The sequence below is a fragment of the Aedes albopictus genome, chromosome 3 (assembly GCF_035046485.1).
Source record: "Aedes albopictus strain Foshan chromosome 3, AalbF5, whole genome shotgun sequence".
In the NCBI taxonomy this organism is placed as follows: Eukaryota; Metazoa; Arthropoda; class Insecta; order Diptera; family Culicidae; genus Aedes; species Aedes albopictus.
The window spans coordinates 203,258,409-203,314,791 of record NC_085138.1 but is presented as its reverse complement, the minus strand read 5'-3'; the positions used below and the strand labels follow the sequence as shown (position 1 = coordinate 203,314,791).

General features: G+C 38.7%; 1 protein-coding gene across 4 annotated transcripts; it reads left to right on the top strand.

Moving 5' to 3' along the window:
• The first annotated feature begins 992 nt into the window (after window positions 1-992).
• On the top strand, window positions 993-54,921 carry LOC109404970 (protein sex-lethal). 4 transcript variants are annotated; one of them, XM_062858626.1, is made up of 6 exons: window positions 993-1,495; window positions 9,959-10,004; window positions 20,995-21,273; window positions 30,798-31,087; window positions 31,158-31,321; window positions 51,970-54,921. In XM_062858626.1, the coding sequence occupies exons 1-6, from the start codon at window positions 1,449-1,451 to the stop codon at window positions 52,053-52,055; spliced, it is 912 nt and encodes a 303-aa protein (XP_062714610.1). In that variant the 5' UTR covers window positions 993-1,448; the 3' UTR covers window positions 52,056-54,921. The 4 variants fall into 4 exon arrangements, with proteins under 4 accessions (XP_062714610.1, XP_062714611.1, XP_062714612.1 ...); XM_062858627.1 differs by having other exon boundaries at window positions 995-1,495; window positions 21,016-21,273; XM_062858628.1 differs by lacking the exon at window positions 51,970-54,921 and adding an exon at window positions 45,453-46,244 and having other exon boundaries at window positions 995-1,495.
• The last annotated feature ends 1,462 nt before the right edge of the window (window positions 54,922-56,383 follow it).

The window sequence follows — 56,383 nt, the reverse complement described above, 5'->3', positions numbered from 1 at the left end:
CCACTTGAGTTACTGGTTGAAAATAGTAAACAAAGATCAGCTGTTCCCAGCAAAATCAAATGGGCATGTTTTCAACCATTCATTCAACCAACCGATTAAAAGTAGAGGTTATGTCGTAAAAATTTGGAAGTTTGGAAAGAAAATACCAGTTCCCCATCAGTTTAATCATTAATTTTTTGGTAAATTTATCGATAAAATGAATTTTCTACCCCGATCCCACATTAAATTTTATCTGAAACGACTCAATCACTAAAATACGAAATGGGATTTCACAAAACTTAACCTCACTTTAAGAGGCCATTAGTGTTCGTGACACCGCGCTGCGAAATCATTATGTAGCATCCAAACACAAAAAATAGTGAACATTTTCCAATGGTAAATGCCATAAATTAAAAAAAAAAGTAATACCTACTTTTTCATATTTCATTATTTATTAGTTATTGTTCATTTAGAAAATTGCCAACATTTCTCGAGAGAAATTTGTAGATTATTTGTTATAAGTAATTTTTCAGCGTGCCCTGAATTTTGAGCAACACAGGGAGCGACACCTATTGAGTGAATCGTTTGAGTGCGTTTCATCTCGTTTCAGAAGTTTTTGGTACCTACAGAATAAGTACCTTGGCATTTAATTTGACAGCAACTGTTTTTGTTTTGTTCGAGATTCCGCGTGTGCCAGAAAGAAACAAAAGATGTATCAGCACTTGCAATTAGAGTCCCTATAATTAGAGTCTGGCGGACTGTCACTTTCTATCGGAGCCAATCGAGCATGACGTCATGGTGTCCTCACCGATAAATGCTACACCGTGACGTCATGCTCGATTGGCTCCGATAGAAAGTGACAGTCCGCCAGACTCTAACTAGACTGACTCTACTTGCAATGCGCTTTGGAGTGAAGAGTACAAGTCGACTGTCAGAGTTGTCAAATTGTGAACGGCGACGTAGTTGCGAAACCGTACAACAGTTCCGTGCGTGCGTTTGTGTTGGTGATTTTGGATGTACGAACAACCAAAAAAGAAGCTCACCACTCAGTGCGAGAACAAACTTTTACGCGAGCTCATCATCGTCTCGGTCGTATTCTTCACATTCGTCGTGTCGTTGTCCGTCAGAGGATCGTGAAGTGCATTTTCCCGAAAAAATTTACTACTCCAAATTTCGGTCGGTTTTTTCGCTTTGGCTTTTCGAATTCCGCGATGCGAGGAAAGAAATGACACAGGATTAGTTGGATTCGGCATTAGTTTTTGTGTTTCTCTTGATTCGGGGGAGTTTTCGCGTTTTTTCCGTCAGCACCAGTGACAGCAAGCAAGAAGAATCGAGTGAGGAAAAAAAAGTGTGGAAGAGGCGTAGCGCAAGTAGAAGCAGAACGACGGACGGAAGGAACAGCAAGCGAGTGTGTGGAAGGAACGCCTCGGAAAATCGGGAAACAAGCAGAAAAATAGAAGATTGTGAAGATGTACAGTAAAATGAATGGATATCCATCATCTACATTCAGGTCGAGGTATATATATGTTTCGCATACAAAGAAAAAAGTGCTTTGCCAATAGGCTAAATACACAGCAGCTGAAAAAAGGACGCCGTGGGGATGTTAACATTGACCACCATTCTAGCGTAACATGTGAAAGCGGATAAAGTTCGAAATAAGAAAAAAAAAACAGTATATTTGAAGATTTACGTATGAATGTATCCAGTTTCTACTAACATGTTAAAATTGTCCGATCATATAAACTGTGACCAACGGGAGAATCTTTTGATTATATACAATGTTTTCTCAAATGGTAAATGCAAGCATCGTTCATTTGTTTAGCGGCAGTTATCCTTACTATTTAAATCGTCTACTACTACTAGAGCCGTATTCTATTTTAAACTCTATGGAATTCAGAAGTACGGTAAACACCGCCAAAGATATTAGTCCTGTTCAACGACGCAGGTTGAACTTGCTCGAAGCAGCTGCATCTTACTCTTACCCATCAAACGGGTAAGAGCGGTATGCAGCAACTTAGAGCAAGTTCCACCTACGTCGTTGAACAGGACTATTGATCATCAATATTAACTTCTTCTCTCGACCAGCGATTGTGTAGTATCGGTAGCGATTGTCTCAACTCAATTGGCTAAGAATAACACTACGGACCGCTTGTTCCGGTGGTAAAAGTCCACTAACAGGTGACCCCTGATTCATGGTGTGATACAGCTATATACTTACCGTGCCTAGGAAGGAATGGCTAGGGGGTCTAATAATAGCTTCCTTCCTTGATACAAAGTGTAAACTAACAGGATATCGTTCTCAATAAGAACTACAATTATAAAAAAAAACTGACCGCTAACGGAACCTGTGGAGTACCAGGGCCAGGGCGCCCTCCACAGTATTTTGCCCTTACTGCGCTAACCGAAGCAATGGTGTAGTGGACCTTGTGCTTCTCCGAGACAATCAACTGCCCTTCTTTAGTCTCAAAGTTGAGGCTGAATAAGAGCGGGATTACGAAGATGCTGTTAATTGGTTTAAATTTTCAACTATATGGTTTCGCATTATACGATTTACTCAGTGTATTTTGTGTATTCTTGCATTTGGCGTTTTCCAAACGATATCGATATGGTTTTATTGCTGCTGTGATTGCGAAGAGTTTAATCTTGCCTAGTTTGGGTAGTGGCTACGGTTAGGATAGCTCAGATCTATCTTCTGGCCAAAGTCTACGTTCCGTACAAATTTTAAAATTTTTGTATGGACAGAAGTCTACGAGGGGGAGGGAGGAGTCTGAGATGATCAAATAATAGGAAGGACTGAGGCGGATGGACTGAACAAATAATACCGACTTGAACAGTAACAAGTAACTCTTTATTAGTGTTAGGACGTGAACAGTATGAGAGCTTGATGTAGAATGAAGTGAAAACTTTTCTCCACGGGCGCCTGTCAGCTTTCCAAGGCCTACTTCTTCACCCCCTCTCGATCGTGGAGTCCAATGTTCCGACGTAGATGTTCGAATCTTCCGGTGTCCAACGCTTTCATGTCTGCCAACTGATCATCAGTTCGAATGGGTTCCACCAATATGTGTCCAGATGCGATGTGGTCACGGATAAAGTGGTGCTTGATATCGATGTGTTTGGCCCGTTTGCACTCCAGATTTTGGGCCATCCCGATGCAGCCACGGTTGTCCTCATAGATCGTCACAGGTTTCGAAATCTTCACGCCAAGGTCAGCCAAGAGTCCGGATAGCCAAATCGCTTCTGCTACGCCTGCACTCAAGGCTATGTATTCAGCTTCGCTGGATGAGCTAGTCACTGACGTCTGCTTCTTGCTTGACCTCGGCACCGTGTTCCCGTAGACCTGAAACAAGAATCCACTCACCAACTTTCGATCCGAGGTATCAGTAGCCCGGTCCACATCGGCAAATCCAACCAATGGCTCGGTATCCTTGTTTCGCTGGTACTACAAAAAACGTTCTCCTGGTGCCTTTCATGTACCGCACCACTCGCTTCAACGCCGTCCAGTGGGATTGCTCAGGATGCTGCTGGTATCGTCCCAAATATCCAAGAGGGAAACAAATGTCCGGCTGAGTTGACACCATAATGTACATTAAACTGCCTAAAACTTCACGGTACCGCTCTTCTATGGTTTCTCCTTCACTGCGGACGAGTTGAAGCCCTTTCTACTACTGCTTGACCAAACACATTACCATTTTTTCGGAGTGACGGAAACTAAAATGAGACAAACATCACCAGTTGGACCAATCAGGATACCTGCCTACAATTTCATTAAGCACTCAATATCAACGTGACGCGGTAACAGGAAAAACGCCTTTGGAGGAGTAGGTATGTACGTCAGAAAAGGAATCAATGCTAAACCAATCATGAGATCATCATTTGATCCAACTACTCCCACCAATCAGCGACTTGAATTCCTAACAGTTCAAGCAAGAATTAACGACTCAAACATCTGTGTAGTCGTTCTGTACAACCCTTCCGGAAGCAACCCCTTATTTGCACGACAATACGAACAGCTTTTGTTAAGCTTACTCGACTACCATTTCGATCGGGTCTTTCTGGTCGGAGATTTCAATATCAACGTAGCTGCATACCAAGCATCAGCGAATCTTTCTGCTTTGCAGAGGATACATTCCGCGTTCCATCTGACAGTTCTGCCAACATCCGCCACCAGAATAACAGAACAGAGTTCCACCACGATAGATCTCCTTGTCACAGACTCTCCGGAATGTGTTCTGACGTCGAAGGCAGTGACCGCAAATTCTGGTGCAGACCATGAAGCAATCTATCTGATAGCAGACACACGAGTTCCTGAAGCTCCACCTAAACGGATTAAAGTTCGGAATCTTCGCGGAATCGACCCTCTTCGGTTACAGGCGGATTACCAGACTAAGGACTGGCAGTACGTCAACGAAGAAGCGGATGTCAATATCAAGTCGCAATACATTACGCGAGAACTACTATCTCTGTTGAATCAGCACGCCCCGGAGCGAGTGATAACCGTTCGTAATAAACACACTCCATGGATAACAAACGAAATCCGTAATGCTATCGCCGTCAAAGACCTCACGTACTCTCTGTATGTGCGAAATCCAAACCGGACCAGAGACAGCATTCAGTGGCAGGACTATATCTCCAAGAAGAATAGAGCGAATAACTTGATTTCCGCTGCTAAAAAACGTTACGCAGCCTCCCAGTTTTCCCATTAACTACCCGCCAAGCAATTCGGCACCAACATTTCAAAAGGGCGTAACTGCATTTTGAAACAAACCACTTTTTCATATCTGTGGGTCATATTTTAAGTTTCCCACGAAATTCACAAACATTACTAGACAGAGAAATTGCTCTTCTTTCCTGTACTGGCGGTGATTTGCATGGCGGCATTGAAATACGATCCACAGATGTGAAAGAGAGATTTGTTTCAAAATGCAGTTACGCCCTTTTGAAATGTTGGTGCCGAATTGTGGTGTAACCAGAGGCGCGATGAAGTGCATAACAATCCCAGGAAAGACAACTCTGAATGCGACTTCGATGCTGATCAGTTGAACAAGTTTTTCTCCGAAGGACACGTGAAAATGAGTGTCGTCATAAGCATGAGCTTTTGAAAGCAGAATTAATATTTTTTTATCTTTTTACTAAACATACATATGCCACCAATATCTCGATATTAAAAATAAATAATTTTAATTTATTTAGTTCCGATTGCAATACCGTTCGAACGACGCCTTCACGAATGATAAGCATGTTCATTTGGCTTACACTTTGACAGTTCTCTCTGCACGATTGGCTCACAATGGCCGCCTCCGCAGATCTCTATAATGTAGGATTTCTACTAGAAACATGTTTGCAATTCAGACAAATGCCAAGGGGATAGATGGGATTCCAATCTCCTTCATAAAAATGTTGAGCCCATTCGTTCTCCCGCTTCTAACCCACTTATTCAACGCCATAATCGACGCTCGTGTTTTCCCGTCCAATTGGAAACAAGCAATTGTTACACCTATCCCGAAAACATCGTTCCCTAATCAGCCCAAGGACTTCCGCCCAATAAGCGTTCTACCTGCTCTGTCCAAGATCCTGGAAAAGATACTACTGAATCAAATTACAGCATACCTCGAAACCGCGAACCCTCCGTTATTGGCCGAACATCAATCGTGCCTGAGTGCATTATTGTTCACCAGTTACATAAACAGCCTCCCGAGTGTACTACGATGCCAGTATCACCTGTATGCCGATGATCTACAGGTCTATGTTTCTGGACCAAAAAACGACCTCGATAGACTCATCACAACATTGAACGATGATCTTCATGCGATAGAGTGCTGGGCCATAACCAACAAACTTTTTCCAAATCCTGCCAAAACAAAGGCCATTATTTTTTGCAAAGACGGCGTTGTGAACCCTCAGATTGATGTTCGTTTCTGCGGTGAAACTATTGATCTATCGGACGAAGTAACAAACCTTGGACTCATCATGGACTCTCGCTTGAAATGGTCCGGCCAAGTCAACAGTGTCACCATGAAAGTATACAACACGCTTCGCACGTTCCGCCGGTTCCAGAAGGTGCTATCTATGCAGACCAGACATAAATTGGCTCAAGCTGTGCTGATTCCGTTTCTCCTGTATTGCGACGCTGTGTATTACCCGGGATTGTCTGCTGCTCAAAAGGAACAGCTTCATCGCTGCTTCAAGTCGGTGATAAGATTCGTTTATGGTCTCCGACGGTTTGATTCTACCAGAGCGGTCCGACACTCCTTAATGGGATGTGACCTGACCGAGAACTATCTACGACGAGTTTGCTGCTTCATGCACACTGTGTATAACGGAAAGGCTCCTGAGCACATAGCACAACATGTACGGAGGGGAAACAATCAGCGTGCGAGGTCGTTCATCATACCACGCCACACAACGAGTACTCGCAGAAGTCTCCTAATCTACGGGGCATCTACCTGGAACTCACAACCACTGACCATAAGGAACCAAACAACGATGTCAACCTTCAAAGCTGCGCTTAATCGAGCATGAAGATGTATAATTAACACCTGAGACACTAACACCTATCCAAACCCCTAACACTAAAATATGTCATTTTGTAAATTTCAAATATTTGTAAGTGTCCTTGACCTGATGTATGGCTTAAGCTGGCAGGTTGCCGTATTATTTGAACAATAAATGTAAATGTAAATGTAAATTCTCCATTGGCGTTCTTGTTGGGTTGCAATCTTGCATTCGAAACTTCTTCAGAACCTTGTCTATACTTGCTTCTTGTGAAAAGTTCATCTTACCCAATTCCTGGTCATAGACGATTTTCATTCCAAGAAAGTGTTGGATCATGCCGCAATCCATCATCTTGAAAAACTGGGACAACTTCTTCTTCACATCTTCAATCGTCATGACTCGTACATCCATGATTAGTAAATCGTCGACGTATATGACTATGTAGACATCATCATTCCCCCTCTGGTCGACGCGGGTATACAAACAATAGTCATGCTGTGATCTCTTGAATCCAAGCTTCAATAGTATTTGGTTCAGCTTCTCGTTCCAGCACTTGGGAGCCTGCTTCAACCCGTATAGCGACTTCTGTAGCTTGCACACTGTTCCAGGATTCGCTTTTAATCCTTCAGGTAAATGTCCTCTTGAACATCGCCGTGCAGAAAAGCCGTCTTCACATTCACCTGGTGTACGATCAGTCCTCTCTGCAACGCAACAGCTAAAGCCACTCGAATCGTCGTCAGGTTGGCTACCGGGGCATAGTTTTCATGATAATCGAGCCCGGGCTTCTGGAGGAATCCTTTTACGACTAGTCTAGCTTTGTGCCTCACATGGTTTCCGTCAGCATCTTTTTTACGGCAGAATACCCACTTTGGTTGTAACGGTTTCACTCCAGCAGGACCTCTCACTAGTCGCCATACCTGGTTGCGGTGCATTGATTGCAGCTCATCACGCACCGCCGCCAGCCAGTGGTCCTGGTCGACACGGTTCTCAATCTCATTGTAGCATTGAGGTGGATCTGAAGTATCGTAAAGTCCTACAGCAAAGGTTGCTCTGAATCCCGTTAGAAAATCTAATAACTTACCTGGGAGCCTGCGCTCCCGTTCGCTGCGCCGAGTGGTTGACTCTGGACAGTCGTTACTTCTCTGTTGCGAAGGGAGCGCCCCAGGGTTTTCTTCCTCTAGCAACTCTTCAAAAATAGCTTTGTCATCGGATTCGTTACCAGGGTCGTCACCAGCTACTTCACGAGGAACTTCTTCAATTGGATCGCACGCTTCCCCCTCTGGCTCATACAGGGCAGGGATCATCAAAGGGACTTGGCTAGCTTCATCAGGTTGCTCATCATACGGAAAACATTCTTAATTGAATTTGACGTCTCTTGCAATCACGAGTTTTCTTGCAGCTCTGTTCCAAAGCCTGTATCCATTCGGGGCATAACCAATCGGGCCCAACTTCTTCCTCTGCTGAGCCGGGATCCACGCCAATGCTTTACACCCAAAAATCTTTACCTTACTGAGTAACCGGTCCGGTTTCACACTCGTCCATCTTTCGGCTGGAGTTACGTTTCCGGCCAATCCCATCGTAGGACATCGATTGAGCAGGTACGTCGCAGTCAGGGCCGCTTCTGATCACATATTCTTCGGAACCTTCGAATCTACGCCACCGTAGGTTGAACTTGAATGCCTCACTTCTTGTAGTAGTCCCGTTGCTCAGTCGAAACATATTCACGGCCTTGATCCACGGTGAGCTTGCTGATTCGTGTCTGTCACTGGGTGGTGGCCATAGCTTCATACTCCTTGAAACAACAAAATACTTCTGACTTGCGCTTGATCATGTAGATTACGGCAAAGTGTGTCCAGTCATCTATAAACGATACGAAATATCACGATCCGTCCCAGGCTGGCGGATCTATGGGGCCACACACATCGGAATGAATTCTCTCCAGGGGACGAGTGCCACGTTCCCTTACGCCGTCGAACGGTTCCCGACATTGCTTCGCCATCCCGCACGTATCGCAGAATCCGATCCCTTCAAGCTTCTCAACAAATCCGGTAGTCATTCCGTGCTTCATGAGAATGTTTATGGCTTGTTGGCTTGCATGTTCCAAGCGGCGATGCCACAACTTACTTTCGGCCACGCTGATATTGGCTTGACCCTTCGATCCAACGTCCAATTCTATCGGGTACAGATTGCCACGAAGATACGGCACTCCAATATCTGATTGGAGTGAACATTGTGCTCCATGCATTCCATGCTTTTCATCTTCCATCGTTTCTGAATGGTGCACTGCCGTTGTACCATGTTATATGGGATTCCCATATAGCGTGGGACAATTGGGTGTAGAACGGCAGTGCAGGGCCAATAACCTAATGAAACGCAGTGGTTCTCAACTATATGTTCATCTCGGCAAGAACTCCTACTTTGGGTACTTTTCTGCAATAACCAATTTTGAATCAATTGACACAATTTGTGGATCGCGATGAGATACGTATAGTACCTAGCCGTGTACAAAATTTCAAGTCAATTGATTTGGAGTTGACTGAGTTATAGCGAAGAGTGCCAAAAATACCAACCACTGCCCAAGTGGCTCGCCATACCCTATCAGTTACGTATGAAAGACAAAAAATCAACATAAGATAAAAATAAAACTTTACTCTAAATTTAGAAATCTGCGGCAAATACATACAACCGATTCTTTTTACACGGGTCGGGATTTGCTACAACCCAGTTAATGTTGAACTGATTCTCATGAAATCTTGGGCACATGTGGGTACGTTTAGTACTATCCGTGTACGAAAAATCAGTTAATTGGTTGAAAGTTGACTGAATTATAACAAAAAAGGTCCCATGTTAAAAAAAGAAGCGACTGACAGCTTGAAAAAACCTCACAAATTACATGAACTTTAATCAATTCTACATTTTCTATCGTAACCATTCGGGTCAACTTGCAACAGTGTCTACTTGGATGCCACATTATCCTTGGTATACTACTTAAGATGAACTATGTTCTAACCAAGGCCTAGTTTAGAGGTTTCGACGTTCTTCAGTGTTCCGCTAGTAACCATTAAAAAAATAGACGGAATGCATGTAAGGGGCTATCCATAAATTACGTAAGGGTTTATGGGGGGAGGGGGGGGTTGCGAAAAATCTTACACGCCATACAAAACTATTTGGGTTCCCATACAAAAAATCTTACAAGGGGGGGAGGGGGTGTCGAAAAATCGCAAAAATCCCCTTATGTAATTAATGGACAGCCCCTAAGCATACATTTTTACATATACGAACCAGATTCCTATCACATGTTACGCTAGACTCGTGGGAATTTATGAGATCGATACAGATCAATCTCGTGCAGTGGAAGAAGATTCGAAGGATAGGTTTTCCGAAAGTTGATATCAACTAGGCCGTCGTTCCTTTTTTGTTGTGCGCGTGAATATACTAAAAGCTCATTTTATTTGTTTTACTATTATTTCATGAACTCGAATCCCAGTGGCGGCCGACTGTGGGGAATGTCGCACTCGCTTCCATCAGGAATGGTATGAATTTTTAAGTGGATCCTTTCCGCAGAGTGGAGTTGAGGCTGATACTGGCTAAAATTTGTATATAAATCATTAAAAAGACACCTAATAACCCTCGAACAAGTAAATTGGTCTTCGAACGTTATCGGCAGGGCGTCAAACAGTGACACTAATTGTGAAGAAGGATTGTGTGTTCCAATGAGGCTAGACATCCAGCCCAGACAGATACCTGTCGGTCGATGTTGTTTCGGGTGGAGTGGGTAGTGGGAGTGCGCTATGGTGAATAAGATAATGCTACGTGCTGCTTTGCTTTCATAAGAATCATATGGAAGGAGAAAAATAACACAGCTTTCACCCTTAGGCTGCTTCTGCTCTCTGCTGGTGTACTAATACGGGCGACAATCTGTCGAATGTGAGCATAATTATACATTTTTGGCATGTGTTCCTAAGCAATAATACGAAGCAGAAAAACGTGGCTGCGAGATATAGCTCCAACGATGTCATGGTTTATATGCATACTCGGTTCAAAGCACTTGGAACAATTGGAACAGCTGAAGCTAGTGCTGAACGCAATGTTTGATGTACTATTCTGAGCCGTGATAAATGTGACCAAATCGATCTTGTGACAACTCCTACTACTATCGAATGGTGCGTTCTTAAAAAAGATGCCAACCTAAATAGAGATTTATAAAGTTCTGCACAATTGGACAAGCTCGCTGTTTTAAAATAACGTGTACAGAAAAAAAAAACTCAATAAGATACATATGTACTGCGTAAATGAAAATTACGATAATTCTAAAATCCGCGTAACCAGAAATAGTAATTTGTTTTTTTTTTAGTTTTGTTGTAAAACAAATAAATGCATTGTACGGTTTTCTCATTACATTATGCTTTTTGAAAGCTTTTACTGTATTTTTACTACGTATTTAAAAATACCCGTATAAACGGCGAACACATTTGTAGTCTGTGTTCATTCATTGATATTGCAACTATCGAATTGTAATGCATATGTTTTTCCTTTGCTAATTACACTAGTCGACAAAATTGAAACTTTTTTCACGCACTTTGACCATTTGTTCCATTTCTAATGGAATTTGGCCCGCTGAATCCGAATCTGACTTCAGAATTCTTGTAACACGTACAGTTTTTGAGAAAATAGGGTTTTATTCACAAAGTTTCATATTTTCAAAGAAAATTTAATATTGTCTTTAACATTTAGAATTTTTCATCTGCTCATTATAACCAATATTCATATTCAATAGATTTTGATGCACTGAAGCAGAGTCTGACCTAATAATTTTAGTAATACGTAAATTTTTTGAGAAAAATGGGTTTTATTCACAAATTCCATATTTTCATAGAAAATAGACTATTGTATTTATAATTTTATTTTGCCCGTCTTTACCAATATTTATATTCAATAGATTTTTATATTCTGATTTGCAATCTGACCTAAAAATTTCTGCAACTCGTAAAATTTTTGAGAAAATAGGGTTTTAAACACAAAATTTCATATTTTCATAGAAAATAAACTACTGTCTTTATAATTTTATTTTTTTTTTATCTGCTCATCTCGACCAATATTTGTATTTAATAGATTTTCATGTACTGATTCGGAATCTGACCTAAGAATTTCTGTAACACGTAAAATTTTTGAGACTAATAGGGTTGTATTCACAAATTTCATGTTTTCATATAAAATAAAATATTGTTTTTATAATTTTCAATTTTTCACCTGCTCATCATAACCAATTTTTTTTATACAATAGATTTTGATCTACTGATTCAGAATCTGGCCTAAGAATTTCTGTAACAGGTAAAATTTTTGAGAAAATAGGGTATTATTCACAAAATTTCATATTTTCAGAGAAAATTTAATATTGTCTTTATAATTTTAAATTTTTCATCTACTCATTATAACCAATATTCATATTCAATAGATTTTGATCCACTAAGTCTGAATCTGACCTAATAATTTTAGAAACACGTATTTTTTTAAGAAAAATTGGGTTTTATTCACAAATTCCATATTTCATGGAAAATAGACTATTGTATATATAATTTTATTATTTTATCTGCCCATGTTTACCAATATTTATATTAAATAAATTTTCATATTCTGATTTGCAATCTGACCTAAAAATTTCTGTAACACGTAAATTTTTTGGGAAAAATAGAATTTTGAATACAAAATTTCATATTTTCATAGAAAATAAACTACTGTCACAGACAAACAGACGTCTTACTCTACTCACTTCTCATCGTTACTTTTTTTAACGGTTAGTTCAAATATATTGTAGTTTGCAAAACGCTCGGTCACGGTGCTCGCATTGTTTTTGTTCCTGTTTGACGTTTGCTCACTACTGCCACCTACTGAGTGGTTTGCATAGCACAGCCTGGTTAGCATTGTGCGATTATGTTTTCGTGACGATGATTTTTATCGCAAATTGTTCCAAGTAATACGTCTGTTTGTCTGTGCTACTATCTTTATAATTTTATTTTTTTTTCATAGAAAATAAACTACTGTGTTTATATTTTTTTTCTATCTGCTCATCTCAACCAACATTTGTATTTAATAGATTTTCATATACTGATTCGGAATCTGACCTAAGAATTTCTGTAACACGTAAAATTTTTGAGAATAATAGGGTTTTATTCACAATTTTCATATTTTCATATAAAATAAAATATTGTTTTTATAATTTTCAATTTTCCACCTGCTCATCATAACCAATTTTTTTTATACAATAGATTTTGATCTACTGATTCAGAATCTGGCCTAAGAATTTCTGTAACAGGTAAAATTTTAGTAGGGTTTATTAAAAAAATCGTATTTTCATATGTCTTTATAATTTTAATATTTTTAACTGCTCATCTTAACCAATATTTGTATTTAATAGCTTTTCATATTCTGATTCAGAATCTGACCTAAGGATTTCTGTAACACGTAAAATTTTAGAGAGAAATAGGGTTATACAAAAAAAATCATATTCTCATAGAAAATAAACTATAGTCTTCATAATTTTCATATTTTTATCTGCGCATCTTAACCAATATTTGTATTTAAAAGATTTTCATACACTGATTCGAAATCTGACCTAAGAATTTCTCAAAAATTTTACGTGTTAAAGAAATTCTTAGGTCAGATTACGAATAAGGGAAATAGAATCTTTCAATAATAAAATATGAATTAAGATGACTAGATAAAAACTTTAAAAATATAAAGACAATATTTTATTTTCTTTGAAAACATGAAATTTTGTGAATAAAACCCCATTTTTCCCAAAAACTGCACGTGTTACAGAGATTTTTAGGTTAGTTACCAAATCGGTGGATGAAAATCTAATAAATATAAATATTGGCTAAAATGAGGAGATAAAAAAAATAAAATTATAAAGGCAATAGTTTATATTCTTTGAAAATATGAAATTTTGTAAGTAAAGCCCCATTTTTCTCAAAAAAATTACGTTTTACAGAAAATCTTAGGTCAGATTCTGAATCGGTGGATCGAAATCTATTGAATTTAAATATTGGTTATGATGAGCAGATAAAAAAATTATAAATATTAAGACAATATTTTGTTTTCTATGAAAATACGAAATTTTGTGAATAAAACCCTATTTTTCTCAAAAACTGTACGTGTTACAGCAATTCCGGAGTCAGATTCGGAATCAGCGGGCCAAAATCCTTCGGAAATGGATCAAGTGGTCAAAGTGCGTGATCCACTGTCGACCAGTGTTATCGGTGTTTTGTACATTTTAACTCACATTTTTACGATCGCTATGAGTTATAAAGACAGTATCTTCGGCAAAGCTGTTTGGTCAGGCTAGAACTTATGGCAATAATGCAAGCTTCTGATTTGTACAAAATTCTATAGTGTGTAGATGCTTGTAGACGAATCAGCATTTGAATCAGAATACCGACATAAATGAAAGATAGAAATAGGCTCGGCCCAGAAAAAAATCTATATAGGCACTTTTCATTTCAAACAGCGTAAAGCTGCTTATTGAAATGTTCAATTCAGACAATTTCAGACGTTCTCCCTCCTCCTTGTAACGCTTTTTGTATGGAATTACTTAATTTGTGTACGATGCAAGTACCGTAATCCTGGGTCAAATTGATCACTTTTAAAACAATTTTGCGCATAACATCATTGGCAATTCAAATATTGTCAAAAGAAATTCTGTAAAACCAGTATCCAGTAGATCTCCATGGAACCATGTGTTAAAATTTCGTTCAACAAATTTAAACTTTAAGTTAAATAACTCCGAAAAAAAAAAAAAAATTGGAAATGCCACTTTGGGGCGAAATTGATCAGTATAAAATTAAGCATCGGTTGGAAAGGAAATTTTTTTCTCCGCCCAATTTTGCTCATCTTAAACCAAATAAAGCGTTTAAAATCGTATAACTAGTAAATCTAATACATAAAATGCAAAATTAAATTTTGAAATTTCTCTTAAACGCTTAAAGGTAGGCAATTTCATTTGAAATAAGTGATTTCTATCACAATAAATGACTATTTCATCATAAAATGAACTTTTTTGAGCTGTTTCATGTTAGGGATAGCAACATAATTCCCGAACCAAGGCTCCACAAAAATGTTAAAACAGAGAATTTACGCGAAGTCTTATTAGCAACCGATTTTTTAGTAGCAATGATTTCAGCTAAATGAGAAATACATTGCAAATTCCTGAAAAAATAAAGCAAAACTATCTTTTTCCCAAAAAAAAAATAAAGTCTACACTCATCTCTAGACATCTACGAACCAGATGACGTAAAAAGTTTAAGATCATTACGACGCTTAAGAGTTCCTAGTATGGAATTACAATGCAGTACTCGAATGATCAATTTCACCTCGCTGATCAATTCGACCCCGGTTTACGGTACGATGCCTTAGTGTTGGCCCACCCAACCCCCTCCCCTCCAGTTGCTTACATTTTGTGAAGTGTACTCATACAAACTTATCTCGATTCGAGACTCATGCGTTCAGGGTGCTTGAAAAAGATAAACCTACTTTAGATTTTGGCAACATCCCACGTAATGTTATCAGAGGAGAATGTGCTGAAGGTTCAGCACAGTCGGCCATTTTGAAAATTGTTTGCGACACACACTGGGAAAACGGTAGTGCTCTGTATAGATAGTAGTGAACATAAATCCGTGATGATGAATCCGTTGTATCCAAACGAACTGTCAAAATCTGTATATAAACTAGCATGACGTCACGATTTAGACAACATCAATGGAGTGCATGACGTCATATTCAATCGTCGCACTTTTGAAAATTACTACTTACACGCTTGAAACATTTCAGTCAGTGATGCCCGTGGATCTATGTTTACTAGACTGGGTCAACAAAGTCGATTTTTCGGAACAAAGCTTTTTCCACAGAGAAACAGACGTCACACTCTCATTGCTTCCCATCGATCACCTTTTCAACGGCTGATTCAAATATTCAGTAGTAGGTCGATCTACCAATCGCGGCGCTGGTATCGTTTTTGCTCCTGTTTGACGTTTGCTCACTACCGCCATCTAGTGGCGGCCCGGCCAAATACAGTACGTTTAGCATTGGGCGAATGCGTTTTTGTGACCAAGGATGGGAAAAAATCATTCATTTATTGCGTATCCCTCACTCACATCCACGCGCAATCTGATGCGAGTGTGCTTCTCCCCTAGCCAAACAAGATCTTTTCACTTTCATTGCCCATTCTTTCTAATCGCCGAGCATCGGGCGACGCAAGCAACGACGGCCGTATTAATCGCTACCGAATCTGAGTGCCGAAGGCGAACGAACCAAGATCGAACGAATGTTTGCGTTCTGAGTCGGGTGCGAGAGCATTCATGTTGGAACGTTCATTTAGCGTTCAGCGGAAGCATTCAGTACTGGGAATTGAATCAGTGAGTGCGTTTTGATTCAATCAGCTGAATGCCACTCGGTAGTTGAGAGAGCGAAAGTTCTTTCCGTTGTACACCGATGCAAGCTGATTCGTTTCGCACTCTATTTGTTTCTCTCCTGATTCGCTTCGGTGGCGTCGGTTGCGAGCCGTTCGTGTTGCGTTCGTTCTTAGTGCGCCGTGCTCTCACTCAGTATTGGATTGTTGGCGTTCTTTTTGCTATTTTGCATCGCCGGCATTCGGGTGAGCGAATGAGTTTTCCCATGCTTGTTTGTGACGATGTTTTTTAATGAAATTTGTTCTAAGTGTTACGTCTGTTTCTCTGTGCTTTTTCGATTCATTTTTGCGTCCAAAGCAACTGTGCATAATTTGGGAGCGATTGGTTGCTTCCCCGTATTCCGCATTACGATTTAAATTTGTATGAAATTTAGTATGAGAAAACGTGCTTTTTGCATTTTTCTCATAAATTGAAATTTGTCGTCTAAAACGATCTAACTAATGACGTTAAAGTATAGCACTTTAACGTCATTAGTTACATCGTTTTAGACAAAAGAATAAAATGCAAAAAAGTACGTTTTCCCATACAAACTTCCATACAAATTTCAATTGCAATAGATTGAAAAAGCTTTGTTCCGGGTTGATACGGTCAAATTTAAAGTTTCTACATACAACGTTGACCCACTCTAATGTTTACTCTACTATCTATAGTGCTCTGGATATCCATCCTAGAGGTAATATAAATGTATTGTAACAGTTTTTACTAAAATTTGGTAAAAAACACAAAATGTATGCTTTCACCCAAAGAAGACTTATAAGACAAAAACATGCGGAGAATCAGAATTTTTGGAAATCGATTTTCCATATATTTTGAAAGAAGACTTCAACTTGAAATGTGTAAATGGATGGATGGATTTTTATGAAACGAATACTTTGATCAGAACCCCTCTCCATCTCCTTCTCCAAGTCGTGATTTTGAACGGTTGTATCACCTGTTAACTGTTTTTCAAACGCAATTTGAATAAGCTGAAGTTTGATTTCTATAAAGGCAGAGTAAGCCGGTTATTATTGTGCCACTTTCAAGCTTTTCTGCTTTGCCGAAATGAACTAAATTTTGCACAGTTTCTCCTAAGAGTATGTTGTCAACATCTGCTCAATTGTGATGCTTTCAGTGAAACTTTGGTCGAAACAAATAAACTAGGGGTACTCACTAAACAGATTAAGTTGCTGCGTAAACCATGATTTTCTGCTTATTTGAAATGTAAAGGAATAACATCAATAATAAAATCTCAACTAATTTTTGACCTGAGCTACCAAGCAAATAACTTTTTTCACAAGCGTCGGATCTGTTTGCAATCTTCGGCAAAATGTTTCGGCCTATCCTAGGCTATAATTTAAAGTCATTAGTTATGTGGTATTAGTTAAAAGAAATTATCTTATGAGTAAAATGCAAAAAAAGTACATTTTCCCATACTAACTTCCATACGAATTTCATTCGCAATGCGGAATACGGAGAAGCAACCAATTGCTAAACTTCAACGAAAAATTCGTTCCCTTTATATAAATGTGATGGTTTGTACATGTTAGGGTAGGGCGGGGCAAGAAGAGCACCCTAAGGATCGCGTTGAGTTTATTGAAAGTGAACACAATTTTTCAAGGTATCTCTCAGTAGTTCTTTTCTATATCATGTTTTCTACTACCCATAAACATGGCAGGGTTCAAAATTCACAATAAGGATGATTTATTTGACTAAACAAAAAAAGTTTTATGGCAAGACGAGCACTTCATTAAAAACCCAATATTTTAACTATAAATTGGCCATACAGTGATTTATATAGCAAATCTTGTTTATTACTATGGTATCACGTTCCAAAATTATCAGTTTCTTTTTCGATTATTCAAAAAATGCGGTTTTATAATACTTTGAAATGACCCGAAAAACAATGAACGATTATTAAGTGGCTTATTTTTAAAAATTTACGCAACCAAATAGTCACAGAGGATACGGAAACCTATGTTTGGCACTATTGAGTGGATTACAATAATTTCAAAATATTTTCTATACTCCCATCAGGGGTGCTTATCTTGCCTCAATATAGAGAAATATCTAAAATTGAATAAATTTTAATGTTTGTTGTTAGAAAATATTTTCTAATATAACTTAAAATGCTTTGCAGTTTGCTAGTAATGATGGCTGATAACCAGAATTATGGTAAAAAATTGATTTCGACGTAAAAACCTTATTTTATTTTGATGATTTCTTATAAGAAAATGCTAAAAATCCATGCTATTGACTAATTTGACGATATTTTTCAATTCGTTCATTATGAAGTACCTTTTATCAGGTTTACAAACAGGATGAACTTTATTCTAACGGATTATGATGTTGTTTGGACAAAATTCATCATAAAAGTAGTAATACGGAGGGGTGCACATCTTGCCCCGGGTGGCCATCTTGCCCCGTCCTACCCTACAACATACATTTTTGAGATAGGTATTACGCGATAAATTAGGAACAATTCGATGAAAAACCGTCATTCTTGTCACCTTGTCAGTCCCTTGCAAAGCGAGGAGTCCGTCAATTTAACACAACCAAAGTGTGTTTTTTTCACCTTTTTATCGTTTATTAGCGTATAACCTAGAAAAAATTGAAATCCCAGACTTAATACAAGGGATTTTACGTATTTTCGGCAATTTTGTTCTCTACGTCATGTTTTTTTTTTCGAAACCTGTTAAACTTAAATCTATCCCAACTCAGGCCAAACATGTCTAAAGGTCCTATCTGCAGAAGAGAGGCTATCTTTGGTTTACCTATCTTTCGTTAATATCTCAGCTGTTTATTTGAATTATAATTGTCTCCTGGCTTAGAAAGATGGTGAAAACAATCGTCTTTTGATTTGTACTGCAAAAGTAATTGAAAAGTGTACCATTACATTGCAATAATTGAAAGAGAAAGTGAACAAAGAGAGCCTCTCAAATGCAGATAAGACAGTTTGGCCTGAACTAAGCTCAGTTATATGACCAAGTTCAAGGTAATCTGGCCTACAAAAACCTCCTATGACGAAGAGAACGAACCTGCCGATAATCCCCAAAGTCACCCAAATGGCGGCCTGGTTTCAGTATGAATTAGGCACGAAGATATTGTATGTTAAAAGAAAAATCAAAGTCGAAGAAATTAAAATTACGAAATAGGCCTGGACCGATCGAGAATCAAACCCATCAGCATGGTCTTGCAGAATACCAGCGCCTACCCTGCTTCAGCTGTATGATACAGCTTTATTTTTGGATTGTCATTCATCTCTGTCCGGATAACTATAGCTGAATCAGCCTACCTTTCCTAGCAACTCAATCTCCCCTATCCAGTTGGTTAATGGCAAAGGGATACGATTTGTAACATCTCACGCTAGACACCAAGACGCTAAGCACAAAAGCGTCCCGCTGGAATTGTATCTAAATGCAGATCAAGCACACAAGACCATGATTATGTGGTGCGTCATCATCTGGCAGGAGACAGGAGCAAACTTATGTTTGGCGCTGGCTCCATAGTACATAATTCAACCATTCCTCCTCTGGTGGCGTGTCTGATGATGTGTCCTGACTTTTGGCAATGCGTGAAAGTAGAGTGCGAATGTTGCATATACATTGATTTTGTCCAGAAAAGTGTCCTTCGTTTCAGTAGCGATGGCTTTGTGGTGTATGCTTTCAAGCATGAGGCTACTCAATTATTCAAAACATGTTAGTAACACGTGTCCTTACAGTTCATAAAAAGATACTGCAAATGGGAAAATTTATTGATTGCTGTTTCCGGCATCTTAGCTAGTTTCATTATGATAAGCAGACATGTAAGCGCACTAAACTAATCTTATAACAATCGTTAACGTATGGAGCCACCCATAAAGTATTCATACTCCTTGGGCGTAGGGAGAAAAGGAGAAGAATTTCAAAAATTGTGAGCTGCATGAATTAGTTATACCTAAGGATACAAAAAAATGTGTAGAGTAGAAGCATCACCATTGGCCAGTTGCTTGTTCTGGCCTTTTTCCTTAGTGTGACTATTGCAATCTTAATCACCATTAATTAATTTTCACTTGCACATTTTATTGTTAGTTGTATATTAAAAAAAGTACTTCATCTCTTATTTGAAATGCTGAAGTTTGATTCCAAGTCACCTTAATTTCGTTAGTTTTAGAACACTAAAGATCTGACACTGCTGCTTTTAGTGTCGCTATGTATTGTTATACATATTATAACAAGCCAATCATATCCAGTCGGTTTTATTCCGCTATGATGCCTCGTAAAGATAGAGTGTAACTCTCCGTTTCATATTCTTGCCTACTCGTAACGTAGGCATTGGAATCATGCGTCCGTTGCTTTAAAAACCAAACTCAAATCCAAGCGTATTTTCGTTCATTGCTAAGGATTAAAGATTTCTCAAACCCCAAAGTGTGTAAATGCCAGCAACACAGACTAGGTATACCAATTGCTCCATATTATGCTTATTTGCGTCCTGGTCGTTGTCCCTGCTCTAAGTTTGATGTTTATTCTCGGTGATGCTGTACGGCTGCCGTCTTTGACGGTGAATCTGTGTACAAAAGAGGAAAATATAAATTGATGCGAACGGCATGGAAAAAATGCTTTGGCAATAATCGATACAAAATCGCTTAAAGACGTCATTGTTTTGCGCTATCGTAACGTTCGAACCAATTTCAATAATGAAAAGCCAAGAAAGATAATACCCACCGCATGAAATAAAAGGAATGTTAGCATAAATGAGATTTTTCCCAAGTTGTTCTTCTATCTTCCTTTTATTTACTATACAAACAAATTATATACACAAGTTCTGCTACACATTTTCACACTTTCTCTCTGTATCATTCCAACTGAATTCATTGGTCTTTATTTCTTTCATATTCTGTCGGAATCACTCTTACAAGACTTCAAAGATGCATACAAAACACAGCATGACAATAATAGCCATAAATGTAATAAACTCAAAACCCCCTTCTTGCTATAAACCAGATAAAAAAAAAATGTGTACTGAAGTTGCTTTAGCCAGTATCCGTCTTTGCTCTAGTCGCTGATGTTAAATTGCCAAGTTCAAATTGCTTGAAATTTTCTAGTCGAATTATGCATATGGGCAGGATTCAGATTTCTCCTATTCGTCGCGACCCCGAATGTTTGACATGCCTTCGAGTAGCACGTTCGGTGGCAACGCGCCGCAAACATCGTCGTCGAGCACAAGTTCACTGTCCGGAATGAACTTCGGCACCGGCAGCAACAATGCGGGAACCAATCTGATCGTCAACTATCTGCCCCAGGACTTGACCGAGCGCGACCTATACTCGATGTTTTCCACCATGGGCCAAATCGAGACCTGTCGGATCATGAGGGACGTTAAGGTAAGTAGCTTAAAAAAATGTATTTAAATTTCGATTATTATTAAGGTTAATGGTTTTACCTTCTTGAAAAGTATGTTGCCCTTCTTAAAAGACATTTTACAGATACTTTTCGATATAACTTACAACATAATATTCCTTTTTATCGAAGCAGAAAAAATAAAATTGTGTATGCTACTATTGACGAATGCGACGTATATGAAATTAACCACAAATAATGATTTCGGTAAAATTCACGATACCAATAATGGAAAACATGAGTTTTCACAAAAAAAGTCATTTCGTTTTTTGTGCTTCGATATTCATTCATTTATTTAGTTAACATCAAATTCATGATAATACTGAATCAAACAATTTGCCACCATAATACTCGATTTGCAGCTGCAGCTCTCCAACGTCGGTCACGCCCAACACTCGCCAGATCATGCTCCACCTGGTCTGCCCATCGAGCTCTCTGCGCTCCACGCCTTCTTGTACCAACCGGATGGTTAGCAAACACCAACTTTGCAGGGTTGTTGTCCGGCATTCTTGAAACATGCCCTGCCCATCGTATCCGTCCAACTTTAGCCACTTTCAGGATGTTGGGTTCACCGTAGAGTGCAGCGAGCTTGTGGTTCATCCTTCTCCTCCACACACCGTTCTCCTGCACGCCGCCAAAATCGTCCATAGCACGCGTCGCTCGAAAACTCCGAGTGCTTAAAAGTCCTCCTCGTCTCATGTCCGTTGAGAACCACCGGTCTTATTAGCGTCTTGTGCATGGTACATTTGGTGCGGGGGTGAATCTTTTTTGACCGCAGTTTCTTCTGTGCCCATAGTAGGCACGACTTCCATTGATGATGCGCCTTCATATTTCACGGCTCACGTTATTGTCAGCCGTTAGCAAGGAACCGAGGTAGACGAATTCTTCTACCACATCGAAAGTATCCCCGTCTATCGTAAAATTGCTGCCAAGGTTTGTCCTGTTTCGCTCAGTCCCACCTTCCAGCATGTACTTTGTCTTAGCCGCATTCACCACCAGTCCGACCTTTGCTGCTTCACGTTTCAGGCGGGTGTACTGTTCTGCCACCGTTCCAAATGTTCTAGCAATAATATCCATGTCATCCGCAAAACAGACAAATTGGCTGGATTTCGTGAAGATCGTACCCCGGCTGTTGAGCCCGGCTCGTCGCATAACACCTTCCAGGGCGATGTTGAATAGGAGGCAGGAAAGTCCATCACCTTGTCGTAGTCCCCGTCGAGATTCGAATGAACTGGATAGTTCACCAGAAATCCTTACGCTGTTTTGCACACCGTCCATCGTTACTCTTATCAGTCTGGTAAGCTTCCCGGGAAAGCTGTTCTCGTCCATGATTCTCCATAGCTCTGTGCGGTCGATACTGTCGTATGCCGCTTTGAAGTCGATGAACAGGTGGTGCGTTGGGACCTGGTATTCACGGCATTTCTGGAGGATTTGCCGTACGGTGAAGATCTGGTCCGTTGTCGATCGGCCGTCGATGAAACCGGCTTGGTAACTTCCCACAAACTCATTTACTTTAGGTGAAAGACGACGGAAGATGATCTGGGATAGCACTTTGTAGGCGGCATTCAAAATGGTGATCGCTCGAAAGTTCTCACACATTAACTTGTCGCCTTTCTTGTGGATGGGACAGATTATCCCTTCCTTCCACTCCTACGGTAGCTGTTCGGTTTCCCAGATCTTGACTACTAACTGGTGCAGACAGATGGCCAACTTTTCCGGCCCCATCTTGATGAGTTCTGCTGCGATACCGGCCTTAAGGACTGTATCGGTAATTATGAGTACACCAGAAAATTGCTGTATTTGAAAATGTTTTATTTATTTTGTAAATTAAATTCAATTACATTGTTTATTGAGCATCAGAAAAGCCCATGACATTTTTATATATTTAATTTTTCATGGATCTTGCCACCTCTCGCACTTTCTTCTTGGCGTTCTTCAGGTTTTGGACAACTGTTCCGACGATGGTTTTGCTTACGTTGACCCAGTTTTTCTTCAATTTTGTGACGTCCTCTGCTCCTCTATCCTTTTTCCGTAGTTTCCCTTTCATCAAAGTTAACTATTTCTCAACGGGCCTTATTTGCGTGCAATTTAGAGGATTCATTGCTTTTCCACAAATTGAACATTGTTTTCTTCATACCAGTCAAAGGTGTCACGCGCATAGTGGCAGGATGCCAAATCCGGCCAAAGTAATGTACGACCTTTGTGCTTTCAGATGAGTGACAGAATAAGTTTCTGGAGACATTCCTTCCTGTATATTTCGACGTTCATACTTGGGACGGTAAAGAGACGTGACGATTTCATACCACATTGACAAATTGCTTGCCAAACCAACACATTTCCCCATTTTTTTCGCAAAAAATCGATTTCTCCAAATTCGGAACATCCGTGCCATGCTTCACAGTGAAAAACTGTGACCCTGAAAGTGCCTTGTAGTTCAATTTGACATACGTTTCATCGTCCATGATTATGCACATGCAATTTTTGCTCAAAACATCGTCGTACAGTTTCCAAGCCCGAGTTTTCACATAATCCGCCAGAATTTGACTACGTTTTGGACATTTCTGTTTTGGGTAGGTCTTCAGGGAATTACGCTCCTTGGCACGCTGAACCATACCAACAGTCGTTCCACACTTTTTTGCGTAATCTTTGATGGATACCTCCTATTTTCCTTTAACGATTTTGCAAATTTTGCTGTTCCAAATTTGACTTGGACGCATCTGTTTTTTTGCCGCGTCCGGGTAAGTTTTTCAGTTTGTTATGCATACTGAATCGTTTGATAGCATTTTAGACAACAAAAACCCTAACACATTCAACTTTTGCTAATTTTCTTAGCGATAATCATTTTTCATTGTAGTGCCTTGGACACGAATGCCAACTTTTTTGGTAAAGTGTCTTTAATAAAATATAATAATAATAATTGTAGTGCCTGGTCACAATCGATTTTCGCTTCTCTTCCGTAAACCCTCGTATTGTTCCGCTTGAGGAAAAACTTTAACTTTGTGGTGTATTGGCACCACTGCCTGCAGCATGGCACATACCGCGATTTGACCTGACGACGGTTGCCATGTAATAAAACTTCAATCGCAGCAATCGCTGGTCAGAAACTGAAAATGTAAAAGTTAGCTTATAAGTGACATTAGAATAAAACAGAAGTAAAATTGAAAATCTCTTTGATTATTCAAGACGTCACAGTTTGGCAAACTTTTAATGAAGGTTATCGTTTGTTTACAACGTTAGCAACACATAGACACATAGCAGTTGTCAAAATAAGGCATAGTCTTTTTAATACAGAGCCTCAAAGGTGTACTCATAATTAACGATACAGTCCTTACCAGTCGCTTTGTTGTTTTTGAGCTGGTAGATAGCATCCTTAACTTCCCTCAGCGTGGGAGTTGGTTCGTTCCCGTCCTCTGATGCACCAACATAGTCATTTCCTTCGCTGCCTTGGTTCTCCGTGCCTACATTCTCTTCGCCATTCAGGTGTTCGCCGAAGTGCTGCTTCCACCTTCCGATCACCTCACGTTTGTCCGTCAGGAGGCTCCCGTCCTTATCCCTGCAGATTTCGGCTCCACATTCTGTCGGGTTCCATGCTGCAGCATTACAGCCCGAGCTGCATCCTTCTCCTCCAGACCCGTCTGCACTCCTCGTCGAACCAATCGTTCCGTCGACTCCGTTCTACGTACCCGATAGTGCTCTCAGCTGCGTTGTTGATGGCTGCTTTGACTGTACTCCAGCAGTCCTCTAGAGGGGCCATATCGAGCACATCCTCGTCCGGCAACGCTGCCTCGAGATTCTGCGCGTATGCGGTGGAGACATCCAGTTGCTTCATTCGCTCTAGATCGTACCGGGGCGGCCGCCGATACTGTACATTATTAATAACGCAGAGTTTCGGGCGCAGTTTAACCATCACCAGGTAGTGATCAGATCCGATATTAGCGCCACGATAGGTCCTGACGTCGATAATGTCGGAGAAGTGCCGTCCATCAATTAGAACGTGGTCGATTTGCGATTCCGTTTGTTGTGGTGATCTCCAGGTGTAACGATACGGGAGGCTATGCTGGAAGAAGGCGCTACGAATGGCCATGTTCTTGGAGGCGGCGAAATTGATGAGGCGTAGGCCATTTTCATTCGTCAGCTGGTGGGCGCTGAACTTTCCAATCGTCGGTCTGAATTCCTCCTCCTGGGCTACCTAAGCGTTTAGATCCCCTATGATGATCTTGACGTCGTGGTTTGGGCAGCGGTGGTACTCGCGTTCGAGCTGCGCGTAAAATGGTCTTTGTCATAATCAGTGCTTCCGGAGTGAGGGCTGTGTACATTTATTATACTGATGTTGAATAATCGGCCCTTGATCCTCAACCTTCACATTCTTTCGTCGATCGGCCACCAACCGATCACGCGCCTCTGCATGTCGCCCATCACTATAAAAGCTGTTCCCAGCTCACGTATGTTGCCGCAACTCTGGTAGATGGTATGATTACCTCTAAACGTTCGCACCATAGATCCAGTCCAACACACCTCCTGCAGCGCTACGATTCCGAACCCGCGGTCTTTCAGTATATCGGCGAGTATGCGGGTGCTCCCGATGAAGTTGAGAGATCAGCAGTTCCACGTACCGAGCTTCCAATCACAAGTCAATTTTCGTCGCCATTGGTATCGGTTCGCATTCTTCTCTTGTTGATTTTCCGGTGCTAGTCTTTTTAACGGCTGGCTCGCAGGGCCTGACACCAACCCACTAACCCAGGGAGCTGGGCTTCCCCTTCCCGGAAGCTACGGGTTCTCCATTGGCATTTCCTCCAACTACAGTGCTAAATAGCTAGACTCAAGCGCCAGTCTTCGCCGGGGGTGGTGTTTTTAATGAGCGCCCAGGAGATAATATTTTACCTGAGCTTCCACCCCCTTGTACTTCGATATAACGTACCGTAATTTTGCTTTAATATAATGTATACTAATTCGCTAATTCTGGGTAACATTTTATTATGTGCTAATTAAATATTGATTATCAAACAATTTTAACCGAGAAATAAAACCCAAAAGGCCATTTTTACATAAAGTTTTGAATTTGAAGAATTTATAACTCTGTTGATTTTTATCCAATCCTAATGAAATTTTGAGACAAAATCCAGTTTTTATTCTATTTTCGTTCGAATTTCCGGATTCATGTGTGATATCAACGTTATGGCATTCGAGGAACTAGATTTTCTCTATGAAACTATTTTAAAATATTGGAATTATCAAAATTTTATGTTTTTTTTTTTAATATCTGGAGTTTTTGTGAACGCCCCCAGTGCATCGCGGTGCAAGAGGATAACTACATTTTACTCCAAATCATACCGTGTGACAGTTCATTCTTCATGATTTTTCATAATTAGGACACTTATAGCCAGGGATGGGGCCATTCATTTGCAAAGAGTTACATTCACTTGCTATTATTTCAGTTCAGAAGCATGCTATCGAAAAACAGTGTATGGATGAATTGAACCTTTTAGTTTTATCTGAAAGTTCGCCGAATAACATTGGGGTCGTACACGCATACCAAAGTGGTGAGCGAGCTGTGAAGGCAACTCTCCACGCGGTGAATGTAAGTTACATTCACGCCGTGGAGAGTTGCGTTTGCTGCCTTCTTAACTATTGATTCCACGCTAGTATATTCTTCTACAAAGTTTCAGGTAAAACAAAAATGAAAATGTATTCCATACATTGATTTTTGCTGCGACGTTTCTGGAACGAGTTGTAAGTGGATTTAAATGATTGCAAATGAATGATCCCATCCTTGCCAGGCTTGATATTCCTCCTTAAAATCAAAAGAGTTTTGCAACATGCTCTAGAGCGATGTTTTGCTTCTGCCTCGTCGCGAGGGAGCGTACGAACACCAAACAGAGAGGCAATAAAAACTGAACGAGGAAGCGGGGAACGAAAAAAGAGCCGATGATTATTTCGGGTTTTTTGAGTGCGATTTTCGCCTTGAGAGTCTTTCTATTGTCGTTTTCGTTTTTGTGGCGGTGCTACACTTTTCACTACAAAAACGAACATTTTCGGTGCAGTTGCATTGGTGTGCGTGAATAAAAACCAAAATATTTACAACTTTGCAAACGTTGATTGGTGGACACGGTGTACACCCGCTACACTCTCGAATTTTTGAGTGCTGCACTATCTTGAGCGGTGCAGAAAAAGTGCTACACCGGTGCAGCACGAAAATCAAAAACGAACACTTTCGGTGCAAAAGTGCTACACCGGTGTAGCTACACTGCAAAAACGAAAACGACATATGTATGGGAGTGGAACTCCCGAGTGCTTTTTGAGTGTGAGTACTGAGTGGGCGTGATAAACACAACAAGCAATTATGAGTGTTGGACGAACTCCTCGCTGCGCGGCAAACTCGCGCTCGGTGCTGTTGAGGAATTGCGTTGTGATTTCTGAGTTTTATTTTCACTCCTCAGAAAATCGCCGAAATCGCTTCCTCATCGCGAGGGAGTTTCTGTCAAGCCTGCTTATAGCTATGAAAAGAGCCATTTCGGCATTTCTGCGATGCCCAGGCGGAACCTGTAGTAGAGGACAATTTCATTTTTATTCTGAAACATGCCGCTTGGCAGCCCACTTTTCATTATTTTCCAGGAATTTGAACCTTATAACAATGAAACGTGATTTAGATTATTTTGGCCACTTCCAGAACTTACTGGGAACCCAGCGGAACCTAAAATAGAGGACGCTTGCATTTTTTCTCAAAAATATGTCACGCGGCAGCTAATTCTTCATGGTTTTCTGTGGAAGGACTCTTACAATTGTGAAACGGGTCATTGACCATTTTGGCCACTTACGGACACTTTCGTCACTTCCAGGGTGGCCTGGCGGAACCTGTAATAGAGCATATTTGCAATTTTACTCCGAAACATACCGAGCGACAACTCATTATTCATGATTTTTCGTGAATATAACACTTTATAACTATCAAAAGGGTCATTTACCGATTGGGCCACTTCCGTTACTTCCGGGGTGCTCTTGCGGATCCTGTAGTAGAAGTCATTTGCAATTTTACCCCGAAAAATGGCGCGAGGCAACTCATTCTGCATAATTGTCCGTGAATAGGTCTCTCATAACTATAAAAAGGAGCATTGACTATTTTGGCTATTCTGGAACGGCCGTGGTTAAAGAACGTGATTATCACGCGAGGACCTGGGATTCCCACTCCTTATAAACTCACAAAATGTTTGCCCTGGCGGAAGCTGCATATTGCATTTTTACTCAAAAACATACCGATTGACAGCTCCAGTCTCATTCTTCATGAATAACTGAAAATGATCATGAATTTTAAAATGCCAAATGGATTGCCAAATTATCAGCAAATTTTATATGTCATGAATTGCTTAATTAGCATTTCCCGAGTAGATGAGAATTGAAAAATAATGGCAAGTTTTACCATTCAAACAAAATTACTAAATGGCTAAAATTATCATTGATTTGTTTGAAATAAGTGACAAAAGGGCAACAATAATAACTGACATTGTTCGATTAAATTACTACAGAATGTCAAATTTTGACATTACAAAGTAGACAAACTATCACAAAACCGAATTAATGTCATTAATTAAGTATAACGCATCTATTAAGGGAGCGTTTACCCTAGTGTCAAACAGATGTTGTTTCTAGAGTTCCTTCCTTGTAAATATTTGACGCTGTGTACTTATAACCTTATTCAGCTTTGAAGCTGCCTCACTGACAACTGTAAAAACAGTGTTGAATCGGGCGTCCTCAGAGTCTCGAACAGAAACAACATGCACTGAAGTTTTTTTTACGACGGCATTGCATGAATTTGTATATTGTTAGGCAAGTACAATGATACACTATGCCCAGGGAGCCGGGAAAATGTTCCCGACCGGATCGGGAATCGATTCCGCCGTCTCCGGATTGGCGATCCATAGCCTTAACCACTAGGCTAACTGGAGACCCCAACATTGCGCATATACTCTCTTTTTCTTTCTAAACTTTTGTTTCGATCAAAATATTTTACATTTCGAAACAGGTTTTGTACCTTCTTCAACATCTGTTCATTGCTTGTGTGGAGAGTTAGCATAGTTAAAATTCATAAATAAAAACAAATCTGTTCATTATACAGAGGGAGTGAAAGAGTTTCTACATCGTATGGTTGCGTAGAACACCATAGAGACAAATGGAATTAGATGCAATAATTTTCAGAATATTATTGTAATCCCATTAATGTTGGGTTAACTACTCACTACTTGTTTCAATAGTGGAACCATTATCAAAAAACCAAAATACTATTGCTTTACAACTATTTAAATGTAAACTAATTTGCAGAAATTCTCATCGTAAGTACCAGCCATGTTTTTCTGTTCAACTTTCACTTCCGGGGATGAACCAGCCTCGGGCTGATTTTTTCCATAATAAAGAGCTAATAATAATAAAAATCTAATCTTCACTTCCAACAGAACAAAATAGTGCCGTAATCGAATATCAAAAAAACATTGATCGTTTTTTTCGATCTTTCTTTGATAGCTTCCTTGCACAAGTGAATGTTGTATGCTTTTTATTTTTAAAACAAGTAATGGCTAGTAATGGCCCTCTAAGTACATCCGAAACTTTTAAAGATGTTTAAATAGGATTTTTATCTTAATTTTTGGTTTTATTGATTTCACCTAAGTGAACAATGTTCGTTCGTGTCAATAACATCCTTACTTACTAAATTCGGGGTCTCTGATTTCAAATATGTTGTTCAAACTCTTACAAGTTACCTATGTACTTTTTAAGTTATTTTAGGATTAAAACTCTCTAAACCACGGTAAACGCAACGTTATTGCAAGACAGTGCTGAAACAATTTGATTACATTCAAGTTTAATCGTTCTTAACTATGCTTTGTTGAGGAGAAGTATTAGTATTTACTAGTTAATTGCATAATTTTTAAGTTTTTGGGTGTTACATACTCCAAAAATGTTCATTTTGAAAAACCGGGAAAAGATGAAAAATCATACCGGGAAAAAGACGGGAATTTCCAAAACGAAAAATTAGTGGCCACCCTGAGACTTCAAGTTTTGGCATTAAGCTAGAACAATCATTTTTTATCTTCCACTTTGGGAAATCAAGGGACGGTCTATCATACAAGCTAGGTGTTTTGTGCTTAGCTAGTATTTCTAGTGACAATTCATTTAATTATCACGGAATCGTTTCTAAATGGATGAGTGCCCCGATTGACTGAAATCAAACATGATTGGATCAAAAATGATTGAAAAAATATGTTGCTTATTATTCAAATGAATGATATCAAATTTTACCGCATTGGTTTATAAGAATAAATTGGAAGTTTAAGGATGAACTCCAGATTAGGATGCATTCATCTTATCTAGGATCCCGTTTACCTAGTGATTAATTCTGTGAATTAAAATCTAGGATATTCACTTGAAGTTTAATAATACATAGTCATATAACTTGATAATAGTAATCCAACTGTATCCTACTATGTATTTTTTTTTGTTTTTTTTTTCACTCCTTCCACAGACCGGTTACAGTTATGGATTCGGTTTCGTGAACTTCCTGTCCGAAGATGCGGCACAACGCGCAATCAGATGTTTGAATGGCTACTCCGTTCGGAATAAGCGATTAAAGGTTTCATATGCAAGGCCACAAAGCGACGACATCAAGGAAACAAATCTTTATATCACAAATCTTCCACGAACAATAACTGACGAACAGTTAGACATTATTTTTGGTAAATATGGTACCATAGTACAAAAGAACATCTTGCGAGATAAACTGACTGGCTTTCCGCGAGGCGTTGCGTTCGTGAGGTTGGTAAATGGATTATATACTTTAAAAGAAGAGTTCACATAGATTTTTTTTTTGTTTTTTTTTTTTAAGGTTCAATAAGAGAGAAGAAGCCCAGGAGGCGATATCAGCGTTGAACAATGTAATACCACAAGGTGGTACACAACCGCTGATCGTTCGAGTGGCGGAGGATCATGGACGGGCAAAGGCTGCTCTCTACGTTCCTTCATATAACTCAATAGTACATAACAACCGAGGTAGAGTACGAATGCGTAATAATCCTTATTAAATCAAAACAGAATCTACAGTAAATGCTTATGCTCATGATTTTCCCATTTTTCAAAGTTGAAGCTTGATTTTACTTTACCTTGGTTATTATCAGTACAGAATTCGAAATACGTTTCATTTATGTTACGAAATCGATTTGAAATATTTTAAGTTAGGTTTAGCTACACTATTCTTCAACATCAACCAATTAATTTTCAATTGAAACACTTTAAGTTGGTAGCATAAAAAGAGAAAAAAATAAAGCAAGGATTATTTTACTTATTATTTGTGAGATTGTTCAAGAATCCTTAATTTATGTTTGAGTCATTTAAATGCATGTTATGAATGTGACAAAAATTGCAATTGCTGTGCTTTTCCTGATCAACATCATTATCAACTTCATTCATACATAGCTGTACAATAGCTTCAATATAGATTATTCCTCCTTGTGGTTCCTGAATTTCATAAATGGGACACTTTATTAACAAAATAAGGTCAAAAATGATCAATTTAGTGTGTCAGATGTGCTTTAAATGGAAATGTAATGCTGTATATGATTAGTAGATCTTCATTGAGTGCAAGATTGCACTCTCTACAGATTTAAATGCTGTACGATATCATGATGCAATAGAAATTTAGTGACTCTGAGTCAACCTACATGAATACTATGATTCTAATCGAAAAGTTTGAAATAATATTCTATCAACCCTATGTCCTTAGCCATAGCAAAATAGATGTAGTTCGACGTCCTAAAATTGATGAATAAATTTGATAGTCATTACAGATCAAAACATAGAGAAGTTTTTTTTCTAACGTAGTGGTACAGAATTCCTTTTAACACTCGGGCTTTATGGGTAACATTATGATCACCAAACGCTTGGTATTTCAATTGATTGTACTCCTGTCAATATTTTGCAGCTAGGGCGACAAAGGGTAGGGTCTGGGACCATTTGGGCAGGAGCACCTATTTTGGGCACTTGCCGCTATAACTCAGTCAATTATGAACCGATCGACTTGATTTTTGAGACATGATCAGATACGCACAGTATCTATCAATGATCAAAAATTCAAGTCAATCGGTTCGAAATTGACTGAGTTATAGCAGCAAGTGCCCAAAATAGGTGCTGCTGCCCAAATGGTCCCAGACCCTATTTTCAACAGATTTGTTCTCTTCGTCATGAGGGGTATTTGTCAGCCAAATTGTTTAAAACTTGGTCATATAGTTCAGCTTGATTGGGAACCTTTGCCAATTTCTATAGGATTAAAAAAAACCAAGACATAGAGAACAAAACGGCCGAAAAAACGTAAGTTTTCCTATTTCCAATTATATGGAATGTCTTTTGCTTTATTCATGGTTGAGTTTTCGTGCCGGTATGATCACCTTCAAACGATTAAACATATACCTTCACTTATTAACTTTCAAATTACATTCAAAGATTCCCCGTTTTCATGACTTGGTCAACACCTCTCAGAAATGTCAAATTATATCACCTTTTCGGCTTATGCAGACGTTCGGTATGTATGTTGATGGCATTGATGGCACAGATTTCCCAAATAGAGGAGAACGTGCCTCTGGAGCCGACCTATTGATGTTTTGAACTGTAACTTCGGAGACTTATGGGGCTGCTCCGCAGCCACAGTGGCTCCCAATTACTCCCGGGACAAGCTCAGTAGCATGAGACCCCTCGAGCTGGGTCTCAGGGCCGGCATGCTACTCGGTAATCGGAGGGGCTTCGCGGACAACGTATGAAAAACCAAGGAACTTTCACATTTTTAAAACAATTTATTGAAATCCTAGTGTAAAGTGTGGGTGTTGTTCTGGGTTATAAAGTGTATTAATTTGTTAAGTGTGGCCTAATCTAGATCGTACCGGTACATACCGCTGCCGTGGGTTTTTGTGGGTGCGATGGCCGACACAGTGACTTGGATCCTACTGTGCGGCCGGAACTCTCGCCGGAGTGGCGAATGATGGCGGTGTTTCGGCCCGGTACTTGGCCGACGGGACCAGCAGGCGTTGCTGGAAATGATCGGGTGGCAGGCGTCTTCCCTCGTGGGCACAATCGGCCGGCCGTGGCATGGCCACCTTGGACGACCGAGAGGGGAACTCCTCCTTAACTATTAAGGCCGACGGCCTGAGGAGATCGTCCTGAACGGACGATGGCGAATCCTTGGCTATTAGGCTCGGAAGCCATATTGACTTCCGAGCCGCCGTGTGTTGACCGTTCTTTTAAAACGGATACGAGGTCCTAAATCGGATTATATTGGTCCGTCAGGTTTGTTAAAAGGATTTTGTTCGACCTAATTACCTGAACGGAGGCAACTCCCTTGCCCAGCCCCTACTAAGGGGGGGGGGGGGGGGGCGGTAATAATAGTTGCACTGCACTTTTCAACAATCTTCACACATGGACGCCTGTTTTCTTTCTGACCAAATCTTCCAAAATTGAAGATGGCAGCGCCCATCGGTTCTCATCTATTTGCCTTTCCCTCTTAGCGACTGCCATCTTAGCACCCTTCTTGTACGAGCTCTCAATCTCCCTATGTAACGTTTTATTATCAACAGCGGTACGGTTACTCGCTAGGGTGTGCCTTCTGGTTTATTTATTATTTAAAAACGTGAATTTTCTCAAAGACAAACACTCATACACAAGAAAATCTAAAAATTGGAACCAACCGGTTACAGAACATACGAAGACCTGATGCGATGAATAAATAGCATTAAATCGATATTTACAGCTTCATATATGTATTTTGTCAAAACAGCATTCTGTTCCAGTGTACGATCCTTATGCCCGTAAACTGTTGCTTTCATCTTTCAATTACCGTCAATCTTATCTTACGATATTTTGACACAAGAAAAAGTTTTGATTTCCGCTGGGGTTTTCAGATCGTGCGCGGTGCACCGCGACCGCGTAGCCCTGACAAGTGCACCACGACACTTCAGAAAATTCTTGCATACTCAAATTGACCTGTTTAATAAAAAGTAATTCGAAATCATTAGAACAAGGGGTCCTTGGGTAAACTATTGAAAGGTGCTCCAAGGGATTCAGAGTAGAATTGTTCTCACGCCGGCCTGAATCCAGCAAAAGCTCTCGCAGATATTCGCGAAGAATCATGAAACAAGTCTACGAAAACTCTTCTCATAAGTATAATGTTCCCGAACTCGTAATGAATGTTAACCCTAAAAGGGATACCTGGAGTCCATTGGACCCCAGGCGCCTTTCAGAGCTCGTCTTTGATGGAACACACTCAGCGAGGTGACGAAACTGAGACCATGAAGGTATCCCTTTCACGAAATTCTCAATGAATTCGCTAAAAAATCTCAGCAGAAATCGTACCTATATTTCTGAGGCCTTGAGAGAAGGAATTTATCACTACTCATAAATCGGTTGACCTGGAAATCTACTGTCAACGTATTTATGATTTTCAAAGCATCTTCGCCTGGATTGACAAACGCGCTTGGAGGGAATTTATCAAAAATCTTGGCAGTAATACGCCAAAGTTCTGACAATAAAACTTGCAAGTATTTTTCAAATATCAAGTAAAAGTCTTTGGAAAACGTCTATCAAAAATCATACAGGGGTCATCAAAAGTCGAGGTTCTCATTTTGATTCCTTGAAAACAAAATGCCACTATTTTGGAAGGAATTTTACTGTGAAACTTTTCAGGATTTCACTCAGCATTCATAAAGATCTTGTTTGCTTTGTTTTAGAAATGTTCTCAGCAATAAATATTCCAAGTCGATCGAATAACTGTGTTTTTTTTTGACAAATTTAAAATTCCTCTATTTAACAATAATAAAAATGTGCACCGCAATTTATTTCCAAAAATGCATCGCGATTCAAAGGGTCTGAAAACCCCGTCCATAAGAGATTTTTATGATATTATTTCATAAGACATCTTATGAAATATTTTTGCGCAATATAAAAAAAACTTCGCAACCCGGAATCGAACCAGGGACGTCGAGTGCTTTACTCACGCTCTAATTAAATTCTTAAGAAATGTTAGCTTCAGTGTAGATCATTATCTTGTTCACTCTATTGTGTAGAGTTATTTATTTAAACTATAACAAAGAGTTTGTATTTTAAAATTAGATTAATTCAACTTTTTTTTGTTAGTTGGAGCTGAAAAATGTTGCAAATCACTCCGTTTAGCGGTATCCTACGTTGGTCCGTAAAGATGCTCTCGTCCTTATTTCTGAATATTTCGACTCGTAGCACAAACCCTCTGCAGGATTAATAATTAAGCTGCTGGTAAAATTTACGCGTTTAGCCGTTCAACACAATAGTTCAATTCCCTTGTGCTTCTTCTTTATGGCTCTAAGCTCCCACTAAAACTTGTCCTACAGGGGATAGACAAAATGATCGGGACAGGTAAAATTTTCACTTTTCAGAAAAAATGTTCAACTAGCTGTAACTTTTTGAAAAGTGCATCCAATATTTTCAATATTATACTGTAAGTTTATCAATTAGTTGTGTATCAGTGGTTCAAATTTGGAAAAGTTCGGGCCATTCTTCACGAAGTTATAGATTCTTGAAAAAGGTAAAATTATCCGATAGCTGTTATATCTCCGGATTCAATGAACCGATTGCAACGAAATTTTGACCATTCATGACTTATATAATAAGCTCTGGAAAACATTTGACTTAACTTGAAATTTTTAACAAGAGATAAAGTTATAGTAATTTTATTTTTTTGTAGATTTTTTAGTAAATTGTCTATTTTTATTATGCATTCTATTATTACTCCTTCAATTTATTGGCGGCTATGTTGTTACTTTTCTTCAAAACACATTTATATATAAGTCAATTAGAGGGAAATTAAATTAACAGTAATTTGCAGCTTGTATTTTGAAACGATGTTGATATTTTGGGTAAATTGGTGTTTTATTAGAAAAATAATCTAATCGTTATAATTTTCTTACGTGTTAAGAATTATAAGTTAAGTCAATGATTTATCATAGCTTATCAAAAAAGTCAGAAATGGTGAAAATTGCATTGCATTTGGTTCATTGAATCCGGAGATATAACAGCTCAAAATAGGCTATGAGAATATTTGACTTTTCGAAAAGTTACAGCTAGTTGAACATTTTGTTTTTGAAGAGTGGAAATTTTACCTGTCCCGATCATTTTGTCTATCCCCTCACAGATCGAAAAAAGAGTGTAAAATTCTATGACATATGATGCACATAATTGGAGCGTGGGATATCACAGAAGTTTACATGACATATCATGTAAAATTCATGAAATATCATGTAAACTTCCATTATATGTCATGTAATTCAGCATGACTTTGAGTTTTTACATGACATATAACGTAAATTTACATGATATATTATGTAAACCATCATAACACTAAGTTTACATTACCAAAATTAAGTTTACACGACGTGTAAATGTCATTATTTTTATCTGTGCTGTACATCTCTTCAACATAGTGTTTCTTTAGAGCACTGCGACTTTTATTAATGCAATTACATGAATTCGTATATTGTGCTGCTAAGCACAATGATACACTATGCCCAGGAAGTCGACCGGAATGAGGATCGAATCCACCGTCTCCGGATTGGCGAACCATACACAGATAAAAATAATGAGATTTATACGTCATGTAAACTTCAGTTTAGTCATGTAAACTTAGTGTTACATGATATATCATGTAAATTTGTGTTATATGTCATGCAAACACACAGTCAAGCTGAATTACATGATATTTTATAACTATCATGTAAACGTCTGTGATATCCCAATATGTCACCTAATATTACACTCTTTTCTTCGGTCTGTGTAGCTTTAACCACTAAGCTAACTGGAAACGTCTTCCTTCTGCTTTTCCAAGCGGCGTTTTTTTCTCCCGGAAGAGACAGACCTGTTACTTCTGCATCAGCTCCTAATGTTTCACGCAGGATCCCGTGCTGGATCACGATCGCCGGTACGCTGCATGCGTTTCCACTCTGTACTCCTCGTCGTTCCTTCGACGCCGTTCCACGTAAATGATGGTTCTCTTGACTGCGTTATTGATAACTGCTTTAAGTGTATTTCAGCAGTCCTCAGTAAGGCCCTCACCGAGCTCTCCCTTGTTCCGCAAGCTTTAGATTCTGTGCATGTGCAACAGCGTTATCCGGTTGCGATTTGCTACTGCAGTGTTCTTCCGGATCTCGCCGGGGACTGCGTCAAGGTGACGGACTCTGATACCTACTCTTCAACATCACTCTGAAAGGTGTAAAGCGACGAGTCGGACTCAACAGCCGGAGTATGATTTGCAAGAAATCCGGTCAAGCACACAAGCTTTGCAGACGACATGCAGAGCTGTACACCCAACTAAAACTCGAAACGGCAAAGTTCGGACTGATGTTGAATGCGTCAAAAACAAAGTTCATGCTTGTAAGCGAAGCCGATCACGACAGGATTAGTCAAGGAAGTAACATCACGATAGATGGAGATATCCAAGGCCGTGCGCAGAGAAAGAGGGAGATTTAGGGGGTTTAAACCGACCCCACAGTGGTCCAGATTTGAAAATACCTGGCAAAAATTACAAAATCATAGAAATCCGATAATGTTAGCCTAAATGTACAGGGGATAGACAAAATGATCGGGACAGGCAAAATTTTCCCTTCTCAAAAAAATTTCAAATAGTTGTAACATTTTAAAAAGGGCATCAAATATTCTCAAACTTACACTGTAAGTCGATCAACTAGTTGTTTATCAGTGGACAAAATTTGGAAAAGATTGGACTATTCTGCACGAAGTTATAAAGATTCTAAAAAAAGTGTAATTATCCGATAGCCAACTTTGAGCTGTTATATCTCCGGATTCAATAAACCTAATAAACCTAATGCAATGAAATTTTGACCATTTATGACTTATATAATGAGCTTTGAAAAACTTTTGACTTAACTTTACATTCTTAACACGGAAGAAAATTATAACGATTAGATTATTTTTCTAATAAAACACCAAATTTCCTTAAATTTCAAGATCGTTTCAAAATTCAAGATGCTAATTATAGTTCATTTAAATTTTCTCTGATTGTCTTGAATACAGATATATTTTGAAAGAAAGTAACAACATAGGCGGCAATTCATTGGAAATGTAATGGAATGCATATTAAAAATAGACCAATTTACTAAAAAATCATAAAATTAATGAAATCGCTATAGCTTTTTCTTTTGTTAATAATTTCAAGTTGAGTCAAACGTTTTACAGAGCTCATTATGTAAATCATAATTGGTCAAAATTTCGTGTCATTCAGTTCATTGAATTCGGAGATATAACAGCTCAAAGTTGGCTATCGAATAATTCTATCCTTTTCTAAAATACTCATAACTTCGTGCAGAATAGCCCGATCTTTTCCAAATTTTGTCCACTGACACACAACTAGTTGATCAACATATAGTGAAAATTTGAGAACATTGATGCAGTTTTCGAAAAGTTACGGCTAAATGGACATTTTTTGAAAAGTGAAAATTTTGCCTTTCCCGATAATTTTGTCTATCCCCTGTATGTATTGGAACATGATTTGGCTTTTAATTTCATATTTGGGACATTTTCAGAATATATCGATTTGTTCGAACGAAATCCGAACAAAATAACTGTGTTATACATTTTAACTATATAAATATCATCATGGCGTTAAAGCTGTGGCAGCTATTGGCAGCTGCATTTTTCCATAATCAATTCTACATACTTAAACGAGCATTTGAGCGGAATATGCCCGAGGGGAGCAGTGGAGAGCGATTTGTAAGACACTTTGAAGTCAAAGTGCAAGAATTTTTCGTACTAATGACTTGTAATGTCAATTTTGGAGCAAAAAGTGTTATTTTAATCTCTCGATCCGTTGTAGATGCCTGATATACAACATAAGAACTTCCGTATACACTTTTGAAATAATTGAAATTACGAGTATTAACAACCTTTTGTGGAAGTTGAGCTCGTTTGTGTCCTTTATCAGAAATTTAGTATTGTTTCTATCAGCAATTCAGTGCTGTTAGAAGATACAAAATCAATATTTTCATTTTTTTTTAATGCTAGTCAATGCTCCTGATATTTTAGATGAATGTTTGACATACATTAACCCATCATAGACATGTTGTGGAGCCTCGTACTAGGGTCGGTGCGGTTATGTTCACCTAGCTTCTAATCGCGCCATGCTAGGAGTGAGGGTTCGATTCCCGCTCTGGGCGATGAAACCTTTTCGTGATAATAGTTTCGTCACCGTATCCACTGATGCATGCTCCGTGTGTCCCTTGTCTAGTGTTGAGTTTCATTCAGTCTGTGCAGCCTCTGGCTGAAGACGGTGTCCGTAACTTTTTATTATAGACATGTTCGAAAATTTACTTTCTGCCAGCTTTTCTTAAAACGGGACCTCCCCCCCTTCTGCGCACGGGCCTGGGGATATCTTCGAGGTAGTATGAGAATTTATCTACCTCGGATCCATAATGACGATTGACAACAATCATTAGTTGAAGACGTGCCTACTATGGGGGCTCCAGAAGAAACTGTGGTCAAAAAATATTCACCCCGCACCCAATGTTGCTATTTTTTCACCGATTACTTGCTCATCAAAGCTCATCATTAGCATGGGTCATAGAGGTCGTTTTTTTCAGATCAAGGTTTTTTTGACTCCATTTCGGGTACTGAGTGACTGTACAAAATTTGAGCGCGATCAGTCATGCCTACACTTTGCGCATCGCGATTGAAATTTGTATGGGAAAACTCATTTTTTTTTGCAATTTCCTTATAAAAGAATAAAATTATTCTGAAAGTATGTAACCGATCATGTAAAAGTATAGCCGATGTCCTGAAAAACTTTGCCGAAGACCGTGAAGCGATCCGAGTCTTGTAACAAAAGTTATAACCTACTGATCGCCTGAGTGTGCTTATCTTTTAACATGCAAAGGAATAACATCCATAATAAAAGTTATAACCTACTGATCGCCTGAGTGTGCTTATCTTTTAACATGCAAAGGAATCCATAATAAAATCTCAATTTTTGGCCTGACTTTCGAAGAGTGTATCTTTTTCCACATACATTGGATCGCTTTGCGACCTCCGACAAAGTTTTTCGACACATCTTGGGCTATACTTGAACTCTAGCGGTAATATTGTATAGGACAATTTTGAGCAACTTTCAAGGAAAATACGAAAAAGTATGTTTTTCAATGTAAAATCTCATACAAACTTCAATCGCGATGCGCAAAATGTAGGATAAACCAATCATGCCCAAATTTTGCACATTTAGGACCTCGAAGGGCATCTTAAAAACTTTGATCTGATTGAATCTCATCAATTTTAAATTTTCTCATCATTTGTATTTTAAGCACGCGCGATTATGCCGTGCTTTAATCATCGATGAGCAGGAGCAAAGATATGGGAAGAAAACATAATGGCAAGCGCAAACAACTGTGTGAGCGTCTGCTTGTGTCGCAGCGCGCTCGTGTGTTCGGGTCGGCCATACCGAATGGATTGGATAGACACGGTTTGGCCCGAACGCTTGCGGTGTACACAGATAAAGCATTCGAATATACCGACACAAACGTGCACGCATACGAAGCCAACTATGTCTCGTGATGAGCATATTCAGCGATGAAAAGAACGGCTTGACTGCGGCTTGATAATTAGGGAAAAGAGCCCAAAATGCCAAAATGGGGTAAAATGGCGAACTCATAAAATCATTAATGAATCGGACTTGACCATTGCTTCTAGAAGCCACTTTACCCTACCTACCAACATAGCTGATCGGTGTCGAACCCAATCGTGTGCTATTCGTACGGGCGGTTGCACAGATGCTGCGGTGGAAACAGACTTTTCGCTCGCTGTTGACAACGACTCAAGGTTTCTCGCCTATGTTTTCACAAAATAGCAAAGTTGCCCGCACCTAACGTACCATGCACAAAACGCTAATAAGACGGGTAATTCTCTTCGTACTCGATACATAGCCCATCCTCAAAGAGGATCTGGAAGCACTCGAGCAACACGATTGACACAAGAAGGTATGGATGTTTCGTTATCTAGCGAATATTAGGCGTAACCCGACGTCTCCGCTAGATAGAAATGTCTTGCCATTTTTTTAAAAGTTCCTGAACCGGTCGGGAATCCTGAAAACTCGTGTGCCTACCGCCGGCTATCCACTCTGGTTCATTCACACTGATAGCGCCTACCATTCAAACTGTTTGAAAGTCCGAACTGTTCTGATCACTGGTATGGAACGCCAGCCTGGACAAAAAAAAACCTGCTCCAACAGCTTCTTGGCGGTGTCCAGAAGACAGATTGAACTGTAAGGATCGCCGCCAGATATTATGGCCTTCTCCATTTCTCCGGAAATTCGCCTCGTCCCAAGCACCTTTGCAAAGCCATATCATCCAAGCCCGCTGCCTTGTTCACTCTGAGCGCCCTCGCTATTGCGATGAGTTCTTCGTTTGTCTCGCGGAAAACTCGCCCTTGGCCAACTTGGCCACATACAATAGAAGCCTCTACAACATCTCAGGAGAACGCTCCGGCGGTGCCATTGAGTCTTCCGTTTTGACCATAACTACTCTGTAAGCATCGCTTCAGGGAATCCTATTGGCAGAGATTTTCAAAGTACGACCGTTTTCGCGCCCTAGTCTCCTAGTTTAAAGCCAATTTAGCCGTTTCCCTTTGCTCTGCTAAACCATCATCGGTGTGAGCTCTTTGCATCCTTCTTCTAGCTTTTATCGGTTAGTCCTTCATACTTAAGGACAATCGTCTTAAAATTACAGTTCAATATTGCATCAGAACCTCAAATGCACAAATCTGAAGAAGCAGTCCACAAACAATAGTGCATTTTTAATTTTGTCCTTGCTCATTTCAGGCCAAACATTTCAATAGGTCCTATCTGCATTTGAGAGGCTCTCTTTGTTCACTTTCTCTTTAGACATGTTTGGCCTGATTTGTAACATGCTTAAAATAAGAAAATCAGGTTCGTTGGTTTGTTTGTTTGCGAGATTTGTGCGCTTGAAATCGCGAGTAGATGCAAAAGTCGGCGATTGACGGCCATATTGGGATTCTAACGATCTTGTCCTTAACACTGAACCGAATCATCAGATAATCATCATGCCTCCAGTTTGAGTTAAAGTTTAGACCCGAACTCCAATAATAGGGCACATCGATTGTAGACTATATATGCGTCATCATCAAGAACCATCTCGGCAGAAGTCCTATTTTGGGCACTTTTCTGCTTTAACTCAGCCAATTCTGAACCAATTGACACAATTTTTGGAACGCGATGAGATACGTGTAGTATCTAGCCGTGTACGAAATTTCAAGTCAATTGGTTTGGAATTGACTGAGTTATGGCGAAGAGTGCCCAAAATACCGGCCGCTGCCCAACTGGTTCGCTACCCTAGTAGCAAGTGAATGTAACTCTTTGCAAATGAATGATCCCATCCCTGCCGTCAGCATCACGTTAATGATGTGTTCAAAAAGCGAGATATTTTCAACGTGTTGTACAAAATATAGCAGCGCGATCGCTCGAGGGTTAAATATTCATTGTCTATAGGTGAATTTGACGGAAGCTAACGATCACTCTTTTCTCTGGTAGCAGGAATGAGAACCCTATGAAAAGAGTGACTCCGCCAAAATTTGCCATGGCGCAGCATAGGCAAAGTATATTTTTTTCACTTTTTCATATCGAATTCCGCATCGTAGAGAAACAAACGAGCACTTTTTGGAAAAAAAAAATAATTCACTTTCAGATGCGCTTGGATCCGGTAGATACTTACGAATTAACGTGATAAATTTGAGGAGCTCTTGCTATGCCTCCGACGGGCGACCTTTCGGATTTTTTGTCAGCTGGGCAATCCGGTGTCTGTCGGCGTGGGCATCAAGAATGATTAACCGTGTTATTTGGTGAAAACACTCCGCTTTTGACAACGAATACGTTTTCACCCTTCCTCGCTTTATCAAACCAACCTCCCGTACGAATAGCACACGAACAGACTCGACGCTGATCAGTATTGTTGGCTGCTCCTTTTCGCCGTTGAGCTGTTGCGTTCCAGCCAAGCCTGTCTTTTCATCGCTTTTGATGCTTTTCGATCAACTTATCGCGAAGCATCGTAAGCTGGAAACGTTATTGGTCTGGTGTCGGTACATGCGAATGTTGCTTCTGTGTGCGTGTCGAACGTTCGTGACGTAGCTTCTGAAACCAACCCATTCGGTGTTGTTCGGCTATTCGGGTGAGCATGTGGCAGCACTGACAGATGTGTGCAAAATCGTTTGTTAGTTACATCATGTTCGTTTTACCACCTCTTTGCCTCTGGTCATCGCTGAGCAGTGTATAGTTCAATCGCAAGCGATAAAAATACAATTGATAAGTTGATTGAGGATTCGTGAGGTGATAATTTGCATAATTGAGAATGATGATAATGAAAGCCATTACCAATAGAAAATAGCAACTACCAAGACAAAATATTAGTTAATTTTGAAGACGAAAAATTGAATTTTTGATGTAAACAAACGATTTTCTCCTAATTACACTTAAAGCCTCTACAATTGAGGGTCATTCGAATTCTTCCATTTAGTTGCAAATTTTGCCATTTGGGTACATCCGGGTTTGCTTACGGATGTCTTTGTGTGCAAAGTAGGTGCTGCTGATGACCGTCTCCCTTGCCGTACCTTGATTGAATGCAAAAAGTCCTCTCTACCGATCTGTTGTATTAGTGTAATATTAGTGTTGTCGAGATACTCATAGGACGCGTTCTTCGTGTCAACGGCCTAAACGAAGTATTGGCGACGCGACGGAATCCACTGCTCTAAATACACGTTCAGATACTCAAACCATCTACAGTTCACGAGCCAAAACACTCGGTCGACTAGGTTCATTGAAGTCCTGTCACTTTTCAATAAATGTCCATCATAAGAATTTGCGTTTCACTTGCAGGTTCTTCCCGACTAGAAGAATCTAACAAAAATATAACATAAATTTAACAAACCATGATATGTATAACTCATTGTGATATAATCATGTTTAACATCTTTGGTGTTTAAAAATATTATAACTCAATTGTATCATATTGTGTTATAAATGCTGTTCAATAACTCATTGTGAATTAATTTAGTTTTGATTCCTTGACATTCAGAACATCATTTTACACAATTGTATCAAAATATGATAGAAACTAGTTTTCTTGAAGCTAAAATTAATATCATATTGTGTTAGAATTTTGATCTGATTATAACAAAATAGGTTATTATTTTGATTAGACCGGTGTACTTTTTGTTACGATTTTAGTTATTTTAACATCATCCTGCATCTAGTTTATAACATAATGAGTTATAGAAAAATTTCATAACATCATAACACAATGTGTTATAAACTTGTTATTTTTTTCTAGTCGGGTTATTATGCTTATTACCGATCTGAAAACCTCCTATTCGAACGCGTATTCGAGTCTATTATCATATTTGGGTCCATAATGTTTGCACAATGAACTTACTAGTTCTTAAGTTGATCGGGCACCAATGAATTCAAAAATGCTAAGATGCGAAGGTGGAAACCCCTATGATCCCTGTGTGTAACATTAAGAGAGATATATGTACTAGGGTATTGGTTCCCTTCTTAAGCATGTGACTCCCATTTTCATCCTACGAAAAACAAAGGATTGAAGCGCTGTTTGTTTTGTTTCTTATTTTTGTATTTTTTGTTAGAAGTGAGCACCCATGAAAACCAAAAGAAAGGAATCAATCGGTGCCGTAATCGCTTGTTTTCGAATAGGATGAGTATGGGAGCGTGAGATTACTGATGGCACACATACCCTACCATACGTCCAATTGCAAGTTTTTGTGTAGGGAGATCTTCAATTCCGAAAAAACGCCAAATGAAGTTACCTGCGCATTGATTTGTTAAATTAGTTAGTCTGAAAGGCTTTGTTAGATTACTAGACTAAATTTATTACTCCTTTTAGCGCTTCAAAGCCCTTAAAATGCTTCCGTCCTACTGTAGATGATGTAGTGTAGAGAAGATCAATACCCCACTGCCCTTTCCTTTCATCTCAGAAGCCTAGCCTAAGCACCTCCACTAGTGGGTAGTTGTCCATAATCAATCGTAATGCTATGTTAAAGTTATGTTATTTTCTTTCTCTACTTGCGTTTGCCGGTGACCGTATAGCTGACGGATTGGATTTTAACAACCGGAAAAAAATCGATGCGTATCCATACTGATATTTAAGGTATTATTAGGCGTTAGAAACAGTTCCGTGACGAGCTAGACGAAATGGAAATCTTTTTATCGAATAGTACATTTCAAAAATGACTACGAAAATCGTCATGGGTATCATTATAACGGACATCGGTAGTTTGTAGTACGGAATTCAGATACCTAATTATATACATACCAAATCCATAGTTTTATATAATCGAACTTATTTAGACTATATGAAACCGTGATTCCTGAAGTGTATTTACCATGTGTAGGTTAAGGTCTTTGAACAGAATGAATGCCCAGAACTACTTGTAAATTCCTACAGTTACTTCCAGTTACGATTAGCACAACGATCATTTATGTTTGTTTTACATTCAATACATTACCGTTCTACATGAAATAATTCCATGTTACAAAAGGTTTATGTAGAACATGGAATAATTATGTATAGAACTGCAGCATAGCATATTGAACGATCTGATAAAAATGATAAGGGTTGCGTTACTTTTATCCTAACATCATTACTCGAATGCTGTTTCCTCAAATGACACTTTTTCCCAAATGATCCATTGCTTTGAGTCATGTACTTTTTTTTTTATTCTACAGGTGTTTCTTTCAAGTAATATTCTGCAGTTCCACCAATAATTGTCACATGTTATATGGGAATTTCATATAACATGGGAATCCCGTATAATCTGGGACAATTATGCGTAGAATGGCAGTATTGCTCCCTTGAGTTTTAACCAAAACTGTTGAATGGTGCCCATAAGGACTTCCTTGCTAAAGGATTCTTTGAACAACATAATCCTCAGAACCATGTATACAGCTTCTTAGTATTTTGGCAACACCCGTTTTTGTCTACTTCCGATTTTGGCAACATATTTTTAACAATTTTGCCAACACCCGATTTTGGCAACATTTTTATCGATTTTGGCAACACCAATTTTTGACAAAAAGTGTTTACCGATAAGTCGTCTTAAATACATATTTGAGGTTTTCTTTTCTTAAAAAAAATCAAAATTGATCAAGTTTTCCAAAAACGACAATTCAACAAATTATGAAGTAGGGTCTTGTAGCATTTGGGCAGGTGTACCTATTTTGGGCACTTGCTGCTATAACTAAGTCAATTTCGAACCGATTGATTTGAATTTCTGTATAGAGTTAGGCACGTACAGTATCTTACTCTGTATAAAAAATCAAATCAATCGGTTTGAAATTGACTTAGTTATAGCGGCATTGCCCAAAATAGGTACACCTGCCCAAATGGTACAAGACCCTAATTTGTGAACGTCACCTACGGGGATCGTTTAATAACTTGTAAATAGTCCATATCTATATATATAAAAATGCAGTGGCATACGTGGGACCGCGCATAACTTGCGAACGGATGGTCCGATTCGGGTCGTTTGAGTTTTGTTCTGTTAGTTTTCACCCAAGGAAGGTTTATGAGACAAAAAACATGGAAAAATAGAGAGTTTTTTAAAAATCGGGTTTTCGTGCATTTTGAACGGGGACTTGGACTTGACTAGGGACTTGAAACGTCAAAAAACGCAGTAGGCAAGACAAAGTTTGCCGGGTACAGCTAGTTTATAATATAAGCCAAAATGACGCATAAAAGTTGAAAATATTTCACTTTTTTCCAATTTTGGCAAAATGGCAAAAACATAAAATGTATTTCGTGTTGTCAAAATCGGTATGAAACTGTATTTTGAGTCAAACGATAATGTAAAGTGTAAGATGTTTTTTTGGGAAAACTGTTATTCGGGATGCTGAATTTCGGGAAAAAGTAGCACAATTTTTGCAAGCATTCTCATGAATCAAAATACATATAATCATCGAGCTGTAGTCATAAGCCAAAAACAAAACAAATATCAGTAATGGATAGTTTCCCAAGCGATTACATGATTACAAAACAGTTGCGGCAGCGCTTGTAAGGGTTGCGCAGTAAGTCACAGTGGCTTCTGTGCAACCATTAGAATAACTAGCCACAGAAGTCCAATGTCGCGACTGTTCGTGTGACTAACATCTAGTTTGCCACGCCCTTACAGCGTCAGTAGCGGTACTAGAAGTGTCAAATAAATTTTGTTTACCAAAACAAAAGGTCCTCTACAAGATGGACACATAAAAATAGTCAACTCTTGCTATTTAAGTCATTAACATAATTGAAAGGGAAAAGTGACTACAGCGCCATTGGAGTTCTAGTGTATTTCTATTGTGCAACCCTTACATGCGCTGCCATAACTATTTTGTAACTATGTGTGTTGCTTGGGTTAAAATGAATCAAAAACAGTAACACATGTGTTTTTTTTTACAATGTTTTATCATTGAATTATGCAATTTTAGCGAAAAAAATGTCGGCAAATTTATTATTTTGATCCTGTACCGACTTTTCAAACCCTTTAAGCCGAATACCCTCTTCGAATGAGTATACACACGATTTTGCACGTGTCCTATTCTTGGATAACTCAATCAATTTTGAACCAATTTGCATAAAATTGTGTACATGGATAAATGGTTAATACTATTCTTCTACAAAAAAAATCAAGTCAATAGGTTCAATATTTACAGCAAAAGTACGACCCGTATAAAAAAGATCGGGTCTAATCAGTTTTGTAATTTTTAATTCCGACTCCACTTGTGATCTTTCTCAGTATCAGTAATCCACTGCACTGTGTGTGTTATATTAGTATTAGCATTAGAGGTTGGATTTTTTTTTGTATCCAAATAGTTTATTCATTTGCTCGACTGTTTAACTAAAAACTTTACAGAGCCGATATCTTGTCGAATAGGGTAGTGGACGTATTTTGGCCTTGGGTAGGTATTCTGGCCCACCTTGGGAATTTTATTACATTTATCATATACTTAATCTTTAAGAAGTCTTGGCAAATTATCATTAGAAATTTCAATAATCCTTTGCCAAGATTTTGTAGAGACACTCCTCGAACTCCAGCGTGCATATGATCGAGGCCAAGCTCCGCGGGGAACCTTTCTCGGATCACGCGTTGCACTTTCCCAAACTTTTCCAGCTTAAAATACAAACACTCATCGGTAATTTTCGGTGGCAAATACACGAATGTATCGCATGTTCACGTCCGGGATAGACACCGGCACTTCTTTTCATTACCCATTTGAATAGCCAAATCTTCTAGGCTTTATGTTCTTTCACAACGACTCCTCCGTGGCATCTCGCGACACGAACTTCACGAAAAAATACTGTTTTATATGTATGCTGTTTTCTTCTGCAGCAAGTCCGTCTCCAGCCTCTTCAAAATATTCGCAATTTCCACCAGGAAGACCGTGGTCTACCCGTCGGGAAGCGGAACTGCACCGTATTAACGAATATTTCGCTCATTTCAATCATTTTTGGTGCGACACCACCAAGGCCTGAAGTACACAGGGTCAAACATTTTAAAGGAAAGAACTCAAAAAAAACAACATCAGTTTGACACTAATAAAAATTCGATCGAGTCAAACAGAATGTTTGAGCATTGGTTTCTTCAAATTCCTGTGTGGTAGTGGTTTGTGTTCAGATTTCCTGTGTTAAACATCTTTTGTTCTCACGTACAGGGGGTGGCCAGAATGTTTGGGATAGGAAACTTTTTTTCTCCCACAAAAAAATTCAACATGCTGCAACTTTTCATAGAGTGCATCAAAAAATCTCAAATTTTGACTGTTTATCAACCTGTCATTGGTACAAATTTGGGCTTGATTAAATAGTTTTTTCGCGAAGTTAGAACCGTTCGGGTAAAACACTATTTTTAGACAACTCATTTTTCAGCTGTCATATCTCGGAAACCAGTGAACCAAATCGAATGATTTTTTAACGTTTATCAACAATATATTGATACTTAATACAAACGTTATAATATTTTCTCACGGCGAGTTAATTTATACCGGGTTGAAATTTTTACCCATATAAAAGAAAATAAATCAAATTTACAATACCACACAAAAATTACTAAATTTATTCTACCTTTGATCTAAATAGGCTCTAATAATCTGATTAAAGATAACTTGAGAACAGAAGTGGAAAATCTTTGGACAGCAACACTAAAATTTATTGACATTGACGTAAAAAAATTACATTTTTTTGAGAAAAATCCAAAAAGTGTCAATCTGTGATAACTTTTTTCAACGTTCAAAAAGTATCTATGTTTTAACAGTTTGTGAAGCATTTGTATATTGTTAGTGTACGTTCAAAATTTCATTCAATTTGGTTCATTGGTTTCCGAGATATGGCAGCTCAAAAATGAGTTGTCTAAAAAATAGTGTTTTACCCGAACGGTTCTAACTTTGCGAAATAATAATAAATCGAGCCCAAATTTGTACCAATGATGCACATATAATAGGTGGACAAACAGTCAAAATTTGAGATTTTTTGATGCACTCTATGAAAAGTTATACCATGTTAAACTTTTTTGTGAGAGAAAAAAAGTTGCCTATCCCAAACATTTTGGCCATCCCCTGTATATGGAGAGGCTTGCAGTAGGTTTCGTAAGACATTTTTTGGACAACTCAATGATCGACCGACAAACAAAGCAAAGCGTTAAACGGTCAGAAAGCAGAATTAAAAGGTACAAAACTGATTACACTCATTCAAAATATTAGTTTGATTTTTTTCCCAACTAAGTTCGATATTTTGTTAATGAATTGTTTTTGAATTTTAAATCTTTGAACACCTTTTGTTTACTACAGGCTTGTTTATCTAATATTTCTCCCATCATACACGCGCTTTGTATAATACTTTCAGCATGATGTTGTTGTAAGTGAGTTTCATTATCACACAATTAAAAATGATAAATTAGCAATAAACAGAATTGCCTAACGGCCTAAGCCTTTGTACGCACGAAGCCATCAATATCCAGATCACAGAAAAACAGACGTAACACTGGTAATTTCCATCGTAAACCAATTTAACGATCGATTAAAAAAAATGATTTGCTAAATGCCCACCCGTGGCACTCGCATCGTTTTTGTACGAGCTTGACGTTTGTCCACTACCGCTACCTAGTTGATAGTTGGCCAAACTATGTGCTTTTAGCATTGGGCGAATATGTTTCCGTGACTACATATGATTTGAATCGGAAAATGTTCGAAGTGTTACGTCTGTTTGTCTGTGTACAGATATTTGTTGACCGACTAGAACATCCATGGATATTTTTCAAAAAAAATATTTTGCAGTTCATAAAACAAAGGAACATCTCTTTGTTATCGAAGACTTTGATAGTTTTTATCATTGCTATTTTTAGATATTAACTATTGCTAGTTTCTGCCGTATATTATAGTACGCAATATTTTGCTGAAAAACAATTTGCTTACAGCAACACGACTCTCGCATCCACATAGTCATTCAAAAAAAAAGTTATTTTCAACCGCACCGCTGTACGCGGCTATGATTGGACAGCGCTCTGCTTGATTTTCGGTGATACGTCCAGTGCAAGAATGGGTGGATAGCGGAATCAATATCTGCTAACAACGATCTGTTGCGTGGGATAAATCTTCAGGCATCTTTCGAGGATCTACGGAGGGATCTGTCAAGGATATTGCACACTCAAAATAAAGTACCATATTCATCTATTCTATTTTCGGTAACAGTTTTTTTTTGTATCTGTATTAACGAGATTTTTAGCCCTAGGCTAGTTCATCTCGGGACCCACGCTTTATTTCCCTTCCGAAGGAAGAACTCACATTTTGTGAGTTTGTCGGGAGTGGGAGTGGGTAAAAGTTCAAATAACCGAATGTTCAGTAAAACATGACCGAAATTCGGCGAAAAATTACCGAACTTTCGGTAAACTGTACTAAATCATCGGTAATGTTTACCGAACGTTCGGTAAAACAGTGCTAAATTTCGGTAATCCAAACTTTTACCGAAAAAATGACTCCTTAATAAGTGTGTGCACATAATCTATCAGATATAAAATACCTCAGGCGTCGATGGTCATCACAATGGTAGTTAATATAAAATTAAAATCAACTACTGTTGAAGCTCCTGAAGTACACTGACACTACGAGCAATAAAAAAAGTAAAATATATGGCAATGTAAAAAAAAGTCGTCGACGCCCACTTCTATTTTCGAGATCTTGACGCTTTTTTCCTTTCTTGCTTTTATCACAATATACAAAAAAAGGACGGATCCTTTAATATTTTCTGTTAATTTTTCGTTGGTTTGTATCTCATGGAAACTGTTAGTTATTAAAAAAAAAACAAATACTTCAAAATTTATTGTAATCTAATAAAAAAGATATTAAAAAGTGCATTTCATAAATAAGACATTTCCAAATAATCTAAAAAAGAGATGGCAAAATTTTATTCGTATTATCAAGTTTAGATTTAAATTTTATTGTTCACATCATACGCATTTATAACTTGCTGCTCTGCGTTGGATATAATTTTTCCTTATAATTCTATTTATGTATTTTGTGTTAAATGCATGGTTAAATACAAATTTCCGCTCAATTCTCTGATTACATTATGTATTTTTAGCAATTCTTCCACGGCAAAACTCGATGAAGTATAACGACAGATCTAGCGGGCTAATGAAATCACATCATTCGCTAATTTTTTACTAGCTTTAACCTTCAGACGATGCTGTGCATATATCGATGAACCCTTTCTATAGTTGGTTTAGTTAAAAACTCTAATGGTTGCAAAATTCGCGTTGTTCATGATATAAATATAACATTTCTTTACCCGTCGCCGTAAAAAATAAATCAAACAAATTACACACAAGCGACAGTAAGAACAAACAAACCAGGTTAGTTAATTAAATAAGTAGTAAACAAGTTACGCCTCTATTCAGCTAGCAAAATCAAAACTTTGATCCGCTCTCCTCCGTCAGTAGTTATAAAAAAAATCCCATAAAATAGACTAAGAAAAATTCAAAACCGCCGGCGCTTCCAACTTAACATCAACATTTTCGCAAGCAGACAGCATTTATCGCACTTATAAAAACAGTTGTTTTTTTATATTTTAGCTTGTTAAAAATAGTAGATAATAATTTATTTTTGAAGCCATAACAAAACATTACTCTATCGTTATTTTGATATTTGTTTTGTATTAGCTCGTTTGACCACTTAAATTACGGAAGTGACTGTAAACCGTTCACTGCGATGTGATTTTTTCAATATAAGACATAAATAATCATACCTCATCATTCCCTCTTCTCCTACTAAAAATGAACATAAAAATATATGAAAAGAAAACGAATTAGAACATCGTAGTTAAAAATCTATAACGAAAAAAAAATGAGAGCCTATATTGCAATAGTTTTATTAAAATCGAATCAGAGTCTGAAGACACATGAAAACACTGTACATTCGTATGAATTGACCCTATAAATGACTACTGTATTGAGAAATTTACGTGTCTTGTATTCCATATTCTTACAAAACAAAACAAAAATGCTACATAGTATATTTATGAATTTTAGCGTTTCCTACCACATCAATATCCTATATATTTATATTTATCGTGTGTTCGACATGTAAAACCAAAGTTGAAAAGAGTGTTAGAAAAAGATGATTATTGAAAGATTAGCAAATAAAATGATAATTTACGTTAGTTTCCGGTGATGACTGATTGCCGTCATGAAAAGTTTTTGAAGAACGAACTGTAGTTGACTTTGAGTAAATATATGGTTCAAACAGTGAGAGAACCAACTGTACAGTTCATAAATTGATACCACTTTTTGATTGATTGATACTTTTCTGTTTTACAAGTTTTTAGATCAATTCTCAAGGATGAATTAAGATAACACATTTGTTTTTTTTTATGGTCATAAATTTATCAGAAATCTAAGTTATACTCTAAATTGATTGAATGCAAATATTTTCAAAAAATAATACAAGGAATTCATATTTTATAAAACAATCTAAAAACATTGTTTTAGAAAAGTTTATTCTGAATTAAAAAACCTGAAATGATCAGCTGAATACTGTGCCTATCAACTGATATAGCCACTCTGGAACACCTACCACAGGTGCCGCCGCGGTCCCCTTGGAGCCACTTCTGATTTACAACCGAAACAAGTCGTACGACGTATATCTTGAATGACTGTGAATTATGCATATGTTTTCATAAACTTGATTCATGATTCCAGTGTATTGCGCGTTTCGCCGCGCCGTAGATTCTCGCGCAAAAATGTGCAAAATCACTCATAGATCGTCGCCAGTACATCAAATCATATTTGTGTCTTCCTCAATAAATGCGGAAATCACCCAAGGATTAACCGCGCAGAACATACCGGATCGATAAAATGCAATTGCGCACATCTATTAGCGTTTTCGGATAGCTTTGCGCGATTTTTTTTTTTTTTTTTTTTTTGATACGGATAATACATGCTTCATAATACAGCCATTCCATAGAAAAACGATATAGTGCAACTCCGATTGTCGTGAAACTTGGCGGGTTCGAAGTTCTTCGAATAAAATTAGACCCGTATTTTTTCTATTTCGTCATTAGGGTGTTTCCTTTTTTTTGATAGATTGAAAAAAAAAACAGTGTGATTATTAGGCGCTGTCCATATGCTTCGTATTTTGGGTAATCTCAGATTTTGCGCAAACACCTAAAAACTGTACACCTTTCGTCAAAGCGGGTTTCCTGGACTGCGCTGTTCATGACTGTACCGTAAACGGAAAGATCTAGAAGTGTCTACAGAAGCATATGTTTTCTCAATAAAAGCAACACGAGGGCCCTACCATCCCAGTATAGTGTATGAAGGTTTGAAAAGGATCGGTCATCTAGGTAATTTTCTACAGCGTTGCAATTGCGTTCTACGTGATGCAGTTTGAGACACCCTTTAGAAAAACACGTTAATGTTTAGAACCGCGTCAATAGTGATCAACGGAACTCCTCGAGATGCTTCAAAGTCTTTGGCGTTGGTAGTTGATCACATCCTCGTGGCGATCCGGATGAGGGCACTCATCCGGATGAGGGCACTGCAGTGCACTGCTTAGACGTGTCTAATGACCATAGTGATTTGCAGAACACATTACGATTCAGGGACCGTGTCGGATGTGTCGGATAGTCCACATAGACCACAAAGATATGTCAGCAGATTCCTTTGGAATAAACGCTCTGGAAAGATACACCCTAAAACAAAAGTACACAGCGAATGAGTAACTTGCGAAAAGACAAAGAATTTTTCACTCATATTAGCGTACGACTGGATCAACATAAAAAATGTATGAAATTCAAATAACTCAACGTACATATGTACAGATGGGTAAATTATTGGTCAAATTGGGAAAAAATCCACAGCTCAGGTGAGATTTGAACTCACGACCCTTATTCGCTAGACAAGTGCTTTACCAACTAAGCTACCGAGCCAATTAATGACCCGGCAACTTAGTTGTCATAAGGTTCAATTCTAATCTCATCGATCTATATCATCTCCCCCTAAACCGCAAATATAACCATCTCTGTTGTACATATGTACGAAGAGCGAAAGCGATTTGTTTACCTTATGACAACTAAGTTGCCGGGTCATTAATTGGCTCGGTAGCTTAGTTGGTAAAGCACTTGTCTAGCGAATAAGGGTCGTGAGTTCAAATCTCACCTGAGCTGTGGATTTTTTCCCAATTTGACCAATAATTTACCCATCTGTACATATGTACGTTGAGTTATTTGAATTTCATAATTTGACCACACGGATTGGTATTACCGAAAATTTGCACTTCAAGTGAGTCGTTTTCGAGCATCTACCTCTACGTAGTTACCCGTCGTATCAAATAGAATGCGAACGACGCGTTTGATCGCCTTCCAGGTAGCATTGTTCTTCCTCTACAAGTGGTTGAGGAAGCGTTGCCTGTACGATAGGCAAACAGTTTCAAACAATAAACAAATCGCTTTCGCTCTTCGTACATATGTACAACAGAGATGGTTATATTTGCGGTTTAGGGGGAGATGATATAGATCGATGAGATTAGAATTGAACCTTATGACAACTAAGTTGCCGGGTCATTAATTGGCTCGGTAGCTTAGTTGGTAAAGCACTTGTCTAGCGAATAAGGGTCGTGAGTTCAAATCTCACCTGAGCTGTGGATTTTTTCCCAATTTGACCAATAATTTACCCATCTGTACATATGTACGTTGAGTTATTTGAATTTCATAATTTGACCACACGGATTGGTATTACCGAAAATTTGCACTTCAAGTGAGTCGTTTTCGAGCATCTACCTCTACGTAGTTACCCGTCGTATCAAATAGAATGCGAACGACGCGTTTGATCGCCTTCCAGGTAGCATTGTTCTTCCTCTACAAGTGGTTGAGGAAGCGTTGCCTGTACGATAGGCAAACAGTTTCAAACAATAAACAAATCGCTTTCGCTCTTCGTACATATGTACAACAGAGATGGTTATATTTGCGGTTTAGGGGGAGATGATATAGATCGATGAGATTAGAATTGAACCTTATGACAACTAAGTTGCCGGGTCATTAATTGGCTCGGTAGCTTAGTTGGTAAAGCACTTGTCTAGCGAATAAGGGTCGTGAGTTCAAATCTCACCTGAGCTGTGGATTTTTTCCCAATTTGACCAATAATTTACCCATCTGTACATATGTACGTTGAGTTATTTGAATTTCATAATTTGACCACACGGATTGGTATTACCGAAAATTTGCACTTCAAGTGAGTCATAAAAAATGTGCTGATCCGGTGTTACACAAATTTGCGTGAATTTTCACACAAGTTTGCATGAAATCTTTTGTCTTTTTGATTGCTGCGTGAAAGTTAATCCTTGGTCTGTGTACATCGATCTTTCCGTGTACCACGTAGCTAAAGCTCTCGATGAGCGTTGTTATGGAAACCGAGTACCTCTGCATCCCTCCGGATGTCTCAAAAAGGAGTGTAGAACATAACGTCTTGTTCTCAATTTGGCAAACGAAAATTGTTATTTTC

Bases quoted from the DNA above. Each gene is read 5' to 3' on its own strand.
- LOC109404970 (XM_062858626.1), top strand. From the start codon at position 1,449: ATGTACAGTAAAATGAATGGATATCCATCATCTACATTCAGGTCGAG. The intron at 21,274-30,797 runs GTAAGTAGCTTA...CTCCTTCCACAG, and splicing joins GGATCATGAGGGACGTTAAG to ACCGGTTACAGTTATGGATT. The intron at 31,322-51,969 runs GTAGAGTACGAA...ATGTATTTTTAG, and splicing joins AATAGTACATAACAACCGAG to CAATTCTTCCACGGCAAAAC.